Source organism: Perna viridis, chromosome 10, assembly GCF_037379345.1.
Source record: "Perna viridis isolate PV_CMFRI_1.1 ecotype Kerala chromosome 10, ASM3737934v1, whole genome shotgun sequence".
Taxonomy (NCBI): Eukaryota; Metazoa; Mollusca; class Bivalvia; order Mytilida; family Mytilidae; genus Perna; species Perna viridis.
In genome coordinates, this window is record NC_142454.1 from 2,182,396 (window position 1) to 2,252,274 (window position 69,879).

The 69,879-nt window shown below is 33.8% G+C and overlaps 2 protein-coding genes across 5 annotated transcripts; both read right to left on the reverse strand.

Annotated features, from left to right (window-relative positions):
• Positions 1-915: 915 nt before the first annotated feature.
• LOC148604136 (protocadherin-9-like) lies at positions 916-44,812 on the reverse strand. 4 transcript variants are annotated; one of them, XM_088548308.1, is made up of 7 exons: positions 32,281-32,325; positions 20,370-20,508; positions 12,471-15,226; positions 4,579-4,737; positions 4,171-4,291; positions 3,599-3,944; positions 916-1,245 (listed from the first exon to the last, which is right to left on the reverse strand). In XM_088548308.1, exons 3-6 carry the CDS (start codon positions 15,111-15,113, stop codon positions 3,610-3,612), a joined length of 3,258 nt encoding a protein of 1,085 aa, XP_088404434.1. In that variant the 5' UTR covers positions 15,114-15,226; positions 20,370-20,508; positions 32,281-32,325; the 3' UTR covers positions 916-1,245; positions 3,599-3,609. The 4 variants fall into 4 exon arrangements, with proteins under 4 accessions (XP_088404434.1, XP_088404435.1, XP_088404433.1 ...); XM_088548309.1 differs by lacking the exons at positions 20,370-20,508; positions 32,281-32,325 and adding an exon at positions 44,677-44,812; XM_088548307.1 differs by lacking the exon at positions 20,370-20,508 and having other exon boundaries at positions 32,281-32,359.
• Positions 44,813-48,205: 3,393 nt separating this feature from the next.
• On the reverse strand, positions 48,206-58,274 carry LOC148604137 (protocadherin beta-3-like). Its single transcript, XM_088548984.1, has 5 exons — positions 55,228-58,274; positions 52,592-52,760; positions 49,804-50,001; positions 49,282-49,333; positions 48,206-48,311 (listed from the first exon to the last, which is right to left on the reverse strand). Exons 1-2 carry the CDS (start codon positions 57,886-57,888, stop codon positions 52,593-52,595), a joined length of 2,829 nt encoding a protein of 942 aa, XP_088405110.1. The 5' UTR covers positions 57,889-58,274; the 3' UTR covers positions 48,206-48,311; positions 49,282-49,333; positions 49,804-50,001; position 52,592.
• Positions 58,275-69,879: the final 11,605 nt, after the last annotated feature.

A 69,879-nucleotide genomic window follows, 5' to 3' on the forward strand; every position in this document is an offset into this window, starting at 1 on the left:
ACTTCTGTTTCTTTTCGACCTTTAAATAGCTGATAGCGCCATGACTCTGGTTGTCCATCGATTTACTTGCAGTGTTTGTAGGTATGGTTTAAATGGTTCTGTTTCTTGTTATATATTTAATGTTAAGTGTTTTTTTTTTCATTTTTAATCTTGGTGTATGCAGAAAATCATATTCAATTTTTTTTTAAATAATATGGTACGTCATTGTATGTCATCTCGAATATTAATATTGCTTTACATGATTACACCTCATGGTTAAATTTGTTGCTTGTCAAAGTACTCTTGATCTGGACACTTTTTCTGGATAGGAATCACAATTCAAATATAATGCAGTACCAGAATAATGGTGAAAATTCTGATAAGTATTAGACTTTGAGTGAAAAATAGAAAGTTTTCCCCTGTCTATTAATGACAAAGTGTTTGATCAAATCAACGGATTTCAGGTTTTCAAGAATAATTTATAATAGAGATATATTTTTCAATTGTTGAATCCCAGAACACAAACACCAGTTATGATGTACTGTCATGAGAAACTGAATCCCAGAACACAAACACCAGTTATGAGGTACTGTCATAAGAAACTGAATCCCAGAACACAAACACCAGTTATGAGGTACTTGTCATGAGAAACTAGTACTTCTAAAGATGACATTGCATTTTTTCATGGGCTGCTAATATTTGAAGTTTATGGAGCATAAAATTACAAAAAGTTGTTAAATCCATCAAAGGAAGTGTTTAATTGAACCCTGATACAATCATACCCCAAAGGATCACAATATGATTAAACCTTCTCTTATAGTTATTATTTTTTTTAAAGGACCTGGTCTTGTTGATATGTTATAATGAGAATTACACAGGTAAACATGGATAAGATGTATACTGTAATATGAATCTGGTTGGATAGCATGACATAGATTTAAAATATTTCAAAACATTTAATGCATCTGGCATTCAATAACAAAGTATCATAACGTGTATAAATATACAACAAAATAAACTTTCATCGGCGCCACGCATTTTACAAGTGGCTTACATGTATTTGGTCCATTCTGCATTTTTTCTCAGTGAGAGCAGGCAACAAGTTATCCAGATGGAAAAATCCAAAAACCAAGTGTAAACTTGTGCTATGGTAAGTTTCTGCCAAAACTGTTTTGTTATGGTCCTTTGGGAAACATGGCACTGTTAAACATGACTGGACTTCCTGAGTTTAGTCACTTTGGCACTATAGAAACCATATGATGAGCTCTAAAATGAAAAATGGCAATGTAAAAAATAGTTGAAGTATCTCATACACAGTTGAAAATATAGTTCAGGTGGCAGCGGTGGGTTGAATAAAGAAATTATAATTGACTAACAGGTGTATTATATACCACAATTTTCTATGTCGAAAGATAAAATGATGTTTGTTTGTTTGTTTGTTGTTGGGGTTTAACGTCCGAGCAGCAATATTTCAGCAATATTCAGACGATGAACATGAAATTGATGATAAAATGAACATGAAATGATGATGAAATGAAAAAGGGATGGGACACAAGAACAATGGGGTCGACAAATTTTGATTGCCACTGGAAATAGGGAGAGGGGGGTAGGGTCAGGCAATTTAGCCTCCTGTGGCGGAACCCTATGGTTCCTACTCCGGGAGAATACCACAGTGGGGTTCTTTAACGTGAGAGGAACGTGGCATCTTTCCCAACACGGTGCACCACTATGATTTGCGGTCAGGTTTTCCGTATTATAGCCTGACAACATCAGCATGTAACACGCCAGGGGTACCCCATTCAACCACCTGGAGCACACATCCCAGTTGCTCTGTGGGCAAAGCGCCCTATCCCCCGGCTACGGTTCTGAGCACTATTTAGTCGCCTTTTACGACAAGCTTAGCGCTGCTGCAGGCCTATTTTTTTAACACCCGGACCTGCACGGGGCAAAGATAAAATGAGGATCAGTCTTTAATTCACATCCCTAATCCAAGTATTCGTCTAGGATATGCAGAAATATTCACACAAAATTAGCATTTTAATTATTAAGCACCGTACAAGTTGGCTTTAGCTAAACAGGATAATCTGACGGATAGTACCCGCCTTATAACGATAGTACACTGAACGACTTGAACTATTTTGAATATAAATGTATAATGAAAGAGGCTAGAGAGAAATGTAAATTCGTAGTAGATTTGTAATATCATTTCAATTAAAAGCACAGCTACCTGTCCTTTCGCACACTAACTTGAATAAGCATATCATTTTCAATATTAAAAATTATCTCATTGGGGGATATGTAATTTGTCATTACGTTCCAATGAACAATTTTCCATGCAATTTTATACCGCTTTGTTCGGCGAACCATTAATGTAATAACGATGTTTTTTCTTTCATTTTTTATATAAAAATTTAAAATTTCTCTTATTAAGGATTATTATCACCCATATTTAAGGAATGTTGTTAAAAAATAAATGACTTCGAAATGATGAAAAGACACAGAACATTGGATTCCCATCAATTTAAAGAAGAGGACATTTCAATAAAACATGTTGTGGGAGACGGCTTATCGTAATAATGAAGTTGATAAATCTAAAATAATTAGATTCACATTTTCACTTTTATTGACTATTAACACAAACCTGGCGACTGTTTTGGATATCTAGACAATTTCACAACTTTATCGGCTAAAAGTATTATATTGACTGCAAAAAACTATTACTACATTAAACAATTATACCCAAGTAAGGCGCATTCAACGTATTTCTTAATTTACAGTAACGCTTTGGATATTTTGAAGAACTATCAATCAGCATATTTGCCTCGTTTTCGTGTCTATTGCCCAGATGATTCCTAAGGTTGACGTACTTCAAAAGACAATCTATCTCATACCTACGTGGGGTCTGGGAGTAAGCCAGATGGGCGTCATGCTTTTTCGCTAATTTTTGAAATATTCACTCTTTCGTTTGCGCCATTTGCGGCATTACGTAAAGATTGTCAAACGTTTGGAAAATGGTGATAAATTGTATATGTGTCAAAAAACCTTGCAAATTCAGAATATTAACAGTTGCTGATGAAAAAAACAGTCGATAAAATTCTGAATGAGCACAATCATGGTGTCCTACTTTTCAATATTCAAAATAATTTATTTAAGGAAATATGGTATGTGGCGCAATTAAAATCTTAATTAGTGCAAAGTAGTGCATCGAGCCAGAGCGTAAACGCTGCAGCCAAGTCACTAGTAGGACATACCCTGACAACAGGGGCTTGCTCCTACGTTCAAATTTACTGCCCGACTAGATACTAACACGACACGAAGAGAGTGATCCCAGATTGGGGGAGGGATCCCTCGCGTCAACTTATTATTTTTTTCAAATAAACATATACCCCAATCTAGGATCACCCTTTTCTATAACTAGTCGGGTTGCTTATTTGATAGTGGTAGCAAACCCCTGTGCTCTCACCAAGCTCCTCTGTTAGTTATCCCGGAGGCTGGGCTATGCCACCAATAACCATTGGTTTTACGATCATTAACACCGACCATGCGATACCATAAAAGGTAATTAAAAACACCGATCATCATCTTACAATCAATGCATAAGAATATCAATATAATTTACCTTATTTGTGGTCATACTACACAGTCCTGTGGAGTATAATCTAAATCTAAATCCTGCTCATCCACAACATAGCTACCGGAAGTTGTTGTGTCGTCATCATAATCGTCTATCGTTCCCATACTTCCGTTTAAAACATCACTTACTGAGTTCCAAGCCATATTAGCTTTATATGGCGGACCGTTAGAAATATGATTGAATTGTCTTTTATGAGGATTTTGCATGTTAATATAGCTATGATGGTGTTGTCGATGGCGACCTTTTAAATGTGGTAACTGTTCTATATTTTTCTTAGTCAATAATGGTCGGCCAGGAGAGTTAACTGGCGAATATCTGCTTTTAATATAATCTGAAAAAAAAAGAAATATATATTTTTAAGTGAACAGGTCATAGAAAATATGACTGCCTTCAAGTATGAGCAATTATTAAGTTTTCCTTAAGTTTACAGTAGCCTTTACTAACATAACATTGACACTTCAGAATTATACTTTAAGATTATGGATCAACGACTGGCCCAACTAACTGCAATATTTTTCACAGGTCACTGTTTTCGTAATCATTTCATACATACATACCTAAATCTACACTTTGATTGAACCCACTACTGTGGATATCACTCTCACTTCCGCCTCGGCCGCTATCATTTGTTTCTCCCGATGTCTCGCTGTGGTTATCTTCGTGTTTTCTATGGAAATGCTGCAGACAGAAATACAAAATGTGTTAATGGATATGAATGGGTAAGCAGAAAAATAATGGCTAATACAAATGTATAAGATCATTTGAACAGAAAATATCAATATGCTTGTTGACCTTGACCCTATTTGATATTGCTGTTTTACTTGAGCAATTATAATCTCTTAAGTCGTCTGTGGGAAAATTGGGGTCAAAATGAGAAATTAGGAAATAAAAGATCTTTCAAAAAATTGAGAGTAGAGAAAATTGAGAATCCAAGTATTTGTTATAACACTGGTTTTTTTTTTTACCTGTTGGTTTGGTAAAGGAAGGGACTGTAGATTGGTTTGGTGGAGCTGCAGCCTGGACATCTGGATGTTTTGTAAGGATGAATTTGATTGATTGGTACCATTCCCGGAATTTAACGACCTGCCGAAGGAGGAGTATGGGTTTTTCTTACAGTCAACAATCTGAAATAATGAATTTCGAGGTTTACAAGCAAGCAAGATGTCTAATTAAAATATTCTAAAGATTTGTCCTCTCAGATTAAAATGACATTTGATAATTTTGCAAGAGATATACCAATACTCCTTAACTTCCTAATCATATAACAAATATCTACAAACATTTCATCTAGAAAGTACCTATTATAAAAATTACACAGTAAATATTTACAAATTATCTACTCGAAGATAAAATAAAAAGATGAAATAGTTAAAATTAATATACTGGGCAGGACCTCCTTTCCCAGCATTGTTTTCTGTTCGATTTATAACTGGTTCAGGAATTTGGGAAACTCAATCATTATTATAGATTTTAATGGCGGTATTCAATATTTGTTTTATCTTCCTTAGTAAACACTTTGATCGTGTCATTTTCTTTCGAGATATTGACAGCCACAATCTCTTAATTGAGATCCTGACATGGGATTAAGGGGGAATATTTTGATTTATAGACACAGGTCTTAAAAGGGGAAAGTGAAGTGGATTTCAATACACTAACATGCTCAAATGCTTAACATGCCACGCTGAAGCACCATACGAGAATGAAAATAGAAAAAAAGTGGACTTTAATATAATTTATGACATTTTTTGTCATTAGATTGATTTTTGTAATTGTTTTTTTTTCACTTTAATCTGTTCCTTTTTACTTAACTTAATAAGTCGTGTAAAATTCTATTTCAATTTTAAAACTATATAAATACTGCATTCAAACATTTATATGCGTGATATCTATATAACTAATAGTTTTCAGATCTATGATATTTTGTAGTTTCGAGTTCTTTAGTGATAAATAGTAAACAGATTTAACTGAAATCCGAGATGAAATCGGATTTTACATTTGTTTTCAACATTATAGACCTTAATACATATGCATTCTTAAGTTTCATAATCGATTTAAGAATTTCTTTAGAATAAAACAGAAAACATCAATATCGTCGAATGTTCCTTCGATTTTTTTCTCTAAAATTCTAAGGATTATTTAACTGTGAAAGCGAGATTATGCAGTTACTGTGAAAAGTTTGCTTCTGAGACAGTAATTAAATTTGTGTTAAATCAATGATGATCGAATTTAGACTTTTGCCTGATTAAAGAAGGAAATGGAAATATCTTGCAAAAACTTTGGAAATATTCAGGCATAAAAAGAAATTTAAATGATTATCGATTAAGTAATAATAACTAACAATAAAAATATTAGGTTTTTTTCCTACGGATATTTGTACAGACAACAACTGAGACAAGATCGTCTTTGACAAAGGGAGATAATGCGACAAATCTTCCGTAACCTCGGGTGTGAAGATAGTCACTTTTCGGTGTAACAGCTTGTAAAAAGATTATATCTGTGAAAGAATCTAGAAAGTATTGAGTTAAAACTGATAAATGTTTTGTCAATCTAATCGTGTTTCTCTTAAGATCGTTTGTTGGTATGAGAATGGACATTGAAAGAAGACATCATTGTGTTGATCCCTGGTCAAATGAAATAGTTCAACTGAAATGTAAAGTTTATAATGAAACAATCAGAAACAAAAGATCATGTTTGAATTTCAGCCTTTTCTTCCATGCTACGGTTATAAGCCAGTCGACATTTTTAATTACCAGCACATGTACAAATTTCGTGTTTACTTTAGAGAAAACTACCGTAAACCTTAAATTGGTTTGCGTTTAAAGAGTTTCGTGACAAATATGGGAAAGTAGTTTACACTTCGTTAATACAAACGCTGTTATCAATTCAATACATATTTTGTTCTTATAATTTTCACTAAGACACCTTCAAATGAATGTTTTATCAAAACTTAGTTTAGCCTGTTGGCACTTCATCCGTAAAAATGATTTCAAAATATTTAATATTTAGTCTGAATCATTTTTTCCAAAGCATTCATGTGTACATGTTTTTTGTAATGATTTCAAATAAAACCATTTTGTATTGAACTTTTCTTTTCAAGTGGGAAGCTTCATTAAAAACTGTAAATAGAACTGTATTCTAAGGAAGACTTAACGCTATTCAGACTCCTTCAAGCAGCCATGTTAACTTTAAATATCATATAAACTATTCAGACTAAGTTTATAATACATTTTCAGAAAATTGAAAGTATTTGAATATATTATTTACAAGAGCATCTGTAATTTTGTGTTAGATGCATTATTCTTTTTTTTTCTGCATAAATATATGAACATTACATTTACAAATTTATACTATCAGTAATTTTACTCCAGCATTTTAATACAAATATTCCACTTCCTTACTCTCAACATTGTTGCTTTTTTCTCTTTGCCAAAAGGCCATTCTTTTAGTTATATGAAACAAATCAAACTCATTTGTCAACTAGATGCGAAAACCATGATAAAGGTAACTGCTGGTGGGGAAGTCACAGACAGAACTATATTTGACCATGCATACTGTACCTAATGAACGAATGGCCAATAGCTTGTTAGGATAACAGGTCCAAGTAGAGAAAAAAAATCGTATTTTAATTTTTAAATGACACCATTACCGTTGAACAATTCAGCTTCAAATACAGAAAACGTTCAAACTGTTCAATTTCACCTTATATCATGATAAAAGGCAATCATGTACTTTTTGATGGACATATTCACTTCATAAATCGTTCAATTTTCCTTCAAATGGTGTGTTTTGTTAGCACTTAATAAAATTCCATAACAATAAAGCCAAGTGCAAAGTCATACTAATAGTAGAAACATCAGTTCATCCGTGACTACACTGTGTTCTTTCATCTTTGCCTGAACCCAAAATCATTATAGAACGCATTCTAATTTATGAAATTAGCTTTGAAGTCGGGTCATTATGGGCTGTATATAACCTTCTCAATGCCGTCTGTTGATTTTTTCATTAATATGAAGAGAAAAAGAATGACTTTTCCTGGCAGAATCGATCTGTCTTCTCGGAATACGCCAAACAAATAACCGCTCAAATAACTATCAACCGGGTAGAAAGCATGCCAAGTGTTTTAAAATTTATTTCTTTATAGCTTTATAGTTAATAACTAAATATGTCGGGTTAATTACTTTATGGTTAAGGTCACTCCATCTTTACCTGTTTAGATTGTAAATGGTTTGACGCTAAATGGAAATAAAAATCAAATAAAGTGAAATATAGTAACTTTGTCGTTAATATGAATATTTCATCAGATTTTATCTGAAATGAAATAAACTTTTCGTATTTTTCACATTAAAGTTGGTAAGAAATGCTCGGAAGACTACGCTATATAGAAATTAGCTATTTTAGAGTCCGTCGAACTGGCTCGAAATATAAATGCCCCTTATGGATGACATGTTCTTGGCGGGTGACAAGATACCAAAAGATGGTTTGATAAAGAAAGTACAAGACCGCTAGTATAACATTAAAATAACAAAAAAAGTCGTTTTCCAAAGCTTAAAGAGAATTTTTTTTGTAATATTCAAAAACTGCTCCAAATACCCTCGTTCCCATAACTGCTGCTAAAAGGGGTCACCTTTCAAGCTTTAAAATGGGACTGACTAAAGAGGGCAAGACTCAACGGAACGCTTTATAGGAGGGAGGGAAGGGGAATCAAGCAGTATACGAATCGGCATTGGTGGCATTCAGAGATCCTATATAAACTACCCGGGAGGAAGATATAACGAGATCGTGGGTACAACTGTCCGAAACGGAAGTGGAAACACAAAGTCATGCAGGGACGTGACAAAAATGGACCACACCAACTAACTTACATATTTCCGTTCTACGGATAACGTGTTTAGCCTGTAAAAGATATGAGGGTGGTGTAACTATTGAAATATGTACAAGTTCTTATTAATAAGGAATCATTTCGCTTAGTATTACATGCTTTTAAAACGAAGCCGTTTTCCCTTTCACTTAGATTACAGTTTGGTATCCAACTTTTTCACTTCTTGAAATGCCAATTTGTCTGCTGTTTTCATGCAAGATGAGACTGATGTTTATTAGCAACGACATGGGTCATTTATATCCTAGAAAACTCTGAATTTCATCTTTTTGTTTAACATTTCTACTGAAAATATTGAATATTGCGTAATGATCATGTAATTAGATTCGTCATTGAAACGGAACGGTCAGGCTATATGGTTAATATGTATTCCACGCCAAAAAAATAAAACAACTTATTTAGTTTTTAATTAGAAAAATGAGTGGTAAAACTAGACCTAAGTAATTATATCTCTGAAGTCTACAGTCCACCTCTAGCTAAACCCTATATTTATATGTTGATACCCCTTAATTCTCCTACTACTGTTTTGATCATTAGTAGAAAATATGATTATCGAACCTTTCTCTTTTCAAAACTGAAAGTACAAAATAATGTACTATGAATGTTGCTGTTGAACTAAATAACTTCTATGTTTCTGTACGAGAACGAAAGGAATTTATTATTCATAAAGCTGTAGATTTAGACACACTGCTTATTAAAGCCAAGCTCTCCGTTTAAGCGTGCAGAAATTATTTTAATTAGCAATATGCTGATGTTACTAGCAGTAGTTCGAGCATTTGACATTAATTATATTTGTTAACAGAAAAAAATTATTTTGAATGACGGATATTAGATAATTTAGTAGTAGTAATTTTTCCACATGCCCCAAATTCTGACAGATAAAGGAATCGGTATACAAAGTAAAAGACATGAGAAATGTGGGGTATTAGTTTAAATTATGGTACATGTTTACACGTATATGTAAGGGTTAAGACCCTTTTTTGCCACGTACCTCTGTGCTCCCCCTATACCTGTAAGAAATTGATATTTCGATAAAAACCCAGAACTGATATAGTATTACTTACTGACCACGAGTTTTTATGTAAGAATGAGGTAGAAAAGTATAGTTTGTAAGAATGGGGTAGAAAAGCATAGTTTGTAAGAATGAGGCGGAAAAGTATAGTTTGTAAGAATGGGGTAGAAAAGCATAGTTTGGGGTGAAGTGACTGCTTATTGGAAATCAGACTTGGCTTCTAGGACCTTTATGTAACCATTCGCGATGATTTTGTTCTCCATTTATATGCAAGTTTATTATGAAAATTGAACTGAAATAATTTACAAATTAAATTACGACGTTTGGGAGGGGATTTCAAAAGTCCGCAAGTGGATCCAGCAATGTGGGATGAGGCGTTCTAGGCAAAGGGGTTCAGGCTATTTTTGCTCATGTTTGCCTGAATCTTACACAAAATCAACATCCATTATCCGAAAAAGACCCAAGAAAACCCTCTCCTAGACTCGGCAATGGCTACATACAAGAGTAATCAAGGGAACCAAGGTTATAGCGGTAATCAAAAGAATGTTATCCAGGGACAAAGACCAGACATGGAAAACAGACATACACAACAAAGAACTTAAAGCAACTGAAATCATACATACAAGTCTCTAGTCCAATATAGTCTTACTCTTTAGAGGATTAAAGAATTATCATTAATGGAAAGCTTTAAGTAAAAAAGAAAAAATAGTTTTTTACAGAAGAACAATTTATAGTACGAGTCCACCTTGCCTCTTTTAAAAACCGGAAAAAAATTTAAACATTAGCAGACAAGTGCCGATCCGATTTCAATCTTCCGTAAATACATCCAGTAAGGTAAATTTCTAAACATCAGAGAATGACAAAGCGTGTTAGCTACAATATTTATTTTCTAAATATTAAATTTATTGAGCGGTGAATGTAATTTAAATACATCTTTAGATTGAAGGAGAGGGATTAAATATATCGTCTTTAGTGACAACATTCTACGACGAAACTCAGAACAAATAATGAATTTTCCATTGCTTTCAAATACAGCCAAAGCAAGCGAAATCTGTCAGTTTAGACAAGTTTAAAAAGAATGGGGTTTGAGATACTATATTTATTTAATTCATCGATTCTGACAAATGTTTACCTAGTCCAAACGTAGTTAAATATTTTCAATAGATTTTTTAATTCAAAAATGAAATTTTAATCATTTATTTTAAACACATTCTTTTTTTAAGACGTGAGAATTAATTTTTCATATCTCAGTACTTTTTTATATACTGAGCGGGGAATTCGTCAGTGTGGTATCCCCTTGTTAATGAGTCTTGTCACAAGATACGTAGTTGGGGAGCTTATCGTACTTCAAAAATAAAGTTTAGTCACTTCAAGTTTTAAAATTTCAAATTGGTACTAGACGTCATGTAAACAGCCTATTCATAACGTCTATTATATCTGTAGAAAGAATTATAATTGGACAGTGTTAATTTGTTATAATAACGTATAATAGTCATAAAGACACTATAGCGAAGGCTTAGAAGTGGACCAGGAGCGGTGATCTCCTAAAATTAGTTTGCGTTCCGTAATTATTTAGCTTTTAAACCTTGGTTCTTTTTATCTTTAGTTCAATATATTAAGCCACAGGTCAACAAAAATTAGTTTAACATTGAAATACTTAAGCAATAATGGTGAAGTATTTAAATGTTCCATCATTGAGGTCACCCTATAATTATAATTTACATGATTTATTTACCACTCTAAATCATTCTATAATTATCACAAAATCGCCAAAGAATGCCTCTTGGTATGTCCTTTTAGAATTACACATACCCAAATCAATATCTTGTTTGGCCTAAAATATTGCGGATGAAAAAAAAACAGCAATTTGCATACTTCTTTTCTAAAGTGGTTTAGGCGAGTAGCAGGTTATGTTTACTGGTAGTTGGCTTTTATATTTAGCATTTATAAAGTGAAAAATAGTTTCGTCATCACAAAAATTATTAAAAAAAATATAAAAAAAAAACAAATTTAGAATTGATAATGTTGTAATTGTCTTTGCCTCGGGTAATACCGATGTTCGTATCTGTATCATACTTGTGCATCTGACACGTGTCGATCGGGTGTGGAAACATGTCAGTGTCATTTATGCAAACAGGGCTAAAACATGGAGAAATAAAAAGTTAAAAGACAGAAGCAACTGGTGGTTCACTTTCTAATTATACAAGTCTGTTCTTTTGTTTATTTACAAAAATTGACCTTTGTTGATATGGTATGAATAGACTCCCTAAAACAATTAAATCTCTTATCAGTGCAATGACTAATTACCCAAAATCAGATCGGTTTTAAGATTAACAAAAAAACGTAGAAAGTGACAGTGGTTTTAAAATCTGATAAAAGTTCATTTTCACAGCTAAAACTTTTTAGGGAATTCATTTCATATCAAGAACTATCTAAGATCGTGCCCATTTCTTTCAGAGATTACGATTAATAAACATGTACACTTGAGTAGATTTTCTCATGGACGCATTTATAGTTTTTGATACATATAATAAATTCAGGTCTGTTTAAAATTATTTAAATTTCCAAAGAATCATAGGATGACACATCATTATTAGAAATTTAACACTGAATTATGCAAAGTAACATGATTTTTTTACTTAAATGTTTTAAGCATGCATTTGTAGTATGATAATAAGTCATGGATGGTTTTACACTTTATGTAACTAGATGGTTTAATAGGTGCACAAAACATACTTTCAGTCCTCACCTAAATGCTAGAAATCTGTGAAACATTTCTAATGAAACATTGAATGCAACTGCCTTTTATAATGATAACTAAACTGTCCTTGGTTGCTCTTCAAGCAAATCTGGTTGCTTACATTGCCATATTTTATAAGATAATTGAGATCTCTGAATGAATCAGTTTAAGCATTAACTAATGTTAAATTCAAATTAAAATGAACTGTACATGATGTTTATATACCTACTTGCGATATTTGCTCTTCTACTGGTACACCGTTGCTCATCACAGTGTTGCTCCTTTCTAACACACCAAGGTCTTGTGTGGAGAAACTGACTTTCTTTTCATTTCTGTATGGTTCAAGTTTCGGCACTGAACCATTCTTATGTATAGAATCGTACATGTCCTTCTTATCATTTTCGCGTACTGCAGCACTTCGTTTCTTATTTTTCTTCTTTTTGTCCATTCTGCGGATCAGGAAAATGCCCATGATTATCGCCCCTGATAGAATGACGGTGATACAGACAATGATAACTACTATGAGAGTATTGTCCTTCTCTGGTTCAGACTGAGGCAGCACTAAAGGTTTGTTAGATGAAATGACGATTGTCAGATTTTGACGGTCTTTGTGTTCTGGGATTCCACTGTCCTTAACCTCTACCGTTATGGTGTACGATCGCATATCAGCAGACGACAATGCTCTTGCAAGAGTTATTTCCCCATTGAATGGATTCATCCTGAAAATATTTTGCATTTCAATCTGTACAATTGCATATCTCAGAATGGCGTTATTCCCAGTGTCATTGTCGGTTGCTATTATGTTAGTTATGACTGTATTTGTCGGTTTTTCGTACACAATTTGAACCGTTCTATTTTCAGGAGCCGGGAATTTTATGAGTGGGTGGTTATCATTTTCATCAACTATGAACACGCTAACATGTGCTGTACTGTTTAGTGGAGGAGTGCCTTCATCAAATGCAACAACATTAAAACTGTATCCATATGGTCTAGCCTCTCTGTCTAGTCGTGCTTTTGTAAAAATAGAGCCATCAGGTAGTACTTCAATGTCGTCGATTACTGGATCTGCGATGAACTTTATGACCGCGTTTTTGCCCAGGTCACTGTCATTTGCAATAACCTCTCCAATGTAGTGACCCGGCTCTTGGTTCTCTTTTGCATGCATAACATATATAGATTTGTTAAACTTAGGCGAGTTATCGTTGATGTCAGTGAGATTTACAGAAACTACACTTGTTCCTGTCAGAGGAGGAGATCCCTTGTCTTTGGCAATAACTCTGAATTCAATGAGTGGAACTGTCTCTCTGTCAAGTACAAAGTTTGCATTTATTTTCCCTGATGCATCAACTTGAAAGTCGTAAAAGGAAGATTCTATGAAGTAATCTATTTCAGCATTTACACCTTTGTCCAAATCTAATGCAGACACTTGAACGACAAAGGCCCCTGCTAATCGAGACTCTTCCATGATGATGTCATATCGGTGCTTTAAAAATGTCGGTCTGTGATCATTTTCATCCAGCACTTTAACGTTAAACTGTGCGGAGGTATTTTTCGGAGGAGTTCCACCGTCAATGCATGCTATAACAACAGTGTATTGCTCTGTCTTTTCACGATCTAAGGGTTTTGACACTACGACTTTGTATTCAGTTTGATCTCCAGTGATGGGTTCTAGCTTAAAAACGTCATGTGCAATTGAGCATGTGACTTGACCATTCTGGTCAGTGTCGTCGTCGGATACGGCAATATGAGCGACAGCAGCCCCAACGCTTGCATTTTCGGAGATTTTAGCTACGTCTGTGTTTGATAGTAAGTTTACATTAATAACTGGAGCATCATTCCCAGAATCAAGTACGGTAACGAACACGGTGGCTTGCGACATAAGTGGTATGGCTGCACCATCATTTGCTTCGATAATGACTTTGTAAGGATTTTCAGAGGAATACACAAGAGGTTTTAAAGTAAAAATATTCCCTGTTGAACTATTGACAGCAAATATTTGCTTTATATTATCTGACTGATGAGGACTTAGTTTATAAGTCACTCTACCATTCTCATTTAAGTCCGGGTCTGTGGCTTTCACATTGTAAATCATGCTACCTATGGGTAAACCTTCCTTGACGCTAACGCTATAAGTTGATTGATTGAATGATGGTGGGTTATCGTTTACATCAGTAATAATTACGTTCAAATGCAAGGTGCCTGACAATGTCGGTTGCCCGCCATCCTCAGCGACCACTTGCAACTGGTACCCATCAACTGACTCCCGGTCGAGAGTTTTGTTCACAACCAAGCTAACGGCAGAACTTCCATCAACATATTGTACGTATCTTAGCGAAAAAGGGGTCCCATTTGGTTTTAGAATGTATTTTTTGACGGCATTGTCACCACTGTCCATATCGATTGCCCCTGGTATAGGGGAGGAAGATCCAACGACGAAAGCTTCCGATAATTCCAAAGTCTTGTCATTTTCTTGAAACTTGGGAGGGTGGTCGTTGATATCAGTCACCACAATTTTCACTTTTATTTTCTTGAAAAAAGTTCCTACTGTAGCCTGAGCGACAATATCTAATGCTAGTTCACATACAGTTGAAAACTCGCATTCTTCTAAAGATTCACGGTCCAGTCTCTTTCCTATAGATAAAGAACTAGTACTCTCACTAACGGTAAAATATGATTCATATTTACTTTCAAGAATGGTATATTTCATGTGATTTCTTTCATTATCAGTTAATTCGTCGTTAAGATTTGAATCATTAACAATGTTACCTATATAAAATCCAACAGTCTCCTCCTCTGGTAATGTGTACGTTAAATCCGATACAACTGGCAAGATAGAGGCAGTCGAAATCCATAAAAACAAAAAAATCTCCATGTTCGCTGATCGCACTTATAAAACATCCATGTTTAATTCAGCACTCCAAAGACTAGTAATCATTTAGTCATAAAAATAATCCTAGTTGTCTTGACTGAAATGTCCGTGTACTCCTGAAATAATATAGGAAAATAAATATTGATAGTAAGCTTGTATATCAACATGGAATATAAATCCTTGAATAACGTTCTAATCCTCGCCAATATAACATACTTTTACTTGTATTTCTTTTTACCAAAAAGTTTATTTATCGAATTAATGTAAACGCTAATCTCCAACTACTCACAGGTAAAATTATACTTTAAGCATACAATTTCTTCTAACATTTCACTATTTTTATAATTTTCACCTGGGGTTCTCTATCTTTGTCGTAACTCCGCCCCTAAAAAGCCTATGTGGCCAATCATCGTCCAGTTGTTCAGGTGAAAATTGATTATTGGCACTCAAGATTTTAATTGATTTTTGAGTATTTCTACCCATTTCGTGTGTTTTATTACAAGTGATAAAATAGACTTTTAATTATTTTATCACCTATGGACAAATAGACTTTCATTTAATAAACTTGTCCTCGAAAAGTCCTAATAAACCAGACCTTTCAACGTATTTTTAAACATTTATTTGATAATTTATAAACATCGCAAGGATTATTGGATTTTCATTATAAACTATAGCATCGATTTGAAATTTTTTAAAAGAAAAAAAATAGAGATTTACTTTATTTTGTTTATGTAATATTTGTTGTTCATCTTGGGAAAAAATACAAACTCAGTTCTAAATGCTATTTTAAGAAATAATTTTACCCAAGAAATATTTCTGTTCAAGGTCTTACTCTATATGTAATTCTAAAGCATTAAACTTCACCGAAATTATTATCCCGAATTTCTATTCATCGTCTTGTTTATTTATTTTAATTACTTATTTATTTATAATTATCTATATTGGTTGTTCATTGGAAGTTTTAACTGTTCTGAAATAGAATACGTGGTAATTTCGAGTGATTTTGTTTGTACCAAACCACGACCCATTCTTGACGGTTCATCATTGTATAAAACCGTACTTACACTATCATTATCCCTGCCTTCAAATTTGTCAAATGACACTCGAACTTTAAACTCATTGAAGAACAAAATGACAAACTGGGGGATATAATTGATTTAACAGATCATAATTACTAAATACGTTCCCTTAGTCTATCAATTATTTGTATATATGGTAATGTGGTCCTCCCTTTGGCATGTACGATCTCATTGTACGACACTATAGTCTTTTTAAGCTTCAACGCCTCTTACTCTATGGCGAAACGGTCGTCTTTACTTCAGAAACAGATTGGTAGAAACATAATACCACCAAAACATACGATATTACACAATCGTCAAAGCCTTTACCAGTATAAGATGTAAGATTTATTGACAAAACAAATATTCTGTTTTGGGTCACAATGGGTGAAAGACTATACCCCCAGATAGCACACGGCGTTGTAAAATATCATCTCGTTCCGTCAGTCATTAACTCGACATAAACACACTGCATTGCTCCAGCAGTCTCCGCTGGGTGAATCCCCAAACCCACAAAAACATTTGGTTCCACATTTGTATATTACTAGTCTTAAGCGAGATACCGAAATGAACACGAATCGAATGCAAAATAATATAAATTGTGTATATTGTGGTCTTCTACCACTTCTACGGCGTGCCAAAACATACTTAAGAAATCTAAATGGACTGTCACTTATTGTATTTTATTAATATTTTATCAACCCTCACATGGAATCCGTTTACTAAAAGATGAAGCTTGACATTTACATGTAACATCTTGGACCTGAACAATACAAAAGCTTTTAATCCGAACTAGAAAGATGTGATTTCACCAGACCTTTCAACACCATTCAAACAGAGAAACAGCATGTTTACAGTTTGTTACATAATTGAAGAACAAGCTTCAAAGTGTATCATAGTTCGTCTTAAAATATTTACAAACTGAACTTGTTTGAGATTGAATTTTCCTCCTTGACTACACGATTCTCTTCCTAGGTTTAAAAAATACTGTTCAATAATTCTTTTTAATAAAGTTCAACTTCTAACTGACACGATCTTTAATCATTTAATGCTATAGTCTGTCTCTCTGACATATGCTACAATTGGTATTAACTGTATATACTATTAATGAAGTGCAGTTGGCTTCGGATATTTCTACCAAAAGAGGCAAAGAGAAAAGAGGTGTGTGTAACCAGAGAATAAAAATAATATACGAATCAAGGTCATGTCATGGACTAAAGACTAATGTTATATTTTAGTCGTAAAAATAACCATTCGCTCAAAACAATGGATGATATATCTTGTCAAAGTTGTAACGGTATTGTAGAAGATAAATATATACATGTATCTAGCCGTAACTTACAACACTGAAATACAGTGATACCTATAGACGAAGTATTCCCTGTGACATATATATATACCACCATTCCCTGCGACATATGTATATACCACCATTCCCTGCGACATATGTATATACCACCTAGCCAAAATTGTGACTACCTTTACCAAATGTTAACTTTTCTGTCATAGCCTTAACTGTAACTTTTTGCTTTCATCATTGGAACATCCTTCACATCAGTAGAACATGTGCCAATACTCTGCCGAAGTAGATATTCTTTACTTTTACGCAGATGCGACGTAACTAAAATCTTTTGAACAATCTTTTATGTTGTTATTAACTTACAGTATATAATGTCGGGGTATTACTACAGATCCCAGTATTCGTCACAAATTACCATTTCCTTGCACCACCCACAACAAAATATTATTCTGGTTCTATAGTCTATAGAAACGGTCTAAGGTCAGCACCAATCAATTTTACATAAAACAAGACCTCTTCGTCTGTCAAAGTATTTAATGTATTAGAAGCTGGCATAAACGTACCTTCGTTTATTTATATTACTGAGGAAGGGAATTACAGTTTACAAATTTCATGTCTGCTTAATCGTTCTCCTATTCTGTCTTTTACATTGCGGTAATAGAAGGATAATTCAACCATTCCAGGGATATTGGTCTTCCTAGACAAATTAGATTGGTTCAAAGGGGGCTATTACAAACGTGTTTCATTATGAATTCTGTCTGTTTTACTTAATTGCAAAGCGCTACTTCGAAGAATTTCACGCAATTACAATGTGAAGCGAAGAACTGAAACTTAGATATTAATTTTATTTAGACTATTCGTGCTATTATCGTCGATACAGGAACACGCAGACAAGGCGCAAGGTTGTGGGGAGTTTTTTGTTAAATTCTTCTACCTTTGTAAAGTTTTGCATTTGAACAGGTCTCATTTCTGTTTGATTGCAGAAAATACGAACTATGCTTAAAGACACATTTTCTTAAAGAAAATTGAGTTTAAAACAAGTACATGTCAATTATCCAGCCACATTGTCACACTGCTTACTTAATGCGGAATTAGTTTTTTGTTGCTTCGATTATTATTTGATTGACTGACTTTTATCTCGCCAAGCTTGATACTATTTGGGGAAATGAAAATACGATTTTGGGATGAAAATTTGACTTAAACACAGCATGCAGCGATTTCTTTTAAATCAAAGTATTATGACGGAAGCTCCCACAACAGGTATGGAAACAACTATAGCCTCCAATGTTGCTAGAACAAATACAATGTCATGTCAACAGCACAGGTGATGAAACGTTTTATGCAATGCAATAAATGCCAATATTACCCTCTAGAAAACCGTTAAAAGGCGTTATCATCTTCCAGGGAGAACCAATGAAAACGCCACATTAGCAGGTAGGTGCGAAACACTTCATGCTGTCAGCAACCTGCTGATTAAATCATGAAAACCTGTTAATTAGCTTTTGTGATTAAACAAATTTGGGCTAGTTGATAAAGGTGTCAACAGACTGTCGCAATGCTCCATAATCCCCACCAGGTGCCATTGTTAAATTATTAGCCCAAGGAGACATATTTTGATAATTATTAATTTAATAAAACCTTAAACAATTATGATTAAATGTTCAAGTATTCTCAAGTTTTCACACGTTTTTAATGTCACGGTTATTACATCAATACACATCCTTAAGACAGTTACTAAATAGAGATAGCTGCAATAACACCACAACTGACCACTTCAGGACTATATGACAGTTACCATGTTGTGGAGACTATATGAACAAATTATGGAAGTCGTAAAACTCAAGTAATCAACAGCAAAGACAATGACAACAAGAGTTGTTACACGTATTTACCTGTACCAAGGTAAATTTGAAGTACTCGTACAAAATGCAGATAATATATATACTAAAATTCGTTGAAGCAAAATGTTATTATGATATGACTAGCAACAACAGATGTAAAACATCCCTACAAAATTTCACTAAACTCCGACGGTAGGACTCTAATAGTGTATGTGAAGAACAACCAAATGGAGACCATTACCACAAAATATCACGATGCACACGCACAAAGCTCTGAATTTGAAATGGAAACACAATTCAGTATACAGCACGAGAATCAATCTACAGAATCGTTGGCGATTGTTGAGGGTTACGTGGTTATTGAAACAAACGAATGACACGACTGTTATCATATAACAAACAAGTAACATGCTTCCGTTATACGTTGTGCATTACTCAATCGAATGATCAACGAAATACAGAATGTAGCAAAAAATCACTGCCAAGAAACATTATTGTCTTTTGGCATGCATTAAGACGAAAAACCATCCATTGTTAGTATACCCTTTTCACCACAGTAAAGATAAATGATAAAATTAACAAACTGCATCTTACTTTACTTTTTTTAAAGCACATTGCCTGCATATACAAGAATACAATTTATACTTAATCAATGAGCAAAATAAAAGCTTTTGTTGAAAACTTTCTAATCGGGAAGAAAATGAAATCATCTCAGCATTCGAAACAAAATTATCCCAAATTAATCAAAGCTCATGTCATGAATGATAGTCACGACATTGAAGCAGGATTACGAAATTTATCTCATTTATGAACATATAAAATATAAATTAGATATAAACTACATTAGGCTTTCTACTTTCCAAAGCTATCAATCATTTGAAGGGTAGTTTATTCTTCGGGAACAGTTTTTAGCCATTTTGAATTCCAGAAGCTCTTAGGAGCCAGTTATGTGCATTTGCAATCATTGAGTATCCCGGAATTTTTACGCATGCAATAGAACATGAAAACAACAGCAGCATAACATGTAAAAACCTAAAAATGAAACTAACAAATGACATACCTTTGCTGAACTCCTTCAACAATAGACCTATTTCATATCACGGCTTTGACTTCGTTTTTAAAATTTTGAGCAAAGGGAAGTGACTCTTCAACCCGACAGACTGGTTTCCTGTCCGATTGGAGCAATGGACAACAGTAGACTTCAATTAAAAAAAAAAATTGTAGCTGCGGTAAATACTTTGATACTTTCAAGTAATTTATTTCAAGCCGTTTAGCTACTGATACCGAAGTGTAAATAGTTTGAGTATCAAAGAAATATGTTTATTACTCATAATTTCCCCAACCAGGTTGTCGGTTGTTGGTGAATTACGTTCCTTTTAAAAACTTGCTAAAATGGCTCACATTCCGTAAATATGAAAGACAGCTTTTATCACAATCCTTCCAGAGGTTTCATAGCTCATAGCCATGCACTGTTTGTGAACTAAATTAAATTCACCTATCTAGAAACAATGGTCATTTAGAATGAACAGGACAAAGCATTGTAACAAACCACAACATTGCCTTTGAAAGTGTCAATATTTCTTTAAATGGAAACCAGAATTCCTTTATTACAAGATTTCCAATGTGAATACCTGTTTTTCAATTTACTATCGATTTCCAAAACCAGCTGCTTGAAAGGTGACAATGCGTTCAACATGACTTTACATACATGACACTAATTTACTCCATTTCACGTTGAAGTTAGTTTTTATCTTGTATATTAACGGTAAATTAAGGAAAGTCTACTCAATGGTAGAAAGTGTGCTTTGAAAGGCATTTTACCAGTAAAAATCTATAAAATATTTTTGTGATTCATTGAAGTTCGCTACTCGATTCATTAATTCACTATATCGTAATTGGGGGTAATCGAGTGCACCTTTTGTAAGATGTAGGGTACTAAACCAACGATTGTATATACCTTTGTTATGATGTAAAATAGTCCATTAATGGTTAAAATCTTTGTGGAAATGGTGAGTAATTGGCAAATCAAATGGGATTGTATAGTTAAGGTTCTGTTTGAACTGTAGATTTATTATTATTATTATTTTTTTTTTGATATCCCGAAATTATAACCATATGTTTAAGTAAAATGATACAGAAATAAAAAATTTGCAGTTTACTTGTGTTGTACTACAGACGATGGAAAAGATAAGCACTATTCTTCATAAAAAAAATCGCCACACTTCCAATTTAAGACAGTACTATGAAGTTACTGAAGTTGGAAAAGCTGGTTCACCGAATGAACATAAAAGGAGCGAATCTTTCTTGGGTTGTGAAGTGAATAAAACAATCAGTACACACACACAAATACAAAACACGATGAAAAATAACGAAAACTAAACCAGTTAAAAACAAATTGTATATTTTCCTAAAACATTGAATGCGCGTTTTTAGTTTGTCTTTTTGATTAGTTTGCGTGTGTTTGTGTGTGTGAGATAAAGAGAGAGAGGACATTTTATGGAGAAGTTGGCAAATATTAGGACATATGGGATCAATTAGACCTTGTCACACGCCTGATTTACGGGACATGTACCGTCATCGGCCTTGTACACGCTATAATCTCGACCCATTATCTATTACGTCACAAACAAAAGAGAGAGTTAAAATACAATTAGTATTCGATGTCTTTTAAAAACAAAACTATACAACATTATGTAGATCTGGCGACAAGGATTGGAGTATTGATATAAATTATTTTGAAAACCTACACAAATAACTTCCACCCGGAAAATCATTATATCATACTGATAATCCTATTCATGTCTAAACAATTTAATAAACTACAATTCTCGATGAATGGATGACCAATTAAAAGGAAAACAAAACATTATTACAATTGTCAGCTCACATTCAATAAAACTTCATTGTATTCCTTTATTGTTAGATAAAATGCCAAAAAAAAGAAGAAAAAACAGTCAAATGTATTTTGTTTTTGTGAGACAAAACGTGCCGAAGAAATAAATAGTGTGTTTATGTAAAATGATCATAAAACAAATCAATACAGCAAGACTTCCGTTCTTTTCTTTATATTGCACAATTTATATATTTTATGCAATCATATGCAGTTTCGAATTATTCACTATAGTACTTAAACACGTCAGTAGAAATTCTTTGCGGGGATTAGACAGGAGAAACATTATAATGGTCATTTTTCAAACAGCTGACGTGAAACTGACCAAACACACTTGAACAAGTCTTCCAATCTGTCGTTGTATGAAAACTTTATCAAAATCTGTCACCATATTTGAATGTCGTGAATGAAGAAGGGGCATTAACCAGACCAACAACAGGAAGGAACAGTGTTTATTCCGTCAGACAACTTGAAGAGGAACAATATTTTGACGTAAATCTGATTGATGATGTTTACCCCCTTGACCCAATTTCTGTCACCCACTTGAGCTTTTAAACCCTCTTCTCGTGAACTTAAGACTAATTTCTGTTTAATCACAGAGTAACCAACCCACGTCTGTCTAGTCTGTAGATACTTTATTTTTGACAACCTCGATAGGAAATTGATGGTAAAATAATAATACCAAATACCAATCAGTACAAGATTTGCATCAGGATAGCAAATATATGAGACAACAAAAATGATATTCCACATTAGTGCATGACTCCATAGGCGGATCCAAGTTTGGGCGGCCCCACCTTCTGTTCGAAAAGTTAGTTTGGTTATTTAGGAACATGGAAATAAGTGGCGTCCCCCTGAACTATTTAAATAAATTATTTATTTTTTTTTTTAATTGCAATTTTCCATTTCATGCAGGTTTAAAAAAATACCTTCTCATATTTACTTAGGCAAAACGTTTGATGTTCTATTCGATAAATCTAGATCACGAGTATTTAGCCAGTAATTTATTCAAACAGAAATTAAACTGTCACCCTTATGCATTTTAATGAACTGAATGCTACTGAAATTAGCTCTTTGATTTTCTTTCTTTATTATAAAAGTATCGTTTTCATTACAAACCCCTGCTAGCTGATAGCCAAACAATTCAAATGTAAACACGATCAAATGGTAGATAAACTCCTCTGCTCTTTGACAGCAAATTCGCAATAGTTAATTATGGGTGTCGAATTTAAACTTAGACTTACCTCTAAACAGTCAAAGGAACAAACGTTTTCGTGATCATTATCTCTAAGTAATGTCACCTTAACTTTGTACATCTTTTGTAACGGTTTGACATAAATAACCTATCCATTTAATATACAGATTCTTCCGGCTGTCCACTGTTTTTATAAGATGGGAGATAAAGTGCAATAGTTTTTACTTAGTCAATACAAAAAGGCGAGACAACACATTGTTTTATGCCTGAAGGTCCTTCGGAACATTTTACCGCGCTTACCTTGCACACTCGGAATTTCTGCGAACGCATCTGAGCCAATGAGATTAGATTCACACTGCGATGAAGAGAAGTGAAATGCAACTCAAAAATAATATTTTCCTTTCATCAAAGATGTCAAGAAGAGTTTTGTATTGAAAGTGAAGTGTAAATGAAGATGCAATAATATTACTATTTGTGTTTACTCACGTGAAAAAATAGGGAAAAGTAGTACAATGCCTTTAACACATGATAGTTAATCTTGTGTGAAAATTCCATGAAATCCTTCTTAAAAACTTAATATTAGAATTCAAGAAAGCATTTGAATGATAATTATTTAAATGATGCCCATTTTACTTCAATTTACTTTTAAAAGGATCATAATTTTAATTCCTCTTTAACCGTCTTGGCATGACAATATTACATCACAGATCTTGTCAGGTATGCGAAACCTTTGTCAAAGATATACTAAATTTAATTGATTAACACCTAAGTATTAAAATATTTTGATGTTCTAATATTTAAAGTCGATGGATTATCATCTGGGTTAATATCTTTTTAGCATGCAACAAATGGGTACCAAGGGCGGATCCAAGATTTGAAGTTAAAGGGCACAGATCGCCCAGCAGAGTAAGGCGGACTTGTACGACAGTTACTCTTAATTATTTGCCCTTCTAAATGAAAACACGAATATTAATAAATCTTCCGTTAACTTAATATGTTATAAAACCGATTTATACTTTGCTTTTTTTTTTCTTTTTTGGGGGGGTTTTCTGTTTCCAATTTTATAGAGGGTGCACAACAACCATGCTATATCAGTTGCTACATATCTTTATAATCATTATAGACTATATCTAGTAAAGTGTTAGTAACTTGACTTATACAAAATCTATTTTTTCTCAATAAACATCAACGAACGCCATTATAAGTCATGTGCTTGTAAAGTTTGTTAGTTGTTGTGAGAATCTATGTGAAAAAGATTGGCGATAATAGAATATTTGTAAACAAATATTCGTTTTTCTCCACTATTCGTAAAGTCTTCAATATTGGACACCCCGCAACGCTGTGGAGGCTTTGATCTCTTTGAGACCATCTGTTTTATTAGTCCTGTGTACAAGCTATATACTAACAGCAATGCAAAATATTTCTTAACAATAATTTACGTTTGTTTCGCACAAATACTACGATATTTTCGGCGATGACTAATAAAACCGCGGGAAAATTTAATAAAGGTACAATTAAAAATTTCAACTATTTGACTTTTTCCAATCAGATTAGTTTCTAAGCCACTTTAATGGACAACACAATGAGTCTGTTGGATAGCTTTAATATGAAATATCATTAATCTTAATAGGAGGCGGTTAAATGACTAACATTGTAAAGTTCATAATTTAACTATCAGAATTGAAATGCAACCGCTTGGAATAATATGAGAATAATGTGAATTTTGACAAGCTATTTGCTTGAAAACAAATCATGATAGCATTAGCGGCTACTCATTCAAACGTGTATCTGTTTGAAACATTTAAGTGTTCAGTATAAATTGAGGTACTAGTTTAAAGTGTCAAGATCAAATGTTACACAACGTTTACATATTTTGACCTCCCCCCCCCCCCACCAAAAAAAAAAAAAGAAAAGAAAAGAAAAGGGAGAGAAAGAGAAAAAACATCGAAAATTTATAAACACACGTTAAAAAGCGGAACAACTCATTAAGTCCGCAAACCACAACCTCCGACGGAAATTCAACAGGACACTTTCACCGAAAATTGTTCCGGGTGACTGAAGTTCCGCGTTCAAGCGCCGTAAAGTGGAATTAGGTGATTCCTTTGTTTTCGTCAAGTAATGGGGTTAACGGTTACTGTAATATCATTACACGCTTGATAATGCTGAAAATTTGTAAATTACAGCTTATGTAAATGTCACCATTTTATAACACGAAGGACATTTTGGTAGTGTTTTTTTTTTTTTTTTGGAAGAACATGAATTATTATTTAAATATTAAACACAGATATACAGCAGTGAGACATTCATCATTGTCAGGATTAAAAACTTGCAAAAACACACTAAAACAAACATTTAAACAAAGCATAACGGGTCAATGTTATCTTAATATGTCTGTTAAGGGGACGATCATTTCATATTGAGATGTAAGGGAGCGATTTCTTCGGATCAAAATATTATTCTCGACATGTAAACGATTAACATATTTATTTGTTCACGCACATCGAATCATATTATTCATTTTCATATTTGTAAAAGCATAATGTTCGAATCAGAGTGATTTGAAAGTATCAAAATATTTTTTTCTTCCATCTTGTGACCATCTTCTAACTTAACTGTAAAGCCCGGAAGTTCCCGTGACCATCTTCTAACTTAACTGTCAAGCCCGGAAGTTCCTGCCACCGTTCTCTCCTAACTTGTCTTCTATTCTGACCACACAGAACGATATCGATGTAATTTTACTTCAAAATCATGATCATTGCATTCTCATAAACTATTTCTTCGGAACACATTTATAGTCGTCATCTCTCAGAATTCATTTTCAAAAATATTTATTTGAATTTTATTACAATGTATCTTCGGCAAGGCGATGAAAACACCATGACATTCAGCACAATATGTGACAGTTCAAATTATCTGTTGGTGATAAAAGATCCACAAATAAGTTTGAAGAGGCAGTCAAACCAGATAACAATAAGCGTTGACTTAACACCATAAATTGTCAAAGAGACCGTGCACACTGTCTTTTACTCTCTTCTCCATGTAAAAGATTTAATTACTATCATTATATAGAAAGACGCCCTAGGACGTCGAACTAATTGAAATAAAGCTAATTGGGATTGTAAATGTTCACTTTAGTGTAAAAGAATCCGCAAATTGAAGACTATTCTCTTATTAATGCATCCCGGTCAACGAGGACCGCGAGGATTTCGAATGAATTTTTTGAATTAAGCAGATAATTTCGTGGGAAATCCGATCGATCATTCCATGTCTAACCCCGGGTGTAGAACTTTGAGGTAGAACAATTAATTTACAGCAATAATTTAAAAAAAAAATGGAAACCGGGGGTAAACCAAGGTGATGTTGTGAAAAAAAATAACATAAAAGAGGTCCAGGCTATCGTTAGCACATTTACCCGAAAAATGTAGCCCATTGAATCATCCCCCAGTCAGTCATCACTTGCATAAAATCTACTAGGTAATACAACCAAATGGGGAGGGGTTTTAACCCCCGGACTCCCCTGTATCTACCACTGTTATGGACCCATTTCTCTTCTCTTAGTATTTCTTTTTTTCATATGCCTGTTCATTTCCTAACAAGAGACACTCACACGAATCCCAGCACCGAGTCGGTACGTGGAATAGAGATGGAACGGCCATGACTGATATAGTTTAATCTTTCTGTTTACTGGTTTCTTTGGGAATTCGTGGTCTAACATAAAGATCAAAAGTTCACATAATATTCATAAATATTAAAAATAAAAATGTAAAATTTTCATAATTCCATTCGCACTAATCTCCGTTTGTATTATGCGCAGTTTCAATTTCATTTTGGTGACCATAAAAGTTTGTGCGACGTGCCCACAGGACCAAAACAAAGTGTTAACGAATACACATAAATTGTTTAATCACTTGTAAAACACAGATAAGTTTAACTTTAATTGATATTTATAGGCTTCAAAAACATGAACATCTACAATTTATGTGTTTGTATTGGACATTAATCATGTCCGACAACTCCCGCGTAATAAAGGTTAATTATCTCCCTTGACATCTCGGAGTCCATAGATTTAGAACTGTAATAAATATCGACTTTTACGATTGAATTATTACCCTATAAATTTTAACAATTGATCCCGACTTCAACTAAAAATATTCGATACCGCCTGGGACTATTTGTTATTTCATACACTAACATTATGTATTCTCACGATCATATTTGTGGCAAATTATTTGTTTTAACTATTATTTACTGCGCATAATTGCATGATCTGAAATTGATTGTTCCGGCATCAATATTTTAAATGAGGACTTTACTGTGTATTATTTCGGAATCTTGTAAAATGGTTAAATTGCTCTGTGAATTGAACATGTAAACCTTAATTGAGAAGGAATATATTTCTAAATTAAAACCTCGGAAGTGAGCAAATTTGAATATAGATTTCTGTGCAATAATTGGTTACAATACATGAAATGGGTTAAAATGAATTGAACAATCAGTAACTGGGAGAATATAAATTTTCAAACAATACTAGGATATACATAACTAAATAAGGGGTGCTGTGTAGCATAGGTGGATGATTCCCGGGCTCTCTTTATGAATTTGAAATAGATGAAAATAACACATTTTTCTATGTAAATGCACGCATAAAAAAGTGTTTAACAAGATTTTTAGTGCCCCACCCTCCCCCCTTGGCCCCTTTTAGGTGATTCTCCGGATCCGCCACTGTGTTGACCTATTGAGTGCACTTACAGTTACATTAAGGTGCACTGTTTCGCACACCAAGTTATCCCGTCGAATTTTGTATAACTTAAAATTAATAGTTGAAATTTGGTGGATATATTGTATAAATGTAGTTAAGCATTTATACATAGACAGATGTAATGTATAGTAATGGTTAAAAGGTGTAATTTAAAGGAAGAATGGTATCCGGAACGTTTCAGTCCCCTGCCGTATTAGGTTCTCTCCTCAGCGTCAGATGGATGATTTTCAAAATACCTTATTTCGCACAAACTTTTGGGACTAAATTTGTGAGAGAATGAATCGAAAAGGGTCTTATTATTTTTACCCTTTCTCCACCTACTCCATGCATGCTTTCATCCTGTGGTAGTGTCTAAGTGCCTGATATTTTGGGCTGTTAGTTTTGAAAAGGCACCCCTGATTGGTACTAAAACTCAGTAATATTTTTTTAAGTATGTTACCATGGTTTCTGGATTTTATAACAATAATCACTAAATTACTTATAAATGACTTGAACCTCCACACACCAAAGATTTAAAAAATATGCACTTTTTTATGAAAAAAACACTAGAAATTTCTGTGCAGACTGCCCGAAAACAGCTTTATTTCAACAAAATGAGACCAAATTTTCAGAAATGACCTAACTGTATTGTACTACCATAAGCTGACCAAGGAAACTACAAAATCACTACCCGAAATTGGGCGGAGCTTGAATAAAACTTAGTAGATCCTTCGTATTGTTAAAATTTAAGACGCAATTGCATTCCTTGGTTTTTAGTGCACATACCTTATGCAAAACACTATTTTTTAATCAATTAAAATGGTTTTGAAATAAAGGAGATATATTTAACATTTAAAAGGTTTTGAATAATAATATGAAATGAGTCTTCAAAACTTTCGTTTATAAGTTGAATATTGCCAACCTTTGTATATGCTTCCCTACCTAAGCTGTATACATGTACATGTATGAAGGAGTTGGATGATCGTCTGAATTATCACAATGAAGTCTTCATTTCCTAAAACCATTACTTATAATCAAAGGGAGTAAATTCGATCTAAAAAAACTCCCTTACACAAGGGTTTGCATGGAAACTATAATGAAGGAAGACAAATCTTTTATCAAACACTACTCCTTTAAAGAATCGATTTAACTGACATGATTTACTGATGTCCAAATCGCGTGCACTTTGGAAATTTTTCATTTGAAGTCTAACCGTAAGTTGTAAATGCCCCTCCCTTTCAACGCGTTCTGGTGTTTATTATCCTATTTACAATATTGATGAACTTTAGATAAACCGAACCCAAACGTCAATATCTAACATATTTTGTTGATCATAAATGAAAAATCTTTAAATTAGAAATTTTTCAAGCTTAAGATATTTACCTTTAATCCATAAACTATAATGTTTGAAGTCCTGTTTCTATTCATACAATTCTAATAATTTTCATAAACACAACATCAATCTCTCACATTATGTCCAGTCGGCGAGGTTTTCTGAATGTCTTAAATTCAATCCTGTCCATTTCAGATCACGCGAAAAGCTGCGATTCAAATTATTTCTGACCTAATGTATGTCAAACAGATAGTCGAGCCGGACGACTTAGCGACAATATTCCCGATCACTCAAAAAATAAAGCATCAGTCAAAGTCGTCGTATTTACTCAATATCAAGTGGTCAAATGCCCATGGCAAATGCTATTCCAGAGTCATAAAGCACTTATGACCAGAGCCTGGCTCTCATTAAGACAATTACGCTTAATGATCATTATGTGTGCATATCTTATCAAAATTGTCAATATCTAACTGAGAAATATCCAATAAATTGCGGGGCGCTCAAAATGTTTATGGAAACCACAGATACAAAAATTGTTGATGAAATTCGTGTCTTAACCAATCAACTATGTGCCGAATATAGGAAAATGTAAAAAATCCAGATGAAATGTCACTTTCCTAAAATTTTGAAATTAATCATTTATGGGTTAAAAGATGTACAGTGTAATGGAATATAGATTCTATACAGCTTTCTATTGTAGCTTGTCATTCAATCGTGTGTAAAATAGAGAGAAAATATGACAAGCGACAGTTTTATTTTATCTTGTCCGTTAACAAATGTTTGGTCATTTGTTTTATTGTATTTCTACCGGACAATCTAGTTCGTTACGGTCATACGTAACAAGTACTAATTACATTGGTCATTAGGATGAACCAAGGAGAAAACATGGCGGTGTTATGTCAAAAGCGTGGAGCATTGTTTGCATGCATTACAAACAATGGGTTCCCAAGGGATTTCAAAATGCACTAATTAACTCCGACGATAGCACAGTTGAACTCCACCTCTCTACTTCCATCCACCTCTTTGATGTCCAGTCTTAAACAGTTAAACGTCTTCTCAAAAGTGGTATTGAGCTTAAGACTAATCAGAAGAAACATGGAGAGTTCAAAGCAGCAGGGCGTTTGAAATCTTATGATACATTTGCGCATTCTAACCATTTAAACACCCATTATTTAACACAGGGTGCGAATTCCTGGACAGACCGGTAGATGTAATTTTCAACAAAAAAAAATTTGGGAAGAGCAAGCAGTTTTAGTCCAACAAACGCTAAATCAACACATTTAAGATTCCTGAGTGATTTGATTTCTTGTCTCAGAAATGCCTATACCAAGTGAAGACCCTTGCAATGGTTCCCATCTTTCCCGCTTTACTCGATTCTGCAATGTGTTAGAGGACTTTTCTTTTTGACTATTGCCTAGAGTTTATCAGTTCGGTAATTCTGATTTTACCCCTTATTCATGCAGAACTATAGAGAATTGCTTTTACTAAATATTCCTACAGTTATTATTCAAGTAAAAATCTCAAGCTCTTTCGTGTGACCGAAACTCATCGACAGGTTAACTCAAGGATAGGATTACGGACTTATCCATTTACATAAAATATAGTAACTACGATCATTTGCGCAAATGTTTCGTTGGCACTTTTACGAATGAACAATAAGTAGTCCTAATTTAAGATGTTGCGCGAAAACGGCACATTCTAAGCAATAAAAATAAGGTGTAAATTAGTCCATGGGGATCCATGGTACGGAATTTTAGTTAATCCGGTAGTTTTGGAAAGTTAAACAGTCCGGTGTTCAACATACACATGACGACTACCAGTATTTTAAGACAAAGTCAGAAATTAGCCTTAACAGGGTACAGTTGTCTGAGACGGTCCATTGGTTTAAAAAAATCTCTACAGAACGAGATGTTTTGTAATTCATTCCAAAAATGAAACGAAATGAAATTAAATTTGAAAGTATGCAGAGTCAAGGAATTCCCATGTAAAGAATGTTGAAACGTACACACCTGGTGCAGTGTTTATACAAAATGGTACTGACGGCATTTAAAACTAGAGTCAGTTTAGATTCGAAATCAAGATTTTTTAAGTAGTGAAAGGGCTCTAATTATGTACACCGTGAAATTGTAGATTTTAATCATTGTAATCAGTTTTATTTCCTGCGTGACACCGCTTGTGTGAAAGTTCAATATTTCGGTGCTTTTGTCCCATTCACTTTGTCGAGGACTTAACGACAGGTCCATAAAAATGCCTTATCGATGACCAAACAACGCCCGCCATGATCTACCCTAATACCGATAAGCAAAATAAATGTTATCACCGGTTCATCTTTGTGGGTAGGTTCGAATGGACATAATTTGAAGGAAAATGTTTGCTTACATTGATATATTTAATCAAGTTATTTATATAATTGGGATATAAACTGATAGAATCTGATTGAGAGGCGAAACATCTGCCTTGTCGGTGCGTTGTAAATTATTATGTGTAATATCATTGGACAGGTTCAAATATATATACAAATGTAATTATATTATATACCGTCCGTGGTAAGGAACGACAATTAAACCTTATAGAAAACTATTTTTTGACAATTCATTAAATCCTTCCGTTATAAGGGCAACTATTAACATTAGAATTATATCGTCTCAAAACTTTACTCATAAGTATGAAATTCATTCACCAAAATTTAAAAAAGATTCATGAATTATTTGCAGAACTTTTTTGTGATAAAACACTTGAAGTAATAATAATTCTAAAAATCAAACTTATGCCCAGATTCCAAATATATTTAATCCAGTTTTACTTAAAGACTTACCGTTTCAGTTTGGTGTTTCTGTATCGTCACCTGTTGTTTTCTTGAACAAAATTCTTAACTGAGAATACGCAAAAAAAAAACTCAAATAATGAAAAAAACTAATTATGATAATTATAGAAGCAAGTAGACAAGGTTAAAAAATAACTCATTATTATAATTCCTCTATTAAAATACCCTTTCACAAGTTTTAAACGACGAGACTAACTTAAAATAATGAAAAGATTTTCAAAATCTAATTAACTGATAAGAGAAATATTTTGTTATCGCATGTAGTGAAGGTAACCCTGATAATCGACCGGACGCACGCCAACTTTACTTTACAATTTGTTCAATCTTTTCATAAATAATTATGATAATTATTTCATTCATTTAATTGGGTGTTGGGAACAGATCAATTCTAAAGTAATTGCAAATCATTGGTCATTGGATTGATCTCTTAACTGTCATGGCGGACAGGAAGTTTATCGTTTTCACTCATTTTTCTTTCGTTTATCAAAAGAACCTACAGGAAATAGTTAGTTTAACAAACAACGGTATAACGATTACCATTCGTCAATTAATCACATACGACAAAGTGCATTCGAAATACATACTATGTCGCCGTTGAAAACAGACTAGAAATAATTGGACAGTTATGTACACTGACTTTTGAATGAATTTACCAATTATCATCCGTTACGGTTTATAAATGAAAACAAAAAATAACATCGTCGTTTTGAACTGTGTATAAAATCATAAACAAGATATTCTGATTACAGTTCAAATAAAATGATAAAACAATGAAGTTTTACCAATTAGGCCAATCATGGAAAATGGGGTTGGGGTGGGTGTGGGGCTATGAGCCAATTTTTCGCCCTGGATATTATTTTTTTGTGTTAAGAATATCCTTACTTTTTATTTTTGATTCCAGCCAGTCCTGGATATTTTTACTTGATATATACAAATATGACAAATATTTCAAATAGTAATCAGTATTTACAAAATTCAAATCCTGATTTTTTTTCAAAGCATGCACTCTACATTTTTTTACCCGAATGGTCATCCTGGATTTTTTTTCACCATATGCTTCCACCACGGTTTTTTTTCAAATTTAATTCTACCCCCCCCCCCCAAAAAAAAAAACAAAAATCAAATGATTGCTCCTTAGATTAAACAAAGATGAAAGTTGTAGTTATTGCAACAGAAGAAATATACTATTCTCATCTGGCGGGAATAACATACTATGCATATACGTTAAATACATTGACTCTAATAGCCGCTTTGGCAAACAGCAAACAATGTGTCAATTTCTGCGTCCGTCTGTACGTTCGTATATGTGTACATACTTAATCCTAATTGTGATAAAACTTTAAATGAGGTTGGGCATTATATGCAGAGATGATTATTGCCAAATACATTGAAATTGAAAGGAGGTTGCTAGAGATTTATTATGAAGCTTTACATGCAGGTTGGGCATTACCTAAATTTGTGCAAAATAATATTGCCGGTGATTTCCAACTTATGATGGGTTTTACATAAATTATATCATTCCGCGAGCTCACTAACATAATATAGTATGTATTAGTGCTAATCCAAATTAAATGGTTCAAAGAGGAAACATTCGTAATTTACTAGTTTTGTTGTTTATCGCTTACGTACTATAAGTCAAGCAAGCAATCATGCACACTATGTTGGGTGTTAAAGCAGATGCTCATCTATAAGACTTTACCAATCATGCTCGTATGCGTTTTTCGTGAGTGTGGGTATCTTATCTGGTAGAAAATCGTGTCAATCGATTGCTTCTGCGTAAATGAACATGTAGCCTTTCATACATTATGTTATAGAACTTTTAGTATTGGCTTGACAATGTTATGTAAACATACTGGGTATCTTGTACACGAAAAAAAATAGCATGCGTCACAACATCGCAATAAGTTGGTTAAATATCAAAGAGTTAGTACAACTACATTGTAGTTCGGTGACGTCAGTATAAACGTTAACTAAAAAACAGATAAAAAATTATCAAAAAGACATAGCTTGACGTTACTTGCGATCGCAATTTGCCTCCTTTCGAAAATAGTCCAAATATTCGACCGTTACAGTTTGCTTCAATGAAATTATTGTAATCGGTAACCGTTCTTCAATTTTATCTAAGTCAAGTTTATTTATAAAAAAAACCTTAAGGCTTTCATCTTTATACATTATGTACATTGCAGTGGTTGACTTTGGGACGTATTGGTGGCTCTTTGTCAAGTCGTACCTTTTTAACTCGACCTACCGTAACATAAAATTCTGTCCACTTGTTGCTATTTGACTTTAAAATTATATTTTAGATAATTTCTTATTCAATATTAATCGATTCGGAAAATGATATAACGAGGATGGATTTGGTGAATATGCCAAAGAGACAACAACCCTACCGGAATGAAAAATTGTCAACCCAAGGCCATTGTACTTTGATTTCATATCAATATCGAATGCAAAGCACCATATTTTGTAAATACCGGAGACGGACTGAAACTGCAGTTGTCCATGATTCTTGTCTCGATGTACAAAGTGTAAAACTAATTCAAACAGTTCGATAAGCCTTTTGCAAACTCTAAGGATATCGTTTTCAAAATCTGGCTTTTACACTTTTTAAATCGTAAGATGTTTGTTAAGTAACGGGAAACTAGTAGATACGTGCAATACTGAACGGTGAAGTAGCTTCAAACACAAGTGAATATTTCGATGATACAGTAAAAATATGATACTGGTCCTAAAATACGAAGCTTTGCCACTTTTGTGACAGTTTTAAAAGTAATATATGCTATGCAAAGTGACATCTCATAGTTAAATCTAATGAAAACCTAATGAAAATACCGTTTAAAAGTTACAATTAGATACATGTGATGAAGCAGTTTCACGCAATGTGACCCCTGTAGGAGATTTTAATGTCATATCCTTTATGTAACGTGATGGATGGTGTTATATTTTGCATTTCTTCAATGTTTGTAGAAACCAGATAGTGTTGCTTTGATGAAAAAATTCTTTAATTGAATGCAACGTCTCCATTTCGAAAAAAAAGTATAAACTTACACATTAATTGACCGTTAAATTGTATAACTGGTAAAAAAGATAAATACGTTTTTAATTTCCTTGTTAGCATATGATTATACCAATAGCCCTGTGGTCGACTGAGTAGAGAGAAAAGAACTTTTGAACAACATTGTATAGTTTTATAAATAGCTAATAGGATGTCATTAGAAATAACTATACAGCTCCATTAAAATGTCTTTTAAAAAATCACAATTTATTATGTAAAAAAAGAAGTCTTTGTGGAATACCACACAGAGGCAACGTTTCTAGCACATGTAGTGCATGTACGTCATCGTTTACTTAATCAATCACCAAACAACAAAATAACAAACACGAAAAGCTCCAGATGAATACGAGAATTACTGTAATTAATGTCCGAGGGTGTGCTCCATACAATTAGATCAGTACGAGAAAGGTTGATGTTACTCACCAAAAATGCATTCACTTATACACAACATGTCGGTATATTTACCCAGTTGTTTTGATCGACACTGTGTTGCCCATTCTGTCGGTCGCTTCAACACTCTTATATAAAAGACCGAAATAAAGTAAGTAGTATCTGTTGTTTATTGGTTAATTGTTCGCTAGGCAGTCCTAGTAGGGAATCGATAGCCAAGGTCTTTAACTTCAAAAATAAGGTTTTACGCAAAATTGTTTAAAATAGAATCTAGGAAAACAATGGGGCAAATTTCAAGTTGTTTTTTTTTTTTTTTATGTCATTGTTACTATGCGCTCTATTCCCGTTTAATCTTGTAAAGTTTGAATTTCACTTCAAAAGCCCTGAAATAATGTCCAGACATTCGTGATAATTAATTTACGCTCCCAACATCAATTATAACAAATACATCCTTTCCTTATAATATCGGCAGCTAATTGTGCTGTAACTAATAAATGAAATGTCCTAGTGTTATTGTCAAGGGATCGTTCAGTGTGAATTACAGCACCGCTTCTCTTCGGAATCTAAAGCAATGTCGCACACATTGACGACTTTTTGATTTGATTAATACCGATTTAGATGCTTTGTAAGAAACCTAATTTGATAGAAAGTTAATAATGGTCGGCAGAGTTAATAATGGCGGGCAGTTCTTTATTACCAGTGTTTGTTTTCACGAGTTCAGCATTTGGTCAGTAGAGAAAAAATATTCATCTTCGCAAAAGTTTTGCAGTGAAAATAGAGTTTTATTGTAGTTTTCAGTAACCAAGAGTTACTGGTTCAGAACATACAAACTTTTACGGTAAACATAAACTGGCTCAGAACCTAAAGATACATTGAAAGCAGTTCTCTTTAAAATAATCATGGTAGCATGCAAGGCAAATTGCGGGTTTTGTGTGAAAAGAACAAGGAGACTTATTATTATATAGGATAACTTATTATTGCCAAGTACCAGGTTGACGAAATTCAAGACAAAAATTTGAAAACGTGGTATTTCCCAATAGAGGTGTTTTCTGGTTGGATATGGAGGAAAAGAAAGAAGCAGTGGAAGAGCTAGCGCGCAATCCCGGAGATTGTTATGCATGGACAGCACTGAAATAGTCGAGGGGAGGAGGGGTCCGATAATTAATGGAACCAGTTGAGCTGTGGTAACACTGTATTTAGGTATTAATTTACTGTCATTTGTGTTTCACTTACTTCAATGTGCGCGAGTGAATGTAAAATGGAGAAAAAGAAAGAAAAAATAGGAGACATGAGATGTAATTACTTACGCAATCGCCTGCCGGAATTCTTGCACTCTTTTTCGATCGTTATTTAACTGGTACAATACCAATGTACAAAATATTGTAGAATTGTAACGACATTTAGCTCGACTATCATTTTAACGAGTATTTCACACCTTCCCAATTTTTTATGTGTGCTATATGACACTTTATTACCATTTAAAATATTTCTCATGCATTAGTTAGGTGTGCATTCTCTTTTTCTGGACAAATGAAAATATAATTGATGCAAACAGCTTGCTTGATATTATTCAGAGGCGCTAAAAGGATTCAGTTTTGTATTACTATTTCAGTAGGCTCGAATCATGTTTTTCATTACAAACCCCTATTTAATAAACTAGAGTTTCAGACGGTGGATACAAAATAACTGGTCCACCTCCCACTCACCCTCTCTTGCTCATTAATTTTACCCACTTAATAGCCATTCTAAGAGGTGGATCCAGAAATTTTGAAAAGGGGCCTTTAAGAAAAAAAGGGGTGTTTCATTCTATTATTTGCTCATTTTTCTTAAATTTTGCACGAAAATCACAAAATTTAAAAGAGGGTGGTTCCGATCCCCGAAACCCCTTCCTTCTGGATCCTCCACTGATGTTTGTGTCAACCCTGTCGAGTCGAATGGTCATAAGCTCCCCCGGAGACAAATAACCGCTCCTTTGATTTACTTCGCATCTCACTGCCTAGTTTGAAAAAGCGTTGAAATATCGAACATATTCACAGCACAGGAGACTGACGCAACTCACGAATCATATTTTTAAAGGACCAGATTTGATTGATTTGAAATAAAAGATATCATTCTGCAAAAATATTTAATTAATGAAAATATTTAGAGGGAAATGACAAATGAAAAATACATCTTTTAGTGTATGGTGATATACCCTTACCTAGGTTAGAATTTGACAAGGATGATCGAATGCTAAAGAGAACAAGGAAACTTACAAGGACGTGAAAAAATATTTTTACATGATTTATGTTCGGAGGATAACGACTTGATTATTTGATAAAGATCTAATATTCTACTGATATCCACCTCTAATAGAATTTTATGTAAATGAATTTAAAATTGAAGAGGAGGCTATTTATCATCTTTAAAATTTAGTTCTCTTCTTAGGTTGTATGTAAAGACCGTTATTCAAGATAAATTTATCTTAAACATGTAATTGAACCAAACTTCCTAATGAGATTTTGTTTGGAATTTGTTTAGTTGTTGATGACTCAACACAAGAATAAATTTTGTATATAACAAGGGGTGTAATAACAAAGTAATAGATGTAAGTTAGAGATAGGTAAATTGGATTGTCGCCCTTGACACATCAACACTATGTTTTCATGGAACAAACGATACATTTTATGTTTTTAAACCTCATAAGATTTTTTTTTCAAATATATTGCTTGTCTGTAGGATGAAAAACAAATCTTGTGTATTTGCTTTTTAGCTTTGTTTAGATGTATTGGGTCTAATTTTTAGATTGTCCTGGGCCACAATGCATGAAAACTACTATCACACCGGTAATCAGTGCGACGGAGTCGTCATACCGGTAATCAGTGCGACGGAGTCGTCATACCGGTAATCGATGCGAATTCAACCTTTCTTTGCTATGGCCTTAAGTTTGTAGAAGCACTGAGGCCTTGTTTCAGTCTGACAGGAAGTTAACCTGATATAGTAAATTTTTTTGTTAGTAAAGATATTTAATACTAGTTTCGCATCTTTAACAAAAACAAATGCTTTATCTGTTCATAGGTCACATCTTAAAGATTTGTTAAATTATGAAGTAAAATACACCCTTTAGTTAATGTAAAACTGTATAAGGTGTAATTACTTATCAAAATATCAGTGTATTCAACTTCCCCTCTTACAGTTACAAGTGCCTCATAAGCTTTTAACTTTAACATTTTTTGTGAAGAAAGATGAAGTATGAACTTGGCTTGACCATCATCGACAAAAGGTTAAGATCTTGACAAAATCAAATTACGAAAAGATCGAGCCATTGTTGAAGTATGAGCCACCAGATGTGGTAACTACATCTAGTCTGGCATCCTGCCCTAGCTCATTGTGCCACGTCTAGTCTGGCATCTTGCCCCAGCTCATCGTGCAACTTCTATAGTCTGGCATCCTGCACCAGCTCATCGTACCACGTCTAGCCTGGCATCCTGTTGCAGCTCATCGTACCACGTCTAGCCTAAAATCCTGCCCCAGCTCGTACCACGTCTAGCCTGGCATCCTGTCCCAGCTCATCGTACCACGTCTACTGCCGATTGATCAGGAGCCAGAACCCCAAGCAAATTAACTTCGACGCGCTATATTCATTTCATAATGACGCTCAACAATATAGTTATTGTATACATTTTGGAAGGAAATTTTGTTTTCATCATATCTATTTTAAGCTTATCAAGCCAGAATAAAAGAAATGTATCTCGAATTGGTAAAATGTTTTTTTTTTCTTGGCTAGTCTTCATACTCCGAGCTAAACGTGCGAATTTAATGGAGAAGTTGATATAGTGGGAAACAGGATTTTTGGATGTATAAAATCTTTAATTTCTACAACTTTATACACAACTGTCGCTCACTACACTTTAGACAGAAGCAAAATAAGAATTGCAAAAATCAAAATCGTTGTCTTCCTTCAACCAGTGCAATAGCGAATTAGCACTCTGATCAGTGATAAAAAATAGTTGTATTAATATATAATGTCCGTCGGTCAACATATGTTGAACTGCATCAGATCTATAAATTCAAGAAGGTCGGCTGTCAGTTTATTAAATATTGGTTTGTAAATTATAAGCAAGTTTTGGTGGTACAAGAGGAAAACAAATTTTGGAAATATTTTTTTCACAATTTGTTTTGTATAATGCAGGCTGAATACTATAAGATAACGTGTTCATCATATTGCTTGTCTGTAGGATGAAAAACAAATCTTGTGTATTTGCTTTTTAGTTTTGTTTAGATGTATTGGGTCTAATTTTTAGATTGTCCGGGGCCACAATACATGAAAAAAACTATTGAAGCCTAGATTATTCCGAACTGCTATTCCAAGTATTTGATCTTACATTGCTCGTTTACTTCTGTTTCTTTGAACGTATCGTTTTGGTTATTCATGTTTTATGCCCTTGTTTACTCTTAACGTAGATAGTGAGAATATTCTCAGACGTCAGTAGTACATTGTTTAACAAAGTATTCTTTTTAATGTACAGTAATGCTTAAAGGGAAACTTATTCACCTATTTCTGGTAACGGTTTTTTGTCAATACATAGCTATACGAAGTATAAAATTTAAAGACTTTAAAAAAATCTGAATTCATCTTTGAATATTTAGATCATCTATGATGGATAAACAACTATAGTGAACATATCTTGGTTATTTTTGTCCACAAAAGATATTTTCTTAAATATTGGCTTGAACTATCTATACAATATTTAGAAAAAGTATCTATATTCCTTAGGGTGAAGTCAACATAAACTTGACTTATAAGGACTGTTTCAATAGTAAAATTAAACCACATTACATGTCATTATTCTGTAGTGCTGCTAACAAACAGTAGTAAATTATTAGGTAACACCCATAAAATAAATATTCAGACCTTAGTTGCAACAAAATACATTAATAGAGGACAAAGTCATCATACCAGTCATCAATGCGACGAAGTCATCATATCCGTAATCAGTGCGACGGAGTCATCATGCCGGTAATCGATGCGACGAAGTCATCATACCGGTAATCAGTGCGACGGAGTCGTCATACCGGTATTCAATGCGACAAAGTCATCATGCCGGTAATCAGTGCGACGGAGTCGTCATACCGGTAATCGATGCGACGAAGTCATCATACCGGTAATCGATGCGACGAAGTCATCATACCGGTAATCAATGCGACAAAGTCTTCATACCGGTAATCAGTGCGACGGAGTCGTCATACCGGTAATCAGTGCGACGGGGTCGTCATACCGGTAATCGATGCGAATTCAACCTTTCTTTGCTCTGGCCTTAAGTTTGTAGAAGCACTGAGGGCTTGTTTCAGTCTGACAGGAAGTTAACCTGATATAGTAAATTTTTTTGTTAGTAAGGATATTTAATACTAGTTTCGCATCTTTAACAAAAACAAATGCTTTATCTGTTCATAGGTCACATTTTAAAGATTTGTTAAATTATGAAGTAAAATACACCCTTTAGTTAATGTAAAACTGTATAAGGTGTAATTACTTATCAAAATATCAGTGTATTCAACTTCCCCTCTTACAGTTACAAGTGCCTCATAAGCTTTTAACTTTAACATTTTTGTGAAGAAAGATGAAGTATGAACTTGGCTTGACCATCATCGACAAAAGGTTAAGATCTTGACAAAATCAAATTACGAAAAGATCGAGCCATTGTTGAAGTATGAGCCACCAGATGTGGTAACTACGTCTAGTCTGGCATCCTGCCCTAGCTCATCGTGCCACGTCTAGTCTGGCATCTTGCCCCAGCTCATCGTGCAACTTCTATAGTCTGGCATCCTGCACCAGCTCATCGTACCACGTCTACCCTGGCATCCTGCTGCAGCTCATCGTACCACGTCTAGCCTGGAATCCTGCCCCAGCTCGTCGTACCACGTCTAGCCTGGCATCCTGCCCAGCTCATCGTACCACGTCTACTGCCGATTGATCAGGAGCCAGAACCCCAAGCAAATTAACTTCGACGCGCTATATTCATTTCATAATGACGCTCAACAATATAGTTATTGTATACCTTTTGGAAGGAAATTTTGTTTTCATCATGTCTTTTTTAAGCTTATCAAGCCAGAATAGAGGAAATGTATCTCGAATTGGTAAAATGTTTTTTTCTTGGCTAGTCTTCATACTCCGAGCTAAACGTGCGAATTTAATGGAGAAGTTGATATAGTGGGAAACAGGATTTTTGGATGTATAAAATCTTTAATTTCTACAACTTTATACACAACTGTCGCTCACTACACTTTAGACAGAAGCAAAATAAGAATTGCAAAAATCAAAATCGTTGTCTTCCTTCAACCAGTGCAATAGCGAATTAGCACTCTGATCAGTGATAAAAAATAGTTGTATTAATATATAATGTCCGTCGGTCAACATATGTTGAACTGCATCAGATCTATAAATTCAAGAAGGTCGGCTGTCAGTTTATTAAATATTGGTTTGTAAATTATAAGCAAGTTTTGGTGGTACAAGAGGAAAACAAATTTTGGAAATATTTTTTTCACAATTTGTTTTGTATAATGCAGGCTGAATACTATAAGATAACGTGTTCATTTTTTCTCTAAAAACTCAGTCTCAGTCAGTAAATTCCAAGTCCAGTATTGACTACATAAGGTATGCATAGTATTACTAATTTCCTTATTCATTACGATAATCTGTTTGAGAGCTTCAGAAGTGGACCAAATTCTATCAGATCTCTTAGTAATACCCTCAAGTGACAATGCCATTACTTATTCTATGTTGTTGTACTAAGCCAATTTAAACAACAAAAGATTTGGATTAAAAAATCATTAATTCATAATCCAATGACTTTTTCAGTTGTATTAATTCGTTAATACGTCTATAAAAGTTAACGTGTGAAAGTCCTTCAGATTATGTACTATGCGTAAAATATATTGTTGTGGTCTATACACATGCTAAATCCGCCGTGGTCGGTCCCAACAGAAATGGGGAAGGTTGTGCACAGAGCCAGCACCCCGTCACGTAAAAAATTCTATCTTTGGAAACCACATCATCATTTTTTCACCAAATAACTTACATAGTTGGCACTCAAGGAACTTGAAGATGGTATGACTGTTACTAGTAAAATTTAGTGAATACACATCATCTTTATTTGTTTGTTTGTTATTTAATTTATAAATTTTCATATAAATGAATTAAAGATATAACAATGTTTTTTTAACTGAATGTATTAATTATCATGTATTTCAGCGGCGAATCCGGGGAGTTCAGTGGCTTTTTATAAAATCTCTCGATGTTTGTCTGTACTTTATATTCTAATTGTAATATTTATTATTTTTCGTCTTGAAAAATAGCGTAGACATCTTTCCCCGCGAATTAAAAAAAATCCTCATAAATGTAAATCGCCCCTATATATAGTTCTTAACAGTATAAATGCATCAGCGGCATAAAATTATATAGAGAAATGGCAATTTAGTGTAGTGTCAATGAGATTGGAAAATGACTAAAAAGTGAAGACCACTTATAACATTTACAAGCAATGGGATTTTAAAGATTCTTTTCATTTGTTTGTAGACTCAATCTGTGAAAATATGTTAAATGAAAAAAAAATATGACAATACAGGAATTCCTTTCCCTTTTCGGCTATAGCTCCCCTAGGGGCAAACATTTTATTAGCTGACATTTTTCATCCCTGTTGGGTTGTTGTCCCTTTGACATATTCATCGTATCCATTCTCATTATATTCGACACTCTAAAGAGTATCTACTTGCACGTAGTTCATGACAACTTCAAATCTACAACTATTAGCTGGTACCGATGGTTCCACCTATCAGAAGACGACGTTTTTTAATAAGGCAGATAAAGGCTCCTTCCTATGACACATCGGAAAATAAAATAAAAAGGCAAGTATCTTAATTAAAGAAATTATTTAGACCATATTTACTTTTCAATGAAGAATATACGAAGCTAGCTTAATGTGTATTATAGTTATTTTATCATTCGGAAACATTCGGTCATTTCGGCTGCACTAAAATTTAACCCAGAAATCCCGTGAAGTTTCGCCTGATGTAACTTCCTGTCAGACCAAAATTAGGCGCTTAATAAAGTGTTTCAAATCAGCATTGATGACCGTTTTGGGGAGTTGGTCTTCTCTTATTAGTAACTCTCTAGTAGTTCTCTTATTTTGCACTAAAGATTTGAGATGGCCATTACTTACTATGTATTCCAAAGTTTGTTTTGATTTTAGTTCACTTTCATTTTTGCCGTCTCCTCCAAACTTCACTCTGCTATTACGTTTATTGTTTCTGCTTATTTAAATTTTCTGTCCTTATTTATTTACAGATAAAAAAAGACGTGACCATTTAGGTTACTTTGAAGAAGGTATTTTAGTATCAATTTTTTAACGATACATTATGACAACGCAGTGAAGTGCCTCAAAATAAGTCTACGATGGAAAGACAAGCACGAAATGTCAAAGGAAACATCTATAGCTAATGATATTGACTCGAGTTCCATTACTTCAGCAAAACTTCTTTCTGCGTCTGATAGTTGACGAGACCGGAAATGACATTTGAAGTGAGTTTCCATTGATTCCGAATTAAGCAAGTTATAGAAAACCGGTATTCATCGAAAAAAAAAAAAAAACATTAAGAAAACTGGCAGCAAGCAAACAAACATGACCCACTGCTACATAACAGTGTTTAGGACAACATTAGTCGTAGCAGGCCATTCATCGTCGTTCATTGAAGACCAAAGGGTGGCCTTGAGCTCACAATTTTCATCCTAGTCCGGTTGGTATCTTTTGACATACTCACAATATATCCACTCTCCACAGTGTTATCATGGTCAGTAATCCAGCGTTGAGTACTCTAGCTATTACGATTACTACCGTGTATTTTAGAGCATTATGTTAGGGAAATAAAATGAATTGGAAAAGCTATAGTCATGTAAATATACTTACTGTTTGACGTCGAAGAGTCGTCGTACAAGAAGTCAGATGCGGGGTAATGTTTAATATCTAATGACTACAGATTTTTATTTCGTTAGAATTTTAACACAGTTGGTTTTTCTATAGCATATGATATGCGTTAACTATTTAAGCATCATGTTATGTAACTGTATATGGTGTATTAATTTTGTTCTATTTTACAAAGTCATCCATGTTCTAAATTGCATGCGTAGATTGAACTGTCATGGGGCCAGTCAGGGGAAAAAAGTTTGGATTGCCTTTATGGTACTAAAATGTCAATTCCGGTTCCAGTTAAAGACACGAGCATTTGAAGTACTGATAAGTCTGGAAGTAAATTCGAATGTTACACATCCTAAATAGTACATCAACTTGCAAATGACAACGAAATGAACTGCTGAGAGTCAGCATTACACGGTACTCAAACTGAATATATCGCATAACGGCAAAAACAAAAAAAAAACAAAAACAAAAAAAAACAAGACTTTATATCATGTGAACTATGGAGTAGGTCTTTTACAGCACTAAGTAATTGTACTTTGACTTTATATGCTCCTGCCAACATCCAGACTTGCTTAAAAATGAACTGTGCGATTAAAATGTGATGCAATAACTTTAGAAAGGTACGGCATAAAATGTATTCGGCATGTAACATTTGGCTACTTGGAATAACGTCTAAGTACTCGAGGCAACTTAGTTTTTATTAATCAACGAGCTCAAAGCACAAATGTATGTGCGAATCCTGTATCTAATGTTCTTTTTTGGTGTCTTTATTTCTAAAACCTGTCCCCTTAAGTTACCTCACAAAAGTAAGTAATTTATGAGCTATCATATTACATAATTATCAATGAAATATCCACTTCAACAGCATGTGTATTCAACCAGATAAAACAGTTTATGCTCCCCGTATTGACTGCGCTGCGCATCAGTATCGTATACAGTGAATAGACAATAAGTTTGCGTGAGCGTGGCGCGTGAGAATTGTCCATCTACTTCAGAAATGGAAATTTAATTTTGATTTATTTTAGTCGATTACATTTCTTTAAAAACATCAGCTAAAATGTTTCTTCAACAACATGTACGTTCATTCTCAGGTGGACTGTGGTTGGTTATGGCGTGTTGGTACTTAGATTTACCAGTCAGTATATCACATGATCGGAATTAATTACAGTTCGTGGTTTAACATCTGTAGAACTTCACTTATATTTCATTTTGTCATCTTCTAAACGCTTATACCAGCCTTGCATAGGTATAGATTTCTTATAAAAAGTTCATGACAGTCGTGTATCTATTTCTATCCCTTACAATTGTTCAAATGATTATTGTGTTGGACCTTAAATTTTTCAGATGGTGATAAAATATAGAAATTCATGTCGAATGTGTTGTGTTATTGTCACATAAGAATTACTATTTATAGCATATTACACAGTGCAATGAAAGTATGCACACCATTTAACTTCTCTCGATAACAGATGCGGAAAGTCGAAATAGCCGGAAACTGCATGTAACGCTTACCCTACCATATACACCTGATCCATGCTCTTAGCTTCTAGTTGAGCTGGATTTGCCCATTTACATTTGTTTCTCTGCACGTGTTATTTTGGTTTTCTTTTCTTCATGTTCTTTGTTGTGTTTGTATAATTACTCTGCCTAGTTGTTAACCTAAGATTATATTCTTTTGATTATATCAGTCAAACCTTGGTTCCTTGATTTCCTTTCCAAGTTTAAATGCCAAAAAAATTACAACAACCAATGATTTAATCGGAGTGAAAAACAAGCAGGGCGATTAATAACACAACTGCATCGATAAAGGGTAGTAACAAAATTACTGAACTGATAGGCAAGAGTCAAAACGAATAGTCGAAAGAAAGTTCATATACCAAATGCGATACGAAGGAAAAACAGGAAAGTTAGAAACAACCGCATGTATTACCGAGTGAAGTGATGGATTGACCCAGTTTTATAGCGCTATATTACCATACGACATACAAAGAGTATTGCATTATCCAGCAAAATGAATGAGAAATGAATGAACTGTTCCCATAGTCGGTGGAAATATTTCCGAAGAAAATAAGTTGGATGTCGAGCAGGACGTCTTATACTTCATATTGTTCACATCTTTACACTGTAGCCAGCCAAAATTATGTTACAAAGTTTGATTGAAAGGGCAGCATGCATATCAACATGCTGTAAAAAAATGAAAATTGGAATAAGACGTATGTCAAACCTTGGGAGAACAAGCGTTGAATAGATATGCTGTTATTGTCCTGCTTTTTCCAAATAGAAATACAGTTTTTTTCATATCTTCAAAAAATCAATCAATCTCTGTGAGTAATTGTTTCCTAATGTTGTATTTTCATTTTGGATAGTTTTTTGTTCGTATAACGGTATATTTGACGTTTCCTGAAATGCGGGTCTGCTCCGACTTCCGGATAAAAATTAGTTAACTTTTGTCTCTTTTCCTGTCAGTTGCAGTGTTTATTTTTATTTTTTTATCTATTTATTTATTTATTTTTTTTTTTTCTTCTATATTTTTGTTTGTGTTAAAAGAACTTAAAATTGTGTATTATCAAGTCCCTTTTTCCCAAAATGCAGAAAGATACAAATTAATTACTTCCATCAATGTTTGTAATACTATGTTAAAGTGTTACTATGGTACTGCACAATCAGACTGCATGATGTCTTTTAAGTTCTGATATAATTTACGTCGCAGGTGCATTTCTTCATCCGCACAAAGAAAATGTACTTGAGTTCCGGAATATCGAGATTATTTTGCGGATGGCGTGTACATGAAGTGTGCGTTATGATCTTCACAATTTTGTCTCATGTGTACAGGTACAACTTGTGATCCTGAACAGTATTATGTGGGTGTCAATTTTATTTTTTTTTTGTTTTGTTTTGTGGCTTTCCAATAATAGACTCTTGATCGATGGTACGTTTCAACTGTTCAGCGTTGCCATATTTTTTATTGCGCTTTGTCCGCGATTTTTACTCTTTCTACAGTTGAGATTAGTTAATTGGGTAAACAGAGTAGACGATGATCGGTATAATGAAGGGTAATTTGAATGTGATCAAGTTTTAAGGTGATCGGTTTAATGAAGGGTCATTTGAATGTGGTCGTTTGACGGTGATAGGTATAATGAAGGGTGATTTGAATGTATTCAGGTTTTACATTTTGTTATTTAAACAAGTATAGGTGTTTCTGTCTGTGTTACACATCCATACAACCATTTAAAGTTTGTCTTTTTAAACTTAACTTATTCATATCATTAGTTTTCAACGACTAAGTTTAAATGAAACCCAATTAATTTCGAAGTCTCATCTCCATATTTTATCTCAAAACTGAACAGCATTTACTTCTCATACCTTCAAGTTACAATTACATTTTGCTATGATTTTTTGTCAACCTTATATTGAATGCCCCAACAGTGGATTTCCTAGACATGGGACTTTAAATTACTTGTGAGCATTTTCTCGTAAGTTAATACACAGGGCCTTATATAGAAATTAAGGATGCAAAGACTTTAAAAACGTAATAAAGTTTTAATACTTAATAATAAATTATAACAATAAAAATAAGAGTATTGCACAGACTTGGAGTACGAATCTTGGATCCTTAGGCGAGTCATCTGAAACGAGAAAAAGCAGTTTAAGAGATTTAATTCCACTGTGTATTTATTTCAAATCAATGCAGTTACTTATTGATTTCACCATTAACTGCACATTTACGATTCAACCTAAGGGTAATGAAAGCTTTGTATCTCTACTAAATTGTGCGAGATCATTTTCTGTACTAATTACTTAAGCATTTTATTGTCATGACAACACAGGACCTTTCAGCATTTCCTTTACTTTTTATTGTGGAAGTGTTATTTTAAAATGTTCTTTTTTACTTAAAATTGTTTAGATCTGATAGCTGGCCAATTAAGTAAATTTGCTGCTATTAACTTAAATTATTTTTACACGAAAACAGTGAACAATGTTTAAATTACAACACCATTTAGATGTAACATAACGCTCAAATTAACTTTTTGGAAAATTTCATTGGGCTGACAAAACGGATAGTTTCGATTTTTAGTTTTCAATACTCCTGTCATCATAAGGATATCTGACTGTTTTTTTATCAAGTGTAGACTACTCTTTCTTCAGAAGTTAAACAGCAAATAGTCACCGGTGCATCTGATATCATTCGTAACGAATTTCAACGGAATTTTTTGAAGTTTTATGTCCCATGAGTAGAAAATGACCGACATGGCACGGTACAACCTTCAAATCAATATCAGGCTTTTTGCAATTTTGTTTCACACAGATGTGACAGGTCTCAAAAGCAATCTGGTTCCCAATATCATTATGGTAAAAGGAACCAGACAAGCGGAAGTAATGTTTTAGAGATTGTCTCATTATCGTCATTTGTTGCTATTTAATGAATGTCTTTAATCGAATCGGAAGTCAAGCATATTAACAATAAATCATTATCATGATGCATCATAGGACTTAAAAAGACATTTGAACAAAAATTGTACAAATGAAAGGTCCTTGTATTCCAGATACAGATCTTTAATTTTATCATGAGCTGTCCAGAGTCTTACTACAACTTACCGGAATAAAATCTGAGTTAACAACTTTGGTCTTTCTTTTCACTTGTACAACTCTGTAAAACGAAAGTGTTTCCATGAACAAACAGCATGGAATATCAAGATAAATTATATTCGGTTCTTGAAACAAAAAACCTTCGTTGATACCAATACTTCATCTACATGTTAACAAAAAATACAAAGTCTCTTTTTTAAGATATGATTTGGGAAATTTGTGTTACGATTGTTAGTGTCTTTCGTTGTTTTATATATAATCCGTTTTGTTTGGAAAGAGTTCATGTTTCCTAAAGTTTTATCACTAAGCTTCTTAGTCAAAGTCAGTTCCTTTTTTTCTCTTGGTTTTCACTGTGTGTATATTCCTAATGAAATAAGTTTTAATTAACTTCTAAATCAGTGTTGCTATAAACGGAAACTTATAAAAAGATATTTTAACAGAGTAAATATGACAATATTGTATCTAAAATTACACTTTGCGTTTAATAAAACAGCAGTATCCTTTGATAATGATAACTATAAATATACAAACCCATAAATGCATAAAGTAGCTCGGCTTTCTTAAGATTCGTCATGCGTAGATCCACCGCTTATATCATTCTTTATGGACTTAATAAGTTCTTATTGATAAAGTTCAGTTATGAAGAAAAACAGAAATCAAAACATATGAATGTCTTTAAAAATCATCATTCACCAACTTCTTTCCTATTCTTTTCGCGGGACTCTGAATCTGAAATGAGAAAATACACAAAAGGTAACCAAATATTAAACCGCTTGCGTTCGAATTTAATGTGAGTTTGGAAACGGTTTTTGAACTCATTTGATCTGCATGAAGAAAATTAACTGAAGTCTTTTGATGCTTCTTTCATATCAATAGCCCCTTGATAAAGTTCAAACGAACACGTCTTCATATTAAATTGATATTAAATCATGTCAACTGTATTTTAAAGAATCAACTGGTGACGTTAATAGTAAAATGAAAAATGACTTTCCTTAAAGCAGTAAAAGTCGAATTTAGGGTGGGCGAAAATGGCTGAAAATCAATATCTGTAATAGAATCTTTGCTCGTAAATTACACTGATTTGTAAAACTGTGTTGTACATGGCGATTTCAACTCCGACCCTGACCAATCCACGTGTTCACGAGATTTTACGATCTGATAGAACATGGTATTTATTGTACCGTTTTAGTTTCGTTTCTTTTATGAATGAGAAACCGTGATCTTGATCAATTAATCACATTCAAAATCAAGTTAAAGATTCTTCATTTTGATAAAACGTCCATAAGAAATGGATAAAATGCAATATAATGGAATCGGGGAAGGGATGGACTCATTTTTCCGTGTTCTATCTCACCATTAAACGGAAATTTAGTACTATAACCATCGATTTAGCGATAAAAAAAGATCATCATCATTGTATGCCATCCCATTAAAACTTTCTTTTCACGTGTGAATAGAAAGATATTATTTTTTTTGGAAAGATCAGCCTCTGTCTAGGGTAATCAATTAGGAAAATGAATATCGTAAAATTTCTTACAAAATTATCTACGGACTTTCTAAAAATAAGGGTATCGGTAATCGATAGTCAATTAACTAAACATAACGATTATGAAAATTCTCCAATAACTTTACTCTGATAAAGGACCACAATGTTTAAGCAATTTTCAAAGTAAATCAGGGATATGAAAATGATTTCAATGGCGGATCCACGTTTTAAAAAAGATAGGGATGATTAGGAGGAGCATAAAATAAAAATTGGTTACTCGTTTTTTTTTTTTTTATTATTTTTGTGTGGGATGTTTTTACTTTGGTTCTTAAAAAAACTGTTTTCGCTGAACATGCAGATCTCAAAATATTTCATTACTTTATTTTCTGTTCAAAAAGCAGGAAAATCCCTCTCTATGTACCTTATTTCAGTTACTAACATTTTAATTAAACAATCGTTAAAGAACGATGAGGAAGGAAAATCGCTGGCTTTCATGCATCACATCGTTTGGTTGGTGTAGGGATCATATTTTAGTTCGAGAGTATCAGTGCATCTAAATAGATTCACATAGAGACGGCAATGTATAACCAAGCCGCTATATTACGTTTTGCATCAAATATACTAATTTAAATCTAAAGACTCAATCAAACTGTCAATGGTTTAGTCAATACCTTATCAATGACCTATTCAATAAAGTTTGATTCTGTGAAAAACTATCATTTTTCATCAAATAACTTGATACTAGTGATGTAATTTATATAGTATCTAATGAATTGTTATTGTATGTGGACGGTTCGTTATTTCATTTGTTTGTTTAAGTGCTATTTGGGTCGTTAGCTATGACAATTGTTAACAAAATCCTTAACCATACTATTACCACTCTGTAACTGTTCATGTAAAACAGACAGTTGTGTTACCAAACATGAAAAATTAATTAATGTGTGTTTCCAATAGATCTGTCAAATCAGTGCAAACAGATAAAGACTACTGGGGCGCAGTATGCGCTTCAGATGGTTGGAAAATTGTGAAAAAAAGAAGGAAACTTATGCTGAATTGTACATGTAACTTTCACGGAGAAGTATTACACTACATCAATACAACTATTAATCAATTCAAAGGCATTTTTTTCTTCAATATCGATGCATTTTAAGTTTTCAATATACTGACTGTGTAACCGTTCGAAAACTTTTTTGGATGCATTATGATTTAAAAGGTGCTCCTTTCATCGAATTTCAAAAGACCATTTTAAAATGTTGTACAGCAGCAATTTTGTATTTCAAAAGTATGAAAAGCTTTCGAAAATTTTCTGTTATTTATTGAAGTTACTTCAAATATTAATATTCCGACGATTTTAAAGCTCTCTAAAGTAAATAAAGTCCAGCCTTTCAATTTTCAATCTAACTTAGACGACTGTCAGACACGGATTTTACAAATATGGACCAATATTGTTCTGAAGTGGAAATCAATGTGGCTAATGGCGGTCAAATTCACTCCGTATTTGTTCTGGTATTTACAATCATCTTTCCTATAGTGCTTCCATAATTGTCAGAAAACTTCAAAGTAAACAAGATGACATGAATTTCAAATTCATATCAGTGCTACCTTTATCGTCCATTAAATATCGGATAGTTCTTTATGTTACTATTAAGGGGGAAGATTAGCGTTTTAATGCTCAGATACTTTGGGGTTTTTATGTACAGTATAGTATTCGTTCATAAGACTGATTGCCGTGTACAAATCTTAGTGAAATTTCTTATTTCTGTAGGAGATCGACATGAGACATGATATGGAGACATCGTAACTACATACGGGTATCTGAATCTGCTCACTTACCTTAACATTGACTGGCCTGCCAGTGTACTTTATTTTTCTGTTTTGTTTTTAAAGAAAACGTCGAGAATGGTTCAGTATTTGGTTGTTTTCTTTCATATTCATTTTCGGACCAATCCCAGATCGCCACAGAGTCAGAAATAATTTCTGGTCTGACTTCGTCGACGGACGCCTAAAATATTGAAGAAAAAAATAAGAAAACCGAAGGATTATATAGGTATAGGTTATTCACATCTACACTTAAGTAGCCGTCTTTGTAAGAATCATACATAATCTGAAAAACGTGATACACCCCAAAAAAAGGCTACATACTTTAATTTTTCAAATTAAGTTGTTTTGTGGGTCTTTATAATGGAATGTACAATTATTCATTCCAATCTGCCTGCTCTTAGGAGATAATCAACATTGGAAATCCAATAGATTCTATTGTATTTGAGTGTTATTTACAGAGTTACAAATGTACCTCCCTTAATTTTGAAATCTACAGTGCATTCTACATGTATATAATTTTTATCTCCTAAGAACACAGGTTATATGAAAAACCGAATGTTAATTTCTATGAACTATGGCAGTTCAAACAAAATATCAAAAATAAAAATGTGTAGGCTTTTCAACCATGAATCACATTTTGCATGATTCTTAGCTGAAGTACTACTTAATATTTTAGCACCATATGCATTACATATGCAGATGTGCAGAAAAAGTATAGAATTACTAATTATAGGCATCTAACCATACAAAGGACATTCGACACATACTTCCATGCAAACAGTCAATTTCATGCATAATTTCTCAAATTAACGATAATTATATACCAGTAATTAATGCATAACCTTTTAAAAGGTGTATGTTTAAAATACATGTCCTGCCATTTAATTCTTTTAGGTGGACGGACATTCAAAAAATAACATTAGTATAAATATGTTTATGCGACGATATTGCAACTTTTACACGGAGAGCAACTACCGGACAACAGAAAATGAAAATACATGTCAATTCAAACAATAAAGTTCAGATGATAATATAAACATTTTGCGTGATAAGTCGTCATTTTTAACGCTTTCTTGCAACTACTAAACAAAATACAAAACTTTGGGAAAAAAGAATATCATTCACAATATTATTCAAACTTTTAATCCATCTTTGACCTATATTTAATAATTCCAGGGTATATTCCAGTGTGCTTGTTGTTGTTTTTATTTTTAATTTTTATATTTTTTTCTCAAGGGAAATATCGTTTTCGAATGCATTTTATACCATTTCTTAACTCAAAAAGTAAATGTGTTGAAATTTGCCGCAATTATCTAAAATCATTCTGTCAACTTGTCAATAGGTTAAAAAATAACATGAAAACATTATATACGGCGACAGTTTGTAATTAATACACCTAATTATGGGCTGATAGGGGTACAAATACAACCCTGTCTGACACCGCTGACATGATTTAATTCTATAACTACCATATCTATTACATTTTATATGCCTATCCTTGTTCGTTTTGTTAAATTGTTTTGTAATAAATAGGTTTGGTTGAAATTATAATTTGGTATGTACTTGACGTTATTGTGCACATAGTTGATTTGGTAATAATTGCATTGAAAGATATTACTGCATCAGAAAGCTACATGTATGAAATATACGGTATTTACTAAAATGTCACAAATAAAATACTAAGACCAAGTAATCTGACAACTTCCAGTAGAAGATAGTTCTTAAATGATACTTTTTTACTTTCAACAAAAAATTAAAAAAAACCAAACAAACAAGCAAATCAACAACTAAACAGTTTAAAAACAAGCGCGTTGAAACTGGGATCAATTTCTGAAATGTTGACACCGCGCTTCCCCACCCATCCAAACAGACAGTAAAAAGTTGAGACTGTTTTCCGTTCTGTAGATCTTGGGGTTACAAGAGCGTGAGATAAAAAAAACTATACATATCAAGTGAGGACAAAATACTCTTTAAAAATTCATGTCATAATGAAATTTAATAGTATCACAAGATTTACTTTTTGTCACTTAAGATATAAAGTATACATTTTTTTTTCCGGAGATGCCATTAAATGTTACGTCAATTTCATGTTCCATAGCTACTTCGTTTATACGATCTATTTCAGCCGAGCAAGACAATACTCGTAATTAGATGACATAAAATAAGACCATCGTGCTCCGACCAATATAAAAATTTTAAAACGATTTTAAACCAGATCGATTAAATTATTCATTATTCATTGACAACCGAAGTAGAATATAACTCAGCAATGATAACTTTCTTCAGTAAAGCTCTTACAAAGATAGGAAGTAGATGATTATTGATTGTTTATTTTATTACTCAAATTTAATGTGATTCATACTTGTATCAGCCTGACAAGAGGGACGCTTAGTTGATTCAATTTGTCACAAACATAATAATTAATTCAAAAGCCAAATCTTTAAAATAAACATCTTCTGTTTCTTTTCATAATATTTGTACATATTATAAGAAGTGACAAGTTGTTTAGTCTCTTGGTACAAAACAGAACCTAAGCAGAAAATTATTACTATAATAACAAAAATACGCTTAGACATGTCTGAAATTGGAATAACGTAACCCAATAAAAGATTATAAAGTTTTTATAAAAATAGAGCATTAATCCTTACCACCGTTGTAAATGGCTTCTTTATAGGATTAGCTTTACTGCTTCGGTCACTTCTCCGGAGGGAATTAGTACCATTCTTTTGTAGTATGCCACGAGTGCAGAGATCATTGAAGCGAATATCGGAACCTTCGCTGTCCGTTTCCAGCGACGAGCAAGTTGTTACACTCTCGGCAATCTTTTCATGTTGTTGACGCTCCTTTCGCTTGATCAAACAAATTGCCAAAACAATAAGAATTGACAAAACAACAGTTATACAAGATATGGCCACTGCAATAGCAAAATATTTTATCTGGCTTTCTGAATGACTAGCTGCCATGACAGTTTTATCTACTATGACTAATTTCACACTTCTGCGACGTTCTTTATTCCCACCATCTACCGCTGTCAAAATCATATCGTATGTACCGATATCAGATAAATCGAGTTTGGAAGTCACAGATAATTTTCCAGTGTAATCGTTCAAAGCAAACATGTTTAAAATATCAGACCCGTTCATCGAGTATTTAATCTGGTCACTGAAACTTGTATCAGGGTCGTATGCTTGAATCGTAGCTAATACTGTATTTGGCACAGCTTGGTACGGAATGCTTATTTCTTCTATATCCTCCCCTGGATATATAAATATCGGTGGGTTGTCGTTCTCATCGTGAACGTTTATTATGACTATTGCAGTACTACTCCTAGATGGCGAGCCTCTATCTGATACCATAACTGAAAACTTGTAAGTTGGCATTCTTTCTCTGTCCAGATGGCTTGTGGTAAATATTGTACCATTCGATATAACTTTAAAAGGCAAATCATCACTGCCACTAGATACAAGAGTATAATCTAGCTCTGCATTCAAACCAGCATCTGAATCAAGAGCAATAACTCTTCCAACTGATAAATCAGATGGTTGGTTTTCTAGCACAGTGAATTGAAACTCTGTTGGAGTGAAAACAGGTTCATTGTCATTGGTATCGAGCACTGAAACTTCAACTATTGCACTTCCGGTTAATGGAGGCTGATGTTGATCAATGGCAAGAACTTTGAATGAAATTTTCGGATTTGTCTCTCTGTCTAGAGTTTTCTCAACGAATATCAAACCAGATGTGCTATCAATACTGAACATGTCTCGGTATTCATCGGCTACATCTAAACGATATAAAACTTTCTTTGATGCTGACACGTCGTTGTCGTTAGCGACTACCTGAACAATGCTGGTACTAGTAGGTCCATTCTCTTCCAAACTCACTTGATAAACTGCCTGTGTGAATGCAGGAGGCACATCGTTAACGTCCAACACATGAACACGAAAACTTCCCGACGAACTAAGTCGTGGCGATCCAGCATCGCTGCACGTCGTAACTACTTCGTGCCACTCATTCACTTCACGGTCGAGTGTCTTCCCAAGAACAATAATGTATTCGTTGTCTCCTTCTAATTTAAGACGGAAATGTTCATCATTCAGTGAGCATGTGACTGCCCCATTGTAACCACTGTCGAAATCAGTAACGGTTACTATTGCCAGAGTTACTCCGATGTTAGCATTTTCATGATACTCGACGTAGTCATCGTTTATTTTTTGTGCAATAGTAGTCACTTTCACTTCCGGTGCTGTGTTGTGCGTGTCCAGTACGTTCACGATGACTTGCGCTTGCGATGTCAATGAGGAATATGGAGGAACAGCTTTATCAATGGCTTGTATAATAATTACGAATTTTTTGCGTTTTTCGAGTGTCAGTGATTTTGTAATGCGTATGTCTCCATTTTGCGTATCGATGCTAAAAAGTCTTGAAATATCAGCAGACTGTAGAGAACTCAGTCTGTATTCAATTTCCCCGTTCACAGCCTCATCGGGGTCCGTAGCATGAACTCTAAGAATTATGGTAGTCTTAGGGAGGTCTTCGTTGATTGTGATATTGTAAATAGGTTTTGTAAATTTAGGTTCGTTGTCATTTACATCTTCTACTTGTATATCTATCGATAAAGAACCAGATTTTGACGGCGTGCCGCCATCTAATGCAATGAGCGTCAAAGAAAATGTAGCATTCGTTTCACGATCTAGCATTTGACTTACTTTGAGGGTGACTTGTGTTCGCCCATCCGGGAAAAAGTTCGTGGTAATGTCAAATGGAGAGTCTTCAGGCAAAAGCTGGTAATTTTGCACAGAAAATATCCCATGGTCCTTATCATCGGCGCTCCCTTTCCACACATGCGTTCCAACGACTGTCGCTTCAGAAAGTGGTAAGTTCACTACCGATGATGGAAAAGTCGGAGAATGATCGTTAATGTCAATGATATTCACATTAATGCTGATTTTGGTAAAGAAATCGCTCACCGACGTATCTGCAGCAACTTCAAAGTGTAGAATACAATTGTCAGAATACCTACACAGTTCGTCTCTGTCAATGTCCCTTTTTGTATATAAATCACTAGTACGTTCATTGACGGTGAAGTGTTCAGCATCTGCGTTACCACTAGTTAGCAGGGTGTATCTAATAGATTGAAATTCGTCATCACTAGAGATCTTTGGCGAATTACGTAAATCGGCACCGTCAGAAATTCGTCCTAAATAGTAGTCCGAACCTCTTTGCTCCTCTATGGAATAATTTACTGTTATTCCTCCAGAATTTCGGATCCATATCAACATAACTAATATTGATATTAAATGGTTAGACATTGTTATCTGTACATGATCGTGTCTTCTAGTCTGTCCTTTCACTTATTAATGAATTCTACAGGTATCCATCTGAATTTCTCATTATCTCAGTAAATTATATTTACTTTGTAGATAATACCCTTCGTCAACAATCAACACAGGGCTAATCCCAGTCTAAATCACATTATTCTCAGTGGATAATCTCTTTTACTTTTTAATCCGCAGTTTTTGTCACTTTCCTTTCCGTTGACTCGTTTAGATAGTTATACCGACTTTCACTTTAAATTTCCTATTACACTATAGTCCCTTTAAAATTATGATTTGATGTGCTGTCAGTAGAAAGTAAATAACACCGTATTCATCCGATCTCGTTTTGTCCTCTCTATTGATGCATAATACAGAATCTATTGAGAAACTACTACCTGTATTTACAAACAAGATCAATGCATATGGTAAAGCTCCGCCCACATTATAGCCAACAACCAATCAGAATTTACGATAGTAAGCAAATAATTACGTGAACCTATTTGGTCAATACAATTCTTTTATTTTTTTTGGAGTAATTGTGCCCGGTTTTTAGGTCAAATTATATATATAAAAATTATGAGTCATTTTTATTCAAATGAAAAACGCTTATTTTGTATTTTTAAAAATGACATTTTAACTAATAGTTGATCTTAGCGCAAATCTTGTCCAACAGAAAATCGACTTCGTGTATGATTATGAGTCTCAGCTGTTTCAAGGGCAAATGATAAAAAAGGGGTTAAAATTAATTTTTCTTTTAAACGCTGACAATTTTGGTGTAATTCGAATATCATTTTATTCAATATTTGATCTATATAAAGCGATACAAACATGAAATACAAAAAAAAATCATAATTAATGTAAACAGGGACGGATCAAGACATTTATAAAAGGGGTTCGATCCAGAAAAAAAGGGAAAAAAATAGTTTTAAAAATAGGATGGTCTATGTCAATAGTTTGCTCATGTTCGCACAATCTTTGCATAAGAATAACATTTTCCAACAAAAGCGGAGGCCTAACCCGAATCCCCCTTTTTGGGTCCGCCTCTGCCCTGGTTTGTAAAATCAGTTTTATATCGTTTAATCAATTAATCACACAATCAAAAAGGTGCTACATCAAAAACTTGTAAGGATCTATTAATTATTAAGTTCATTTTCTCATAATCTCTAAACATCCCTTCAAGTAGGAATGCGGCACGCGACTTTCTCTCATTCATTCTGTTCGTTTGCTGATAAATGACAAATTAAGTGCTGAATTTCCGGAAAGACGTTAAATCTACTGCAATAATAATCATACCCTAGCATCGTTCTGTATTAAGTTGCATGTTTTCAATTAGCAAGTAATCTTCAAGATATTGGATAGAGTCGTTAATCGGGTTTAATGTTGTTCCTTCACGAAATGCTCGTTACCTTAATGTTCTTGGTTAAAGTTTGGTAGCAAATTCGCAAAAGTGACGTATATACTTCGAAAGATAACTCTCAGATATGTATGCTAAATTTACAAGTATATAAAGTTTAAGCTAGGCCAGATTCATTCTACAAACCTTTAAACTGGTGCAAAAATCTGCTAAAAGTGGGTGGGGCACTCTACAACTGTCTGAGTAATAAATAATGTTGCAAAAAAAACTTTGTTTCAGAACTGACGAACCAAATTCAAACGTTTAATATATTCTCATAGTTTAATTGTAATTGCACGTGCATGCTCATTGTGTCACGACTACCCTAAACTTGAGTTTAATATTCTAAGGATGTGGCCTGTCTTTAACTTCATCTTTGCTGATGATGAAAATAAAGCGAAAAATCTTGACACTCTTCTTCGGCCTTTGTATACGTCAATGTGCTTGCTCATATATCCCATTTTTGTATATGCTTTTAATCTGTTAATGCCAGGATGCGACCTGTTTTAAATTTCTAAATTAACATATGATTTTTGTACAATTTGCATCTTTATTTAAGTTATAACGTCATTTCTTTGATTTCTAACGAACCCTTTATTCAAGTTTCGCCATTAATGTGTCAAAGAGTAATTATCTATCAAATTTAATTTTTTTTTAAATCCGTTAGTTCTTCACATGTTCGATCAAGTGTGTTTACTCAAGTTTCCAGTACTAAGCGAGAACAACGAAGTCCGAACTGATCAATTCGATAGAGTTGATATCTACTTAAGTCAACAGTTATTTGAGAACTGTAGAGTCATTTATGGGTGTTTTATGACCATAAATTATTCAAATGTTCATCATCTTTTTGTGTTTCATCAAAATATTTTATAAACTTTGAAGGACTGTTACCAGACAAAACATGATCTAACTTCATTAAGGACACAAACTATCGTAAATTCATCGTGGTTTTGAATACGTGTTGGCTTCTTTTCAGAATACTAGACGATAAATGTTAATTCCTAGCTGACGAAGCTTTTTTAGTGCACTATTTCCGATAACGCAGATGTCAAGCCAAAATATTTTGTAAAGTAGACACCGAAAATGCATGTAAGTGTAACATGAAACAAATCATAAATGTGTATACATTTTAAGTTTTCAAGGGAACCAATGTTCTAGTGGAAATAAAAAGAATGCAAACCAGGGGTAAAGGCAAGACACGGAAAACAGACAAACTCAACAAATAACATGAAATAACCAAAACAAATCGTACACAGATCAACCTTTTTACATTTCTTGTTATGATTCTTTACATATTTTCTAGGTGGAAATTAAAAAGAAAGCAGTTTAAGCAAAACACTTTGAAAGAAATATCCGAAAAAAAGGATAAACACAACGTAAATTAATTATTTTATTTTGGTAGAAACAAAATGGTCGAACAAATTAGACATAAACCCAGAAATGTGTATTGCATCAGTGTCAGCATTACTCCTCTATTGCGTGACCTGACACACATCAGGGGATATTACTCTCTGATTAACACCAGTCGCGTAATTATTGTAGCTTAATTCTCGTAAACAATGGCTGCTAAATTTGACACGTCTTATAATTACGAAAATTGTTATAACTAATTAAATGTACACAAAATTATCTATAACTTACGGCAGTAGTATTTATATATGTCGACCAAAAAGTAACTGATCTAACTTGGCTTAAGTTTGACATGTTATATACCAATAAATAGTAGTATTTAGCAGAGCACTCTGAAGCTCTATCCTGACGGTGCAATAACCGGCGCATCTGTTCAAAAATGGTGCCGTATGCTTATCTATGTCCTACTAGAAATCAAGACGACCCGTGACCAATGCCTTAATTCCATCCAAGACGACCTGTGACCAATGCTTTAATTCCATCCAAGACGGCACACGTTGTCAATGCCTTAATTCCATCCAAGACGGCACACGTTGTCAATGCCTTAATTCCATTCAAGACGGCACGTGCGGACGATGTATTTATTCCATATTAGACCCCTTCATTCCAAAATGGACATGAGAGTTGGTCGATCATTGATAATATTGTGTGAACTTCGACAAAAAACGGGTACATTTGCGCGACATTTACCAAATCACATTAACAAAACAATATTTGAACTATGACTGCATGTGTACCAGTAAAGTACTTACCGTCTAATCATATCCGTATAACTGAACTTGTCAGGACTCAGTTTTTGGTATATTAGTAACGGTTTTAACTTATCCTTAGCGTGTATTGATTATAGATGAATATGTCATGTTACAAGAGTTAACTTCGCTTTTATTGTTTTGTTCCGTTTGTTTTGGTTTTGGTTTTGTCTTTTGTTTGTTTTGTTTGTTTTGTTTTGTTTTGTTTTTTGTCTTTTGTTTATTTTTTGTTTTTTCTGTTGGTGGAATGTTTTAGTAAAACTCAACGTAATGATAGTTATTAATGCGGAGTTACAATCTAGACGCATAATACAATAAAACGACTCAATCAGCTTCTCTCTCCTTCTCTCTCCCCTCTCTCCTAGTTGAGGATGATGAATTGTATGAAACCGGACCCAGGGGAGTACAACAAAAAACATTGCGCATTGCTACATCTTATTAAGCCACTGTCTATTTCAGCATTGGAAAATCCAGAGGTGGGTTCTGGCCATTGAACCCCCTTTTTGAAAAACAAAATTTTATTCTTGTGCAAATATTTGGTAAAGATGAGCAAGCGATGACCTTGATCCGACACTTCTGAATGTATTAAAGATGTAAAAAATACATGATTAGTCGCGAAATGTTTGGTGAGGTGTTGTGACTTTAAATAAAGGAACGCACTGTAACTGTTTTTAGGACATTTAATTTGCTTCTAAACTGTAATTCAAAATTGAATTTTAATATTGTCTTATCTTTGTCCGCTACTGTCCCTGCATTCAATGGACGTCTGAGATTATCTTAATTAGTACTGTTGATATTTTGTTTGATGTTTTTATTACTGCCGAACTTTGCACATCGACATTGTTTGAGAATGATTAATTAATTTTGTCCATTCTTCAATACATCTCTCCAGAAACAATAGAAAAGCAAACACAATTGTCAAACTGATACTTCTGAACAATGACGGGTTGTGGAACGAACCGGAATCGTTTGTATACAACCACGCATTCTAGACTCCTTAGGGACCATATCATCAGCTTAATTATATATTGGAACAAAAAGCCTGGCTGATGAGATGAAACCTTTCCATTCAACTTCTTTCCATACACAGAAACATATAATGTATTTAATCTATAGACGTACTGGTTTGTAATAGATTAATGGTACCGATATGAAATTATTACTACCATTAAAAAGAAAGGGGATTTTATTTGGGGAATAAATACAATAACCCTTCATTACATTATATCTGTGGTCATACTGTTCTATTGGGTCAATAATGGACACAATCGATGTAAGGAGGGGTTTGACTGAGATGATAAAAATATTTTAAAATGGAATCATAGTAATCGTTTTTTTACAATGCACTTGTTCCAACATGCTTGTGTGCAACCATGTTGTGATACGCTATTTTGTATTCTTATCTTGTTTGATTTCTCAGATGTGTTGAATTTTCTACAGGCAATTAATTATCAGGTGAACATATCCCAAATCTTTTATTTTCTAACTTGCTGTTTTCATTCACCGTGTGCTAAAATAATGATTATTTCATCGATATACTCACAAACTCCGTAAGCTGTTACATTCATGGTTTAAAAGGTAGGAGCACTGCTATTAAAACTGACAAGATCAGACACCAGTCACCAATATTACTCATAAAATATATAATACTGCACACAAATTAACAAATATCATCATTACTTGCATGATTACGACAGTTCTATATTTTCCGACAGCTGTCATGACTTCAAAAGGATGCTTACACACACCATGTCATAATTTAGAAATGCATCGATTCGAACATAACGCGGTTTCAAATTAAATTCATTTCACTTTCGGACATTAATCTAATACGGGATCACGCAAATATTTGATTAAATTGCTTTTAATAAATCAGCACGACGTAACTAAAGATTGGTTAGTGACGATTGTTTTTTAATATATACATATGGTCTGTAAAAGAAGAAAGATGATACGATGGGTTATTATCTGTTCAGTATGGTCCATTGGCTGCATGCGATGTGGCACTTCCGTATTGTGGTTACAGGGCCGGATTCAGACACTATGAAATGGGAGGGTGCCATCTAAGGTTCCACAGAAAAAAGGGGGAACAAAATATAAGGACGGTCAACTCTATACGATTATGAATTCAAATGACATGCAAACGAAAACATACTTATTGAATAGTTATCGATGGCATTATTTGACAGTTGTCTGTATTATGAAGCTTTGAATAGAATTTGCATTTCCATAGGCACATTACATGAATATATTAAGAATGGGTCGTGTTTACTTCTCCAAATGCAACCGGAGGTGACGGTCTGATCATGTTAAAAGCAGATGACATTCTTCCTTCTAAATCTAAGCATGTTTCCGTTCAACTGTCTTTTTGTTGGTTTTTCTTTTGCCACCCCGTCACCATTAAAATGTGATCACGGGAACCAAAAGAATATACAGATTTATGGTTTTCACTTTCTCTTCTTTGGATAGTGTGGTAGCAGTATATATCTTATTACTGCTATTATTTTTGACGTCTACCTCCGATTATATGCGTTGGATGTAACGCGACTTGCAGACAAAAACAATGTTGTTTTGGGCCTTTTCTGATGATACAGCAACAAATTGTCATGTATACATGTCACAGTAGACATCGAGATCGTTGATAAACAACTCATTGATTTACTCAGAACTCTCAGACGTTTCAAGACTAAAACCTCACAGCGTTTACCTACTCTGATATCGAATCAATGTCTTCTTGTTCTCATTTTTCTATTTAAAATAGTTCTCCACAGCATCCATAAGAATTCCAATTTATAGAACGTGGGTCGCGGTATATATTTCGGACCTTTAGCAAGGACTTTACGGAGACAAACAAGCCTCACAGCGATCGATCAATTTCAAAACCCAAATACATGCAACTCAAGTGTGCAAACTGTTTGGCCAGCTTACACGTGCGAGCATAGGTTGGTTTTCTACAGAAAACGCCCTTCAAATTATAAACTTTGCGAATATTTTTTTTTCCTATAGAAGTATTGGTCAGACTGCTGCTTATCAGTGTATAGGTTTAATAACATGACAAATCTAGCATAAATAAGTAACTAGCCAAATTCATTATTTTATTATCACCTCGTATTTATTTTATTATCACAGTTAATTACAGTATTCTGACTTTAACGGTCCAGTTAGTCCTGGTTAAGCGATAAATCATGTCTGACATATGTTTGCTAATGAGTAGACAATGTAACATATTGGTTTACACATGTAGGAACTATTACTTCCCTTGATAAGTATAGTATACTTTAAAACTGGTCTAGATCGGTACAGGGTAGCGTTTATTACTGAAATGTAACGAATTTCAAGGATTAATACCCCAAACCCGTCGTGAGACCAGGCTCTCTGCAAAGAACTTTGGTATCACCTGCCAACAGGTGGTTCTTAGTAAGACTTTCACTTTCTAAGAATGATAAATTAATAAAAAGGGACATCTCCGGAATAGAACTTACCGCTATATTTGTTTTTACTTATTAAATCAGTCTATTCGCGTCTTTTTTGGATACCAGATGATTGGAGAGGGAAAAATAAGAGTTAATTCATGCAGCATATACCTATTTCTATAACACCGTGTATTATTTGCCAATGTTTTTTTTGTCATCATAGATACGAACACACATGCTTGTGGCATACATCCCATTGATAAGAACTATTTTCTTTGGCGTAAAGACTTCATACGGACGAACAATAAAGTCTTTACGCGTTTAATCAGCTGCACGAATTGATGAAAGACGGACACGGCAAATATTATCTTTTGTGCTAACTACCGTGTAATTAGAAATCGATAACATTTGATCATATCACTAAAACATGTCTGATAGGTTTTACATGCATTTTTTTGTTTAATTATCTAGGTAAGCTTTTTGTCAGTATTGTTTTACATATTTAGTACAAAAATGTATACAATTTTACAGACATTGAACTTCTTTTCCTGGTTATCACAAGATACACACCACTGAAGAAAGTTAAAGTTAACATTTTACCCAATGTATACAGAGAAAACCACTTTACAATCACAGCTCCTAAAGGAGATTTCTTCAATTTAAGGAAATAACTGATAAGGCTTAAAGTTTTCCTTTGCAAGATTGAATGAATCGGTTTTACAGAAGAACTTGTGAAATTAGGTATCATGAGGTTAGATTAAAAAGAAAAAAAACTGTCAAAAAGAACTTATAAAAATATCATATGTAAAAACGAGTTATCTACATCAGTGCATGGATTATTTGGTATTATACATGTATGTATGATGTAAAAGTACCGACTTTGGACCAGTCGTTGAATACCATGAATGACATTCGGTAGTCCATAGATTGATTCCATTTTCTTGTCATACCTTTAAGGAACAAAATCAATTTCTCTTACCTTTTAATTGATGATACGGGTATTTTGATTTTTTGTTTTCTTTTATTTTGCCAAGAAGATAAAACCTAGAATTTAACAAGTCCCTCTAATACTTGAGTGGCAATTCTATATGGAACTCGGGAAAATCACATCTTTCATTAGAAAGTCGACGCATTCAATTAACCAAAGAATTACCCAGAGTTTCAAAGAATTGTCCCTAAACGCAATGAAATTGTCATCATTCAGCAAAGTAAAACTGAACAACATATAGACTTTCGTTAATTGAAAAAATAATATAAAACCAGACTATTTCTGATACGTACATTAAAATCAGTATACTTTTTATATATGATATATGAATATGATTTATTCCCCCTTCATCGTATGTAGTATAGTGTTTTAACCAATGTGACTATCTGTATATATACCTTTGCAGATCATCTACTGTCTTGTCCGATACCATTAGACGTTGTCCTATCGAAATCGTTATTCAGCTACATCTCGTACAAAGATTATGTTAACGCTCTAGATTCACTTATACGAAGAAGCATCTCTCGATTAATGAAAGTTATATTTTTATTTTGCATAGATTGCCGAGTGGTCTTCACCGTTGGAATTAGTGCAGGCGAAGGCGAATTAGCAGAGGAGGTTTCAAATCCCGCCTCGGGAGCGACCATAGCCTCGTATCGATTCCAGAATCCTTATGTAGCTTTTAAAAGACTTAATTAAATATATGTATATAGTTATCCTGCATCAACATTCAATAATAATCAGTGTTGATACTAACCGTGTATGCTGTATGTGGATATTGTAGCAGCATTAAGATGACAGAGTTCCCATACCCAATTAGACTTCTTCATATATTATTTAATGTTTTGTTTATAGCAAATATGTTTCACATGAGTTCCTCCATGTATTCTTCAGTGATTGATATGCATTGAATATTTGGCTTATTTGTATAATTATATACTATCATTGATCTTAATCTATCAATCTGCTTGATTTTTTGGTATAAAAGAGTAACCATGGGAACCAAGATTCTAGCGGAAATCAAAATCATGTACTCCAGGGACAAAGACCAGATATGCATGGAAAGCAGACAAACACAACAAAGTAACAACAGTAAATGACCAACTCAGATTCCACTAGAAATAGGAGTATGGACCAGGTGTACTGATAGGGTAAGCGTCCTCTGCTTTTCTCGAGACACCCGCCGAGTTACTCATAAAAAGTCAAGTCCGGGGTAGACAAACGAGGAAAAGAAAACCATGACCCGTTGAATAAATCAGTTTTCATGGTGTAGATGGATACACCGTAACGATCCACGAGTTCATGATGACGACCATAAAACTTCTGTAGTGATGACTACAGTCTTGTAGCAACATTACCCTGTTCCAGAAGCCTATTTGTTAGAATTCTAGCGCGATACAAAAAGTCTGCGTAGTTACGGCAAGCTCTGGCATAACGTATGAGTCGTGATATAAAAAAATCCATACGCAGGTGCTGAAGGGATGTTGCCAAAAATAGGAAATAGCCGTTAATGGGTGAACCGTACGTTTGACGTTTGACGTTTGCAGTTTGAGTTTTCTGACACGCGTCAGCACACTACCAACAATTTCACCACAGATTTTATGTACTTTTAATGCCGCTATGAAATCAATACTTTTCTTTCAAAAACATTTCAGTCAAGAATTTTGTTTACACTTTTTCAATACCCACCTTTCTGTCATTTCACAGTACTTCAAATTTTAGGCAATTTTCAATACTGTAAATTTCAGTCATTTTTCAAAGTCCAAACATCTTTTTTTAATTTTCATTTATTGTTACATAATGTTTCCTCAACGAAGTCGGGCAACCTATGGTTTTTACTTCTTTTTTTATTGTTTATTTTTCTTCTAACCTCCTTCTTGTCAATAAAACTGCAAAACAGTCGAATGGTTTAAACCATAGACCTGTAATAATAGTTCTCCGTGAAAACCAAACATCAGCATATGTAGAAGTGAACAAAGGTGGCCGCCGTCAATATGTAGATTCGTAAAAAATCAAAAACAGTCGTTTAAGATTCACACTCGGTATAAAAATGCCTCGCAACAAGGGCTTCGAATCAGACATATTGAAATCTAAAAGAATTCGAAAATTGAAAACAATTCGAAAAAAAAAATCGTTGAACAGTAGAAACTTATTTTCAGAGCGCCTGTAACAAAAGGGGAGCTGGAGGAACATCCTGTTACGTAGTACTGAATTCATATTGAATTTCTGTTTCAATGTATTTTTGATAATGCTAGTCAAATCAAGGTCTTCAAAAACTATTTAAGCTTTGGATGCATCATGAGACCTGGTTAAAAAGCTGTGCTCGCGTATTGGCAATGTCTACCCGAAATTAGCCGTTCTCTGTAACCTTACGCATTTACAAATTGCCAAACTGATATTCAGAAGCGAAAGTCTTCTAAAAAGAAAAGCAAATCAACGACAATAACAAACAAGCAAGCAAAAAGCCTTTACAATAGTTTTATTACCTGTCGTTCATTTTTATGCATGACTGACAGGTTAAGTTTCTCTCTTTAAATAACTGATCAAAGTGTATACCTATGGTACAAACATACAGGGATTGCTTTCTGTTACAAAGCGTTTTATGTCACACCTTAAAGCAGGTGGGTGTTTTGTAAGAAACAGGAAATGTTTATCCATTTTAAGCATCTGTCTTAACCCCAAGTATAAATGGGGTTTATGCAGTTTTTTTTGGGGGGGTTTTTGTGTGTTGCAAATTTTGTTCATCGAGCGTTGCAATTTTAGTGTTCTGGACGTTGTCTTGTCCAAAGATTTCCCGTCGTTTGCACGATGCCATGGGAATATTACTACTTCCTCTTGGATGTAGATTGAACTTTTTATGTGTATTTTTTAAACCAGGCTTTAAATCTAAATGCACTTTATATCTGAAGTATCTGTAACGGGGTCCGCTCAATAGTCCGATACCCTGTTGGTCCATTTCGATAGTCCTAAAGACTAGACTGGGAAAACAGACACACAAAACAAAGAACACAAAATAACATGAAAAAAAACACATAATAATAGTTCCTAGAGCCTAAGATTTGTAAATTATTTGCAAATCTATGGCTGTGTCTTCCTATTATCTTATCCTTATTTTTGCAAGATGCGCAAAAATTCGATCATTCAATATAAATTGAGTCAGTACAAGAGTACTTTGATTTCCTTTCGACGTGATTTCTTTGAATTGTCGGACTTTCGAAGTGTCAGACTATCGAAATTGTTTAACATGAACAGTTAAGCAAAGTCTTGTTAAAACATTGTAAGTGTAAAGTTAAGTTACAATCAAACACTCAGACCCGGAAGTTTAAGGTATGCTATTCCTATGGCTCCGCGCACAAAATGTTGCATTGATCTTCTATTTTCCTTTACGCTCTGTTGCCAATTTTACTACTTTTTCTTATTGTTCTTTTTTGACATTACATGTGTGTAGGATATAAACATGCAGCTGTTTACGTTTTTTCTCTGTTACCTGTTATACAATCCATGCAGGAATGTAAAAGGACACTATGCACTTAGGGATTCTTTTGGTCCCCTATACTGTCTGAATTTCTTAACATAGTAAACTGCATATTTGCTAAGGACTTGATGTAGTACGACAAAATTACCTTTTTGAATTTATAGTTACTTACAAGTCGTTTTTGATTACTGACAAGTCGACTGTACTTAAAAAAACTCAGAGTTTTTTTATTATTATAATTGATCATATTATTCATAAAATTCGATGCCTGCACTGATGTAGACTCCCAAGTCATCGTGACATATGATCAAGTAGACTCTCCGTCATCGTGACACATGATCAAGTAGGCAAAAATAATCAAGAATAGGGTAATGACATTGTATTTCGGATCCAGACACTTTGAAAAGTAGGCCTAAGGGATACCAGTCGGGGTTCCTCAGAAAACAGGGGGTGCTAGGTCATTATTTGCCATTTTGGTTAATTTTACACAATCATGAAAATAACAAATTTTCCAATAAAAAAGAGAGGTGCCAACCCCCCTGCACCCTTCCCCTGGA

Bases quoted from the DNA above. Each gene is read 5' to 3' on its own strand.
- LOC148604136 (XM_088548309.1), bottom strand. From the start codon at position 15,113: ATGGAGATTTTTTTGTTTTTATGGATTTCGACTGCCTCTATCTTGCCA. The intron at 4,292-4,578 runs GTAAAAAAAAAA...TTCTGTCTGCAG, and splicing joins TTCCTTTACCAAACCAACAG to CATTTCCATAGAAAACACGA. The intron at 3,945-4,170 runs GTATGTATGTAT...TTTTTTTTTCAG, and splicing joins CAATCAAAGTGTAGATTTAG to ATTATATTAAAAGCAGATAT.
- LOC148604137 (XM_088548984.1), bottom strand. From the start codon at position 57,888: ATGTCTAACCATTTAATATCAATATTAGTTATGTTGATATGGATCCGA. The intron at 52,761-55,227 runs GTAAGGATTAAT...TCAATATTTTAG, and splicing joins AGAAGCCATTTACAACGGTG to GCGTCCGTCGACGAAGTCAG.